Source organism: Corvus hawaiiensis, chromosome 10 (genome assembly GCF_020740725.1).
Source record: "Corvus hawaiiensis isolate bCorHaw1 chromosome 10, bCorHaw1.pri.cur, whole genome shotgun sequence".
Taxonomy (NCBI): domain Eukaryota; kingdom Metazoa; phylum Chordata; class Aves; order Passeriformes; family Corvidae; genus Corvus; species Corvus hawaiiensis.
In genome coordinates this window covers 15,563,868-15,624,815 of record NC_063222.1, presented here as the reverse complement: position 1 = coordinate 15,624,815, position 60,948 = coordinate 15,563,868, and the positions used below count along the sequence as shown (strand labels likewise).

Genomic DNA, 60,948 nt, shown 5'->3' with positions numbered 1-60,948 from the left:
CAAACAAGCCCTAGTGTTCGTTCTAGTCTGTACTTCCAGCATGCTGGAGTGCAGCAGTGGCATGTGTATGGTATGTGCTGGCTGGCAGTCAGTTATCAGTTAATGCTATCAGTAAGTGAAATACTGTAGGCATTGCAGGTATTGCATAGTAGGTGAAATTCAGGGATATCTCTACCCACGGTAATTTTTGTTCAGGCTGTCATTGCCTCCATGGCTGTATGGGGCCAAGGGAGTAAATTTTGTTTTGCAATAAATGAAACTGGATTCCATGGCTGTGCTCTGAGCACACCAATATTCTGTGCAGGTTTGAATGCTGGGGATCTCCTTGTAGCTGGAAGTTCTGGAGCTTTGCAGTGTGGATCAGCTTCTCCTGTGACATAACCAGATCATCAATCAAATGATATGTCAGGAGTGATAAAGGCATGTTCTGTTGTGGAAAAACCTTGTCAAAATAATTGAACTAACTTGGCAGAAAATTTAGCCTTTAAACAGATCCAAGATAAACAGTGAAATGTAAGGAAAATTTTATCTTGCATGATGCAATTGACTTTTGGGCTGGAGTTGAGATCAAAATCGGAATATGCCTTTAGATTTTTTTTTTTTTCTTTATGTACTGTGTACTTTTCTAGTGTCTTGACAGTATTGTGATTCACTTCCACATTTAAATCAAATGCATATTTCTGGGTCACCGTGCTGAATGTTGACACTTTGGTACTGATCTGTCAAGATCTTAAAACATATTTGATGTGCACATTAGTGGCAAATGCCTCATGAAAACAATTGTAGGAGTGTATCCCTTGGTAGAACATTATCTAGGCTTGAGCAGTAAGTACAATGTATTTTTTCCAGTAAATGTTTCAGTTTTTCTTTAATTAATAGCCTATTGAATCACAAATGTTGCTGATCCAAAAAAAAAATTATGAGCAACTTTAGAATTTCTGGGGTATAAGCTCTACAGATAATGCACATCTTTTAGAATCAAGTGTTCATGCCAGACTCTGTACATGATTCTGCTCCATGTTGCTGAGTTAAAGATAAAAACACAGTTACTTGTAGGGTTAATGAAAAACAGTCTAAACATATGGTGCGAAGTATAAGTTAAACTGACACTTCCTTAAGTTATTTTGTATTGTTTTAATGTTTTCAGTATTTTAAAATACAACCAGTCTGATGTGGATAGCTCTGTGAAAAAGGTTACTGGTTTTACAGTCATGTTAGACAGAAAGCTGTCGAAAAAGTGGTAATTTCTTTTTAAACAGAACAGTGCTTATCTGCTGGCTACTCTCATGTAAAAATTACAGACGACAGTATAGAGACCCATCAAATAAAAAATACCAGAAATATAATTCTTCAGGATTTCACATGTAAAAATGGCACTGTATAGTACAGTCTAGTATACAGAGTATGCTTTTCTACTGCTTCTTTCCATTTGTATCTAGAATAATCCTATCGCAAAACTCAGGTTCAACATTAACATTGCTCTGGTAGGGGACATTGCATCTCATGTGCACTTATTTATGTCCTGTCTTTGAAAAGTATCCTGTAAATCATACATGTGGCCTCACTTTATTGGTGCTGCTTTATAGAAAGGGCTTTGAGTCTGCAATCTTGCTTCTCATGCTTGGAGATCTTTTTACAGTGCAAAACATAATCCTTATAAAAGCTAAAAATTACTTAAATGACTATAAACTTGTTGAAGTTATTTTAGATCCTTTAGTGTTCCATAGGTGTTTTAAAAATTAAATATGCATAGCACTACTGTAATACATATTTTCACAAAAGTAATTTATTTCTGTTTTGTTTTTTGGTTTACTTGTTTTGATGGGGTTTTGTTTTATATACTTGTGTATGATGTGATAAACTAAGCATGAGGAGAAATCAGGCTAAACTAAGCAGGAGAAGGATTCAGACTAGGTATGCAAAGGTCATCTAAGCCCACAGGCAGTATGTTGTTTTCCATTTCCTGGGTGTATAATAGTCTGATGGATTTCAAGTGCATAATTCAACTTTTTTTCTGAAAGAAAAGTCAATAGTAGCAAAGTGGCTGCTACTATTTTTTTTCCCAATATGTGACACTGTAGGACAGTATGAAGTGGGGTTTACTAGAGATTTATTTTCACACAAATTGGAAATGGCAAAAATCCATTCTACCTTTCTTTTCAGGGTCAACCCCTCCTCCCCTCCCCAGTCCTCTCTTATTATGGTGGAACCTGATGGTGTTTCCACTGAAGCCACAGTATGACATAGCACTGTTTATGTTCTAAGTGGATATATTGGCATTGAATACTCAGCTACAGGCAGCCTGAGTCTGGCTTTTTAGGGCCATTATAATGTAATGTGATCCTGTATTTAACACAATATTCTATATAAATCTATCCCTAAAATTAAATTTAGTTTCTAAAAGGTTAAACCTAAATTTGGCTTCAAACTCCAAGCTGTATATAGGAAAATTAGCAATTTGCTAAGTCTCCACTCCAGGTAAACTTTATTAGCTTAGCCTATTCTGGGATAAAGAAATGAATTACTGAACTGCTGCTCTACATGTGATTTTGGAGCTAGCTGGGTATCTTCTCCATTATGAATTGTAGACGCAACCTGTTCATCTCAAAGATTTAAGGGAGAGCTGGGTTAGGATGTGCTTTAAAAGGAATGAGGAATAGTGGTATAAAATGTTACAGCATTACATGGAAATACTTTAAGGATGATATTGCCTAAGAGATATATATATATATATACACATAGCTGTAGTTATACTGATGACAGTGTAGTACTTACAACAACACAGAAACAGATCTCTTTGCTTTGGGTGCTTAACACAGCAGTGGAGAGGACTTTCACAAAGACATCTATTGATGACCTGTATGTTTTTAGTAATATTTCAGACAATCAAAGTTGTTATATAATTGAGGTAAAATTCTACAATATAAAACTTTCTCTATTGAAATAGAAAACATTTAACATCCACACTTCACAAATTACAACTGCACAAAAATATTGAAAAGAAAATAATACCTAGTTTTTGTTACCTAACTTGCCAAGTACAAAGCTGCAGGCCATGGCACTAGTCCACTGAAAAGATCACACAATGCTGTTCTCAGACATGATCTGATCTGTCCCAATCCCTCGAGTGTCCTGTCACATCTGTAGAGCTCTCTGGTGACAATGAGCTTGATGGCTGGGCTGTAACATTGAGGATTTGTTAGTTCAGCCTTGGCTGGGAGGTCGCTGTTGAGATGCACTCAGTGACTGATAGAACAGCCCTCATTTGGCGTGAGCTGGTGTGATGAGGGTCTGGCCAAGCCTATAAAGCAATGCAGAAGAGCAGGGCTGGAGACCCTGACCTTGTGAGCGGTGCAGGAATGGTATGACGTATTCCAAACTGAGCAGGATGTTATTAAGAAACTTAGAGTCTCTCAAAACTTTCTGGAAGATTTTACTAAGCTGAAAGATTTATTCTTTTTGTGTGTGTGTGCTTTTCCCCCCCCAGGCTGTTGCAAAACTAAAAATAAGTATTTACATTTAACACTTAATATTTCCAAATTCAGCAAGTCCCTGCTTTAGGCCTTCTACCACCCTCTCCCAAGTATTTTTCTCCTTTCAGTGGCAAATATCTCCCTGGGAATACCTGCACTTTAGGATACTTAAAAAGGAGGTCAGGTTTATAAAAATAAGTCTTTGCTGAAGCTATTCAAGCAAAACTAAACCAAACCTGGAAAAATTACTGTACTCTCTGCTGGGAATTACCCCACTCTCTGCTGCTGTCACAGTTTCAAGTAGACAGTGGAAACTATCACGGAAATAGTAATGCTGGTAAAAGACTTTTGGTCTTGTGCTTACTCTGCAACGTCTTTATTAACAACTTAAACACAAGGAAATTGTTAGGCCAAGAAGCCACATTAATCCCCACTGTATCTGTAATGGTTTTGTTGGAATTCGGGCTAACCAGCGCAGAGTATACAGCATGATTGAGAATCAGCATACAATGGGCAAGCAAGCAGAGAGTAGAGCACGAAACATGAGCCATATAAAGTACTATTGCATAATAAATAGAAATAAATATTATGCATCTACATGTCAGATATGTGATTTAGTAATTATTCATCAGAAAAAAGGTGTTTGTTCAAATAAATACAATTGTGGTGGAACAGGAGTTGTAATGTCTGTATTTAGGGTTATATGCTGTTCCCATTAGTACTGATTTGGGCTCTGCACAACAGGAGAGTATAAGGATAGACTGAGTTTGGAGTATTTTACTTTGGTCATCCCAGGAATGAAAAGCACTGTGGATACTCCTTTTAAAAATAACTGCATACTATTGCATATTAATTAACTCTGTGTTCTTTAATGTACTGGGAGTTTGTTCGTAAACATCTATAGGCAGTTTTGTTTTGATATTAAGAGGGTTCAACCGAAAGTTCCCGAAAGATGGCAAAGTCATACAGAGCCAAATCTTACTCCCTCATTTGCTGGCACTGGGTAGGTCCTTGCACCAAAGAATATTCTGGCCATCTCCTACCTGCTCCTCAGTAGGGACCACACGGCCAAGGGTCCCCAGCAAAGGCCAGACCGTCCCCTCTGTCTCACCTCTGCCTGCCCCACGCACAGGTCTCCAGCCCATAGGTGGGCAGGGGAGCATAAGGATCAGCAATAACCTTTCTCAGCACCTGCCTTAGTTGCAGATACATGATTGAAGTGTCATGGGTGTCTGTCCTGTGGGCTCTTCCCTTAGCTGTCAGCTTGGGATGTTGTGAAACTGCAGGATTTGGTTGTAGACAGTAACTCTGTGCTCCAAGAGTTTACTTTCTGCTGCTACCCAGTTAGAGTTGCTGGAGAGTTTTATCTCTAGATTCTCTTCAGTATCTGCTGATTTGCTGGGGTTTTTTTGGTTTTGGTTTTTTTTTTTTTTTTTTTTCTTTTGTTTTGTTTTGGTTTTGGTTTTTTTTTTTTTTTCTTTTAAGGAGCTAGCATATTCAGCAGCTGATGATTGTTTTCCTACTCCTAAGCAGAACAAAAATTTCCCAGCATTATTTAACAGCAGCTTTGCCTTCCACTTTCTTTGCTATCGATTCAAGGTCAGTGTTGCCCTCAGAGCACACCAGCTGCAATCCCTTCCTACCTTTCCTTCAGTAACAGAGCTGAATGTGCATGCTCCTGCTTTTTCACATGACACAGGTAGGCGCAGGTGGCACCGGTAGCCTAGGATACACAGCCTCTTAAAAATGCAGGATCTGGCATGAAATGATCAAGATCAATAATCAATGGCTTTGATTTTTATGTCCTCTCTTTGAGACAGCTCTTGTAGGAATGCAATCAATGTTTTGCAAATCAGCTCCCTATTATGGCGACTGGGGACACTGGGTTTCAAAAAGGATGAGCAGGTGATGAGGCAAGGCTTGCTTAGACCCCGTCAAGGAAGTTAATGGTGTCCCAGATGAACAAGTTTGTATTTTATTTCTATAGGAGTTTTGCCACAGGTGAGGATCTTCAGACCCATCAGGTGGCAGGGAAATGTTGCTGTTTTTTCCTGTGATAACTTTTGAGATGTAAGCAAATTTGTGGCTGCATCCAGCAGGTGGCAAACACAGCACACTGAATTTTGGCTGAACAGAGATGCTTCTGCCGGGGGAAGCTCCTGATGCTGTTCAGCATGTGCACGTGTGTCCATGAATAAAATATACAGATAAATGGCAATCTCTGCTGGTCTTTTGCCAGCTTACAGAGTGCTGGGGTACTGGTCCTGTTCTGGGCACTATTGATAATGTGTGGGGTTATTGCCGCGTTCAATTTAAGCAAATGGCTGTCTCACATGTAAGGATACAAGCTAAATACAAAGTATTCAGTATAAGAATTTAAATTTGTCTTTAAATGGCATAGCTAAATGACATTTAGGCCTCAAATGTTGAGATACTATCTTGCACTTAAAATAACTTAAAATTTTAATGAAGGAGAGCTTTTTTTTAACATACAGCTTTAGAAATTGTGACTCCTCACAGTGCCTTGTGACAGGTATGAATAGACATTGCTCCCATTTTGCAGCTGGAAGAACAAAGGCAAAACTGAAAAAAACTTTCCTTAAAATAAGTGAATGAAAGAGTAGGAAGATTCCTAGACCTGGTTGTCCCATTTTCTCCTTAAAAAGTACTAAACTACCGAAATAACTTTTTTGTTGTGTTTTGATTTTGATCATCAGAAGATATGGATAAACCAACCACTCACTACTTGAGACAAAGCCACATTAGATGTAAAATTTTGGAGATTAAAGATACTGCAAATTCTGAAGAGTCATGTAATTGTCTACAGGATATATGTAGAGTTTTGGATTTTTTCTTAAGTTTTGTAATGTCAAAAAGTATTTATGAACTCATTTATCTTTGAGGACAATAAATGGGTGTGAATCAAGAATAAATATTATCTGAAGCTCATTATTTGAGGTAAAAAGGACACATATGAGGATATCATTAGTGGAAACTTCTTACTGGGCTTATCACCTTTCCCCTTCATTTGTACTAAGAGTTTGAGCCAGACTTTAGTTCTGATTTATGCTAGTATAAATCTGAATTTGTTCCATATAAATAAAAAAAAAATGTTCTACAGGGAGCAAATACGCTGGGCATAGTTTTATATAAATGGAGAGAAATTCCGTAGAAGCCAAGAGTAAAGTTTGATCTTGGAGGTTTCGTGATGGGACTAAAAGTATTATTAGTTAAACTGATACATGAGCATTGTCACAATTTTGCTTATCAGTTCATGAGTTTACTAAATGTGCAGCAATTTGAAAAACTAAGATTTGATTAGTTGGTAACTTCTCTCACCGAGTGCCCTGGTTATTATGAAAAATAGTTCGAAGTTTTCTGATCACCTCTTTCCCAGAACTCATGTTTTCAAATACAGAATTTTACTTTTAGTCATACAAAGCATGGAGTCAACTCCCTCTGTATGTAAAGTTCTTCAAAGTCAGGGTGGCTTATCATGAGTAAACTGAGTGAACCCCATTTTTGTGTCCACATATATAGTTATTTTTTTAAACTACTATAAAAATACCCACTGGGACATAAATGTACATTTCTGAAGCAATGTTTGAAATGTATGAGTAGGAATATAAATCTAAAAAATATATTTATTCTATATTTAATAAATAAATCTGCATTTTATTGCATATATTATTATGAAAAAGTTGCCATTAAAAAAAATAGTAGCATAAATCAGAATCAGACCAATTTCAAGGACCTTAAATTTCCATTTGAGTTTAAAATTTGGCCTCTATATATAGCATATATTTGAAAATATATTATAAATATGATTATAGGACATTTATGTAATTAAGAAAAACACCAACAAAACAAGCAACAAAGCTCCACTCCTTCAACAGAAAAGCTCACATGTATGCAAATTATGTTCTTCATATTACATGTAATTTATACAAGCTTTTCCTTTTAAAACACCTGTGAATGTAAGTTAGGAGTTTTGCCTCCTCTTCTTTCATAGCTCCAAGCAAATGGCAGGATGCTGGCAGGAACTCTGACACACCTGTCCAACACTTACACCGCTTTTAGTAAAGAAAAACAAAATTAAAACCAAGCAGTCCTCTTTACAATGTAAGGTGAAAGGCCACTGCTGACTCTTCACAGTATGATTTCTCTGAGATGATCCAGGGTTGCTGTAATGAGCTGTGGTGTTCAGGACCGCAGATGAATCTTGTTCTTGCTGCTTTGCACACAAGGTTGTTCAAAAGAAGAACTTTGCGAAATGCCTCAATCGGTGTCGAAAGGCCCAGCAGTCTTTTTAGTGTGCAAGCAGATATTTTCTGGTGGCCGATAGGACAGGGAGCTCATTTTGGTTGTTAGGCTTGGATGTGCACTGACATTCGGTGGGATGTATTTTATTAGCTGAAGGAAGTATTTTTTAAAGTTTTTTCCAAAGAAAACATAGAAAAAAGGATTCAGACAGTTGTTAAAGTAAGCGATACAAATGGTGAAGGGCATAGCCGTATCTACAATATCGGTGATTTTGCAGTCTGTTATTACATGTAATTGAATCAACACATCCAGAAAAGTGAACACTTGATGAGGAATCCAGGAAAAGAAGAAGAAAAATACTATTGCCACAATCATCTTAAAAATATCATCATTTCGAGTCTTATTTTTTTGGATTTGATATGCCTTCTTCAGAGTCTTCCAAATTAAGGTGTAGCTTGTTAATATGATCAGAAAAGGAATTAAAAAGCCCAGCAGATTTTTGGATAAACCTAATCCGACCCGGAGCGTCGTGTTATTGCTTTCATAGCGAAACCCACAGACTGTCATGTTCAAGTTCTCAGCAAAGAAGATGTTGCGGTGAATGATGACGGGCAAGCTGGCCACGCCGGCGAGAAGCCAGATGGCAACGCAGGTTATTCGGGCTACAAACATGGTCCGGCGGATCCGCGACTGCACCGGGTGCACGATGGCCAGGTAGCGGTCGATGCTGAGGCACGTGAGCAGGAACACGCTGGCGTAGAGGTTGAAACTTATCCCCGCCGATGCCAACTTGCACAAACAGTTGCCAAAAGGCCACTGGTACTCCATGGCTGTGTAGGCTGCCCAGAGGGGCAGAGTTATCAAAAAGCACAAGTCAGCCAGTGCCAGGTTGAGAAGAAAGATGCTGGCTACTGTTTTTAGTTTCATGTAGCAGTAAATGACAATAACGACCAGGCTGTTCCCGAATATGCCTATGATAAAGATGATGCTGTAAACGGTTGGAACCATAATGTAGATGTAGCTGTGCCTTCCTGAAACGGGACAGTCAACATGGATTCGTTTAACAGTTTCTTCAGAAGAGTAATTTGGAATCATCTTGAACTCTTCAGCTACACTGTAGTTTCAGGGAGAAAATATGAAGCTCACACCTAGGAAGGGAAAAGAGGAAGAAAACAGTATTTGTGATAGGGATTTAAGTTTTAAAAATTCTCAACTAAATGTCAAGTTTTTTTCAAGGCTAATGTGGTCAATGTGTCAATGTCTTTGAATTTTAAAATAAGCCATCTTTAAATGTTTTATCAACCAATTCCCATTTTAATACAGACTTTGCAGAGTAAAATAGAGGTAAGAATGTTAGGAGTTGGCTGAACATTTTTAGATTCTTTTAACATAAATGAAATCTAAAAAACCTCTTTCAATTAACAAAGTTCTAATTTAAAATAAAACTGGTTAGTGAACATATGTCAAAAATAATAAGAGAGACTGAAAATAGCAGATAACTATAAATTCAGGGGAGTCTTTAAATTATTTTCTTTCCATAAATAGGTGACACATATAATGAGCTAAGTTATTCAGATATCTCAGAAACTAAACTTAAGCACTCTGAATACTAATTAATTATGTAAATACAAACTGCAATGAATTAAGAAAATAAGTGACTTTAGATTAGGTACTCATTTTTATCTCTGAGATGAATCACTAGAAATTTTTATCTATACATTGAGCTTAATTCTTTGAGACAATTTTTTACATCACAGAGAGAGATGAAAACACACAACCTAGTATTCCGTTGTACCAAAAATACCTTAAATATTCATCGTTTACTTAGCTCCCCATCTGGCTTGGAACTATGGTATTTAACTACTAGTGAGGGAAAAAGAATCTGAAAATTCAGATATGTCCTGATCTGTTGCACATTAATAACTGTACAAAGAGTTTAAGAAGGATGCAAGGGGGAACATACTATTTTTCCTGTTGCTGACAAAATTTATGTATCCAAGAGTTGAAGCTGTATTTCTGGACCATAGTAAGTGTACAGCAAGGATATGAAATCTCCTTTTACAGGGCACATGCTTGGTTTGCCAGGGACTGTGTGTTCTACAAGAATCATTTCCTCATTAATGGCTGATGACTTTAGAAAGCAGGTAATACAGTGTTAAGTGCCTGTGATGCTAGTTACTTTCCCGAGTCTACAAACAGATAGTCTTCCCTGAAAAATATTGGATATTAAAAAAAAAAAAAAAAATTTGATAGTTACTATTGCACAGTAGTGTTTATTGCTGTTTGCAGGATCCTGACAGCTGTAAGCCAAACCCAACTTGTGCTTCTTAAAACAAAGATTAACTGAAATACTTTGGCTTCAAAAACAAAACAGAGCAAACCCCAAACAGCAAAGAAATCCTTTATAAATGTAAGACCCTGGGCAGTACAGATGCATTCAGAAAGCAGAGATGCCCATCATTACAGACACACCAGCTATGTTGTTACAGACGTGTACAGATGCTTGTTATTTGAGTGGTTCAGCACTGATGTTCCTGTTAGTGTGGAATGCCACTGAGTTTAGTGTTTGACTTGCTTTTGTCGGAAGATAAATCTTATTACAAATGGATTGTGTTTTAATAGGGAAGTGAGGCACAGATTTGTTTCAGCAAAGCCCACACAGGAAATCTGAAGTGCAGCCAGGAACTGAACCCAGAATATGGGCTGCAGGCAGCATCCTGTGAGCAAGGTCACCCTTAGGCTCTCAGTTATTTCTCTATCTTAGCTCATGTTCTAGCATATGTTTGCATTAATAACCTGATTCATTTCTACAAAGCTAGCAGGGTAATTTCAAGATTTAGGTTCTTGATAATTCTATCAAGTTTAGAATATCTAGTAAAATGCAACTAATAGACCCTTTGTCAAGACATGCCATGCAACACTTCCCACTCTTCCATTCATTCTGTGAATTGTTGCTTCAGTTGGTATAAATGTCTCAAAATGACAGCAGCTATTTTTGCCATGTTTAAGAAATTAAAAAGTCAAGCAATAGAGATAACACAAAGAAAGGTTCGCCATTCTGAATGTGGCACTCTAGTACATCCTGAGCAAAACTTGGCTTTCAAACTGTGCCAAATCTCAAATACAAGATGTTTGGCTCTGTGGAAGGTCAGCCTATCCCTGGGACAGGGAAACCACAATAAAAAGATTTCAAGATTAGTCCTCTTATCTCATCCCTTGGTTATGAAAGTAACTTTGACAGTAACTGATATGTTCTACAACATCAAGGTCTGGCAATGTTTACCCTGTCCCAGCTACATGCTGGTGTTGTGTGGTCAGTTTTAATGTTTGCTCCCTTATAAACCCACTAAAATTACAGCCCAGAACTTTGCAGTAAGCAACTGTAGTGAAGCTTCTGCTCCGGAGATCACCTGGGCAAGTTCAATGGGTGATAACGACAATCAGGCCCAGTTAAGGCTGGGCAAGACCTTTCTCAGTGACAAGATTAACCAGTCCCTGGCACTATTTGGCTCTGTGTGTACTGAGTGACAGATTTAGTGTCTAAGGCAAATGCAGCTGAGGGTGAATATTCTCTGTTTGATGGGGCTGATTCTGTGCCATGGTAGATGCCAAGGCAATTTTCTCATGGTCTCTTCACACACCCCTTCAATGTAGTGTGTTGTGTTGTTTTGCCTCCAATTTCCCTTTTCTACCCACATGGTGACCTGTACTGTTTCATGTCACTAGCAGCTTTAGTTGATGCTAATTAATAGCATTTGTTCTCTCAAGAAAGAGTAACAGTGATTCTATTACATTTTCAGAAATATGTTAAAATGAACAAAAAAATAATTGAGTTGGGAAACTTGTCTGGCACTCTAAGGTATTGAATTCCCTAAGCATATTCTGGAGTGCTTGGGAAATAAAAAAGGCAGACCAATTCTCATGAAGAATCAAGAATTTTGTCAAGAAATAATATTATACCTCAATCTACCTCTGTAAGAATGTGTAATCCTTCTGGAGTTAAATGTTTTGTTGTAACACTGAAGTCAGTGGAATTGTGCAAATGATGTGTCTGATAGGCTATCAGTTTTAAATTATATTAAGCAATTACAGTCAATAAATAAAATAAATCCATCAATATTTTCAGTAAATGAAAAGGAAGCAGAAATATGTAATGTGGTTGCTTTTGGGTAAATGCATATGGATTGCCATCTGTGTATCTGAAAACAGTCTGAATGTTGCTGTGAGAATGAACCTCATAGGAGCTGTACATTTGAAGCACAGTAAGGAAGGCACTGCTAATCCCAAATGGAATTTTAAAATTTCCTGAAAATTCTAAAGTTTCAGAGCTAGCCTTAGGTGGATCTGCTTCCTTGAGCACAACTGTAACTTCAGAGCATTAGGAAAAGCTTCAGTATTGGAGAAGGTAATTTGTTTTGGAAGGCATGGGCCCATGGCTGTGCTGAGTAGTGAGAGAGGGCCACCATGGCAAAGTGAATTCCTTACAGGCAATGATTTCTTTTCCATCCCACCGTCTTTTTTTCCTGTTATTCTCACTTGCCACAGTTCCTCTGCTTGTCCCAGGATCATGGCTGTATGCATTTATGCAAAGTAGATACTTCTATACAGGAGGAACTGCAGATTCTTTTAAAGTGTTAAAGAAATAGATGGCTGGTACAGCTCTATGCTGCCAGAATTCAACACAGCGGGTTAAACCACTGTCCAGTTAAATGCACATATTGAAGTTGTGCACATGGATAATTCCATGTAAAGCATCTCAAATGACCTGTGTTAACATAATGATAATTGGATCATTTTAAGGCTGATACAAAAGGAGCTTTTTCTAAGAGGACTGAATTGATGTGACTGTGAATGGCAAACAAATTATCTGGTGAGCAGCAAACTCCTGTTCTGAGGTACTGTCCTGTTTGACCTTTTATCTTTTTTAATTACAATGATTACAATGAGTCACTGATAATGAAATGCTTCAGACTGGTCTACCAACTATTATTTACCACTGCATTCATTGCTTCTGTTGGGTGAACATGCCTCCTAATTAGAACTGCCTGTGGAAACAACAAATGCTGGGCTCATGCAAGGTAAACAGCACTTTGCCTACTGAAAGATAAGATAGCACTGGCTGTGGCTTTCTGTGAAAACTTCATCTGCTACAAATAGGAAAGCAGGTGTCACAAGTCAGATTTTGAACAAAAATGTACTTAATATTTGCTTTGACAAAGACTAAATAAATGCAGGCTGACCAACCCTGCCACAGCTCAGCCACCTTACCATTAGATAATGTGCACTTCCCTTCTTCTGACAGTAGGCGGGTTATTTGCTTTTCTTACATATGAGAAGATATTTCTATGTTTAAGAGGATGCTGCATTCTATTTTTATATAAAATTATTGCAGAGGGAGAAAAGAGAATGAAAAATGTTTGGAACAATAGGTTCAGTATATTAGCTATGTTTCTTTCTTTCTGGTGGAATAAACTTTCCTTTATCTTAAGAGTTTAGTCCCCCCTTTTCCTAATTTATTCTAACTGCTGAGAAGTAATGACACACATGCTTTATTGCACAAGCTTTTAAGGTTTTTTTTCTGCCCAGCAGAGTAACCCTTTCTATTCTCATGGCCTTAGTGAATAGAGCTACTTCTATTTCATACACACACTACGGCATCTTCTCCACGTTCCTGGAGTTCCTGAGCAGTATCATTGTGAAGCTGTAGATTTACCTTTCTCCTAGCTCTTATTTCTTCTGCTAGTTCTAACAGTCTGTATTTCCCACTTATGGCTTTCCTAAATATCTCTAAACCAGAGTTGATAGATGAATTGTGAAGGGAAAGAGAACTACAAACAAGGGTATATAATTCAAACTGTGGCAGCATTACAGTGGGCTCTTGTCATCACTGCTACCACCTTCCACAGAGGTTAGCATTAAATGTCAATAAATCAAAATATTACTGAAGAGAAACTGTGATAAGTAGTACAGCACGAGACACTGTCTGCACATCAGCTCACAAACACCAAGAACAGAAAACAAACCTCAGCAGACCTGTGTTAGCAGCTGTCAAGCTGGCCATTGCTCTGCAATTTTGGATCAGGAGGTGGTCTGACATCAGAACAAACAGAACTTGCAGGACCTTGTACTTGCCTTTGAATTTTCTTTTAACAACTGTGCAACTGAGGCAACTGCTAGTCTGTTGAAATTGCTGTTAATTTTGTGAAGTTTGCTTTATTTATTTAACAGTATGTATCTTTTTAATGGTCTAACCTATATATGTGGATTCTTTGTGCCTTCCCCTTGCAAGAGCTCAAGCTTGTCTGCTTCACTTGTGCTGGCTCTAGATAGCTGGAAAACAAACTGCCCATGATCCTTTTAGGATCTGGTTCTCTATAACATCAAAACCTAAATTTATTATTACTTTTTTTGTGCTACCAGAACAGTTCCTGTTACCTTGCAAATTTGATCTGTTTATGTACTCTGACCTTCTCTGTAAGAACTTCTCTGTATTTATTTCCTCTGGCACACTTCAAAAGAGTCTGTCCTTCTGCAGGATGGCTTTATAGTTTATTCTGAGAAGAATTAACATCTCTCTTCTGTTTGTTCTCATGGACTACTCTCATTAATTTTCTCTTCACTTCCCAAGTATCTTTCAAGTACTGTTTCGGTTATAAAATTTATGTGGAAAAGGACAGATGAAGGGGCTTTTTTCCTCTGGGAAAAATTGTGGAATGTCTGAACAGTGGAATTGGGGGTGTGTGTGATTTTGAATGATTATGGGGGAGGAAAACGCAAAAGTAAGTAACACAGTTAAACAGTGACATTTAAATTGCTTTGAAGTTTAGCTCATATTATATAGATTTTGACCACTAGAGGTCTGTATTTCCCACTTTAAAATAAGAGACTTGCTATGTTTTATACTCAAGTGCCACCACTTTTCAAAATATCCCCTTTGTTCAAGATTGCCTTACATTTTCATCTTAAATAAAATACATATCCTTGTATTCCTGTACTTATTTAAATTTAATGTACCTGAGGTAATTATTTTCACTTTATTTTAGCATCTACTAGCTTCTATCTAATTTCCTGTATTCTGGCACATTACTAGTTTTGCTAACTTTCAGTCTAATTCTTGAACTTTTAAGTCTTAGAATAAGATCTCTATATTTTATTTTTTCAGAGACATATGCAGCATAAACTCTCTGTGATCCCAATTAAGAAGAATATTTTCAAAGAAACTTCACTTTAGCAATGCAGATGGAAAAACAGCGACACCTTCTCATTCAACTAAGGTTATTTTAGAACTAGCTAGACATGTTGTTAATCATACAGCTCTTTTTCCAAATATCAGCCAATTTTGGAGGAAAATATTTTTACTGTTGAAAATGACACTTCAAAGTCCTCTTTTTTTTTTTTTTTTTTAAAGCAAGGGACTTTTAGAAGTTGAAAGGTAAACACAAGCCTACACAGTGTTATCCAAATAATGTATATACTTCATGAATTGTAAGAAATGTAATAATTTGAAAATAGAAGCATATGTAACACTTTTTACACCACTACTAACCCCCACTATTACAAATATACTTGGGTTTGTCATTACCTCTTTGGACAGTGTCAGTGCATGATGGTGTTATTCTGTGTCAAATTACATGTTAACCTAAATAGTTTCCTAATGCTGGTAAGGGCAAGCAGCTTTTAATTCAGATGGAGCAGAAGGGTTGTTAGTGTTACGATGACATTTATTTTATTGAAAATAGTAGATGAGCAAACTAGAACCAAAAAAATGACATAAACTATACTGTCCTATGCCAGATGAGTTGGACTAATCAGTATTTTGTCCTGTATTTATGTCCAACGGGTTATACAGTGTCAGTGTATCTCTGTGCACTTAAGGGATGTTTGGGTACAAGCATACAATGTTTATATCTCTAAGCTGCTAAAAATAGGAGCATTTAGAGAGAATAGAAGTGATGTATAAAGACAGAAAAGCAGCAAGCAGTTGGCTTGAGTTAAAATAAAGAATAAAGCAATCTAATCCATTATTTTAACACTTTGTTAGAAATCGATGTGGCAAAAATTGGCGTAAGAGAAAGGCCATTTCTAAACACTAATTTATAGGGCTGTGGAGTGATGAATAAAATCTTTCAAGTATATTTTTTGGACATTAAATGCTAATATACTACAATGTAAGATGTAACAATTTTTCTGCTCTTTTTAGCAGTCTACAGTGTAATAATGCCAGTTATAATGAGAGCAGTTGCAGTAGCAGGGAAAGTTTGGGCTATTTTTTGCATGTACTCTCACAGTACTCACAGAGCCCAGAAACATTGGAGTATCTCTTCCTACTACTTTGCTCTTTGGACACAGCTAACTATACCAATTCCCAACTTGTGTATGTGTTTTTTTTCCCCAGAATCTGGGAAGCCCTGATTCTATAAAATTTTACTTGTAGATGTTAATGCCAAAAAAGGATTGCTCAACTTCACTAGAGTTTCTCAACCTCACCAGAACTTAGTGGTTTAGTGAATGCTACCATAGCAAAGATTATGGGTATTTTTTTGTACAAAATTTGTTGACTGACAGATCAACAGGGAACTCATTAGAGTTAGCTAAAAGTCTTTCAGTTGAGGGTAAGTCTAATTCTCTCAGTTTATAAGTTTCATTTTTAGGATTCTTTAGATTTAAGTTTCAAAGTAAACATTGATTTCCTCTTATACACACATAATTTTGTTTTCTCTGCTGTTAAGAGTAAGGAAAGTATTCTTGGGTTCAATCCATGTAGAAATTAATTCCAAAACACTGAAAGATTAACCACTGTCAACATTCAGTGTGTTTAATCCCTTGTGGAAGATCAGTGGGGTGGTGGTTTTAGACACTGCTGGCTCTAGCTTGACAGTGTACCAGATATTTTAGACTTTTCTATCTAGTTTTCTTGTCTCTTTCTTCCCATTTATCCATCAGAGCAATCTGTTTTCTTTCTTTGACCAAGGCTGCGCAAATGTGTTGCAAACTCTCTGGTGTTTAATGTCTTAGGTATTATATATCCTTAAGAGATATGAATATGAAATTATCCCCAGAGCAGTAACTTAAAACTGAAAAGATAATTAAACAAAGTAAAATATATTTCTAGATTAATAGTTCTGTTTCAGTACTTCTGAAACTAAACATCACAATGCTAAGCTTCAGAAAAGATGTTTGAAAGGGGAGTCTCACTGAGTCCTATCACCTTGGTTGGTCTGCCTTGACAGAAATGAATATCATCTTTTCCTTATCTAGATTATTAAACCTATAGCCAAATTAGTTGTTATAGCAAGAGGCAGTCACTGCTCTTGTTTATAACACATTGTAAAGGATTGTCTCTTCCTCTAGTAGAGGCTGAAGACACATGCATATTAAGACTTTGAAATGAGTGCATTAACTACCATCATCAATCCAGCACAGGTCTTTGCACCTCTGCTCTGGCCATTAGCTTTACCAAAAAGGAAGATTGGTACCCTTCTGGGAGAAAAAAATGATCAATAATCAGCAGGCCAACCACATGTCTGCTTCTAAAGATCATGTCACCTCCTCATACTGCTAACAATATCATTTACAGCACATTAGATGAAAGTAAATGAAAGACAAAGTATTTCAGAACAAGGTAGGACTAGAATTTCTAGGGTTTTCAGCACTGACATGAAAAGTTTTTTGAAGAGCAGCACAATGTGCTATTTTAGTATGAATACATATCTTACTGCAAGTTTTTAACTTCAAATTTGATGCCTGGTTATGAAGTATCTTTTGGGTATTTGGAAATACATGAAAGATTCAATAGTTAACAAGAATTAAGCCATCAAGTCCCAGAACGAATAAAAATGAGATTAGTTTGAGCTGTGAAAGGTTACATGCTGCATGGTTACTTTCTCTGAGTGATAGTAAAGGAATGAATTAACACATTTCCTTTATTGCAGTTGGAATTGCCTATATAAAATATAGTGTGCCCCATGTGATTGTTTTTAATAAAAGACAGAAATCGAATTCAGGTTTGTAAAATGTGAATGAAATCATTTGATGAATTTTAGGTTTCTCTCCTGGTAGCTTAGTTCCATGGAATAAGAAGTTTTAAAGTTTTTTTTGTTTGTTTTGTTTTTTTAATTACATTGCATGGCACACCCTACACAAATGTAGCTTCTGGATACCTAACCCCACACGTGAAACTTCTCCATTGCTTCCATATGTAATGCACCATAAGATTCTATTGTGAACTCTTCCAATCTGAGAAGTAAGGGAATTTACATTAATTCTGGCCTTGACCCAGATTTGTATTTCAGCCATATTAAAAGTGCTGTGGAGAGGTAAGAAAGAAAAAAACCTTACTGAAATAAAAAGCAGTGGTTTCAGCACACCTTATCATGGCCAGCTGTAATAGCAGAGATCAGGTACAATGAATGGGGTATCTCACCTCCTTTCAGATCATTTATAAAGCACAACTGGCTTACTGGACATTTCTGGATATTACTGGATATTTATGAATCTGTCCTTAAGGTTATATGGCCCTCTTCACTGAAGCTTGAGGGTTCCTTCTTCAACATGCAAAAAATAGTAACAACTGTTCTTCTTGCCCAACTTGTAGGAGAAATGCTATTATATTACTGTGATTTCAAGCAAGTAGAGCTTAATAAAGGGTTACAATACATTTTATGTGCTGTTTTGAGTGTCACTGGTCTCTGATCACTCCTGTTCTTGCTGGAAGGAATGTTAGCTGGAATGCAGCCAACACTGAAAGTTTTTAAGTTTCATTGTCCAGATCTTAGTCTTAGTCAGTGGTTGCACTGGTCCAGCAGAAGAGAAGTATCACCAGGAGAGTGCCCTTTTGTGGGGAACAAAGGCTGCTTCCACAAACTGCTATAATTGCAAGACAGAGCTTGCTTACCAGCCTCTAGGTAAAAACAGGTGAGATTTACATAAGTTTAAGCTCTTGGTTATATTAGTGGCCGTTAATAATTTACCATAAAAAGGTATTTAATGCATCTAAATTAGAAATAATAATGTTATAAAATGGTTACTGCATGAGTGGCATGCTCACAGCAACATGCAATCATTTTCAGAACCTTTGCTGCTGCTGGCAGAGATTACGACAGAAAATGGAATGGAAAAGCCAAAACTTGAATTGTTTTCTCATGAACCAAATCCCCTACTTCTGGGAGAAAAGGATTTTTCTTGGTCTTTGGTCTTTTTCTGGCTTGCAGCTTTACTGTGAAAGACACAACTCAATCAGTGGTGTTACTAGTATAAATGTAACAAAAATAATGTTTTAATTAGGTTTCTGTTGCTCCCTCTAGGCAAGGATGTTTCTAGGAAGAAGGGTAGGGGACACAGCTAATAATTTTGTAGATAAAGTTGGGAGGTGATAGCACTTCTTTGTGGAACTTCCAGTTAGTCCAAATAGAGGCTTTCTTGCTTTGTCCAGGTAGTTTATTTTATTCAGAGATCACAGTGTCATTTGCCCCTCTCCCAGAGTTGTGTAACTTTTCTGCTTAGCCAGAAGACACAGAGGCAAAAATGAACATTATGTTTGCAGTTTATTTGCACTCCTGAACAACTTTCCTTGGTTAAAGGTGACATAATAATGTGATCAGCAGCGAACTCTGCAAAATAACTTTACTTCTACTTTTCTGGTACAAGGAACTGCCTTTCTGTACTTTCCTGTAAAACAGTAAGAAAGGTGCCACCAGAGAGCATATAGAGATTTGCTTCAAGTTCTAAAAAAAACCAGTAACGTCTTGATGTGCATGGCAACATTCTGATGTGTGTTGAAGTCTTACCTGTACGTTAATCCTCAAACGAACATTTTTCTGCCATTGAGCTAAATCACCAGGCTGGGGCTATGATGTGCCTATGAGTTTAACAGGCTCAATATGTAGTCCTTTCTGCAGGATGGGCTTATTATTTTTACATCCCACTCCCCACCCAACCCCCTTGCTTCCCCCCTAAATATAAAAGGCAAATGTAAGTTAATGAATAACAAGCTTTAGAAATGCATTGTGAAGAGCAATTATCTTCATCTGCATTGATGGCTAATCTGTCAAAAGCAGGAGAGAAAAGAAACACTTAAAATTCTCTGCTTCTACTCCAGAAATGGAGAGACCTCCTTCATACAGAGGTGTTCCACTTTCTAATCCAATGGAAATTAGTTGAATTGACTGAGAGTAGCTCATGTTGCATATTGTTACCTAAAAAGGCTTTCCCTCTCTAAAACCCTCTGATGAATCCCATTCATGTTACCTTTCACCAATGTGGCTAAAGTAACAGAATCTTTTGCTTTGAGTAATGAAGTCATGAACTGAAACACAAACACATGTGCAGATGCAGCATTTCTATGTGAACATAGACAAACCAGTATCACTGAAGTGTCTGTCATGATAACTAAACCAGCTAACGTGGAAGCTTTAGCACTACATATCCAATACGATGGCTAGTGATTTCCATGTAACTTCCCACTAGTCAGTGCTACGGCTCTGAGGAAAGCAAACCTTGCATTGAACACTTTTTTTTCTTTTGCCTTCCTGCTGAAAAACAGCGTTTGTCTTACTGAAGAAGCAAAGGCAATGTATTGTGGATTTCTGTGCAAGGAAATGGAAGTTAGATTTCAACACCTTAGTTCAGAGGAAGCTTTGTCTTGTAATTCAGCAATCTGTAATAGGATTTGGTTCACTGTGTCTGACTGAGACACTTGATTACTTTTCTTATTACATAATTAATTTAGACATCCTTACAGTGGGAAAATATCACACAACGGCAATACCCCTCAGAAAAGACTTTTCTTCCCTAAATGAGAATGTTAGGAACAGCCTGGAGGGAAAAGTTAAAAGATTAAAAGCAAAAGATCAGCATGGAGGCTTCTTAATGAATCGCTCATTAGGGTCAGAAAAAGGGAACCAAAGGCAGAAAGGAAAGAAAACAGTATGAGTAACTGGCAAAGTACAAGAGTTTATTCAGACAAAAAAAAATCTTTTAAAATGGTAATGCAGCTAAGCCCAAGAGAAGTTAGTATCATTGTAACTGTTGGTAGGTATAACACTGAGAGCATAGAGGCCCAATTGTGCTTTCAGTTGCACAAAACTCCTGTTAAGGGCAGATCATTATGAGGACTAGAAGAAAATTTGAGAATGTATGAGTCAATTGAACTAGTGAGTTTCTAAGGGGTTAATCAAAGAGAAGGAAAGGTCAAACATAGACACCGTAATCCATGTCAGTGTGAAAGGTATTAACACCCATGGAAAAACAAGTTACTATGATCCTTAGCTCTTTGTCTGGAAGGCGGCACACTTAATAGAATGATCCCAAAATAGATGTTCTGCCAAATTTGTACAGCTTGTTTCCTGTTGTTTTTTTTTTCCCCCCAAAGTAAGATTTATTGCTGTATTTTGAAAATAAAATTAATTGCTGAACTCTTTGCTGTCCTGAGTTGTTCCTTGTGGATACTGAGGACCAGCCACAGAGGTAGCAAAACAAAGGCAGCTGTTACAGCTGGAGCGAGCTAATCTGTGATACTGTGAATCAGTGCATCCTCAAGGACGTGCAGTCTTGGTTCTCAAGCAAACAAAACTGCATAGAAGTCCAGAAAGAGTAGTGCTGTGCTCTCCCAGAGGTGCCACATGAGCCTCACTTTAGTGCTAGGAAAATTATTGTGCAAATCCTTGGGTGTATGGCTGTCTTTTACTGACATGGCGCTTTCTTTCATGGCATGTTTAAGAACATGGAACAGCATTGTAAAATATATTTGAAGGCAAAATGTTTTTGAACCATTTCTCTTTGAAGTGCTTTTTAGGAAGCCCATGTGAAAAGAAATATTTTTACCTGATTCAAGAAAAACTGTAATTGTCTAATCATGGTAAGCTGCTAATACCAAACCAAGAGGAAAACAATAAAGACAGAAGTCTAACAGCACAGCTAGAGTTCCAGTTTGACAATATGTTGATTCTTGCCCCATGCTTTCCATTTCTGACTGTTGTACATTGAGTAAAAAGCCTTAGGACAGAGAAAACAAACCCCAAGCAACTCCAATGGTAGCAGACTAACTCCCCTGGGCAGGCGGCTAGAGTAAAATTGTATAAATTTAGGCTTGGGCAACAAGAACGATTGGAGAAAGGAGAAAGGATAAAAACCGATAGAGAGTTTACAAAGAAAAAGATAAGGCAACATACATCCTGTCAACTTAGGACATGAATGGTTTCTCAATAAACAAGCTCAGGCTGCATCTTTGTACATCATGTGCTGCCTGCTTTGAGCAAAGGCTCTGGCCAGGCTGTGCTGATGCTAAGGCAGAGTTAAACGGAGGCCAACTGCCAACAGAACATTTTTTAGAGAAGTCAACTTCTGCATTTTTCTCCTTGCGTAAGCCCCCCATCATGAAAGTACAGCTGTTCAGTGGTTTTCTGGAATGTTTCACTTATTTGCGTGTGTCCCTCTAAGCTAGAAATGCTGAGGCACAGCTCTCTTCTGCAGTATCTCCTCTCTGTTTTCAGAAAATTGAGTGGATTCAGGAATCCACTGAATTTTAATTTTTGTTTCCGTTCCTATACTTCATCTACTGAGTATTAGATTCCACTACCCAAGGATCTATCAGTAACTCACAAAGTTGAATGACCTAGAAGTAAAGAAAGGAATAGGTGAATTAGCTGAAATGAGGAGTTTAGTTAAATCCTTCTTTGTTCTGGCTGTAAATTTAATTATAGCTTTCACCTCAAGCAGTGAAATACTGTCTAAATATTGACCTTGCCCAAATTCAGTACTAGTTTCTTTAGATATTGCCAGTTACCTTTTGCTGCAACCTGATTTTTGTCTTGTCTTCAATCATGCCACTCACTGCTGCATTGCCAATCTGATCTCACTTTCCTGCTGTGAGGCCGTCTTTGGTTATTACCTGTTTTCTGTGCCTACAAGAAAAATGCTACTCAGCTACAATAAAAGGAGATAAACACCACAAACAGTAACCAAGCATTCTAGCTAGCCTTGTTATATAGTGAATACCTGGACAGTTTTGCTATCAAACAAAACACAAATGGAATGAAAACTGTAAAAGACACCTGACCAAAGGCCAAAATCTGTAGTTCTTTCACACGATGGTACAGCAGAGAATACTAACAGCATGTCATTTGGAACATGATATTTTCCTGTCCTTTGCTGCAATTTACTTGAAAGCTCAGAGTAATTTTAGTATAATCCATCATTTATCTGAAGATAGGACCAAAAATTATTAGACCAGCAATTCTATTTCATATGTGCTTTGTCTCAAGCAATCACAGCTGTTGGGACTTACACTCAAGATAACCTCTTTTCATTTGTTTGTTACAGCTGAGGTAAAAAAATGTTGAGTATCATAACTCCCCTTGTTTGTCAAATTTGTTAAATTCCTCAAGATGTTCCAAAATGACAAAGATTCTTCTAGGGTACATCTTGCAATTTTAGGGTTTTTTTGTTTTCTTTTGTTGGCAAAGGCTACATTTTAGAAAACGGTACAGAACATGGAATGAGCACTCTGTGTAGAATGACTGTCTATTGGTGAAAGTGATCTTAAGAGACAAATTTGTTGATGGAAAGGGAACTGAAAGAAATACTGTCATTAGCACAAGATTACTGGCTTGCTCTTCACTGCAAGGGTGTTTGGGATCAGAAGGAAGAGACAGAAAATGCTACTGTGATTATACGCAGCCATAATTCCATTGAAACAGTTTCACTGGAGTCTTTCTGTTCTTCAGGCGTCAGTTTTTCGGCCCCGTGAATCAGTTCTGTACATCTTGAAACTCAAAGTGTACATTAGGCTGCCACCTGCTCAAACTGTCCAATGCACTTAAACTCACCTTGTGTTTACATGCAAAAATTTTAACTTTTATGCAAAGTTAAATCCAGGTTAAGTAGCTGAGGTTCAATTCCCAGCAACATCAACCTCTTTATTCCTGGTGGTGGTGTGGAAACTAATCCTACAATAGCGAAAAGAATGATGTAAGGCTTTCCTCCATTTCCCTCTCTCTTCAAAAGTAATCAACAATTTTTATTCTGTTTTCAGAATTCCATGAGATTTCTAAAAATGTTTCTTAGTAGTATTCTGCCATTTTATCTTCTCAAACCTGATCCTAAAATGCAGAGGCTGACTTCTTAAAAACACCATAGTCGCCTTTAGGACTAACTGTCCAAAAATATGAACTGTTATCCAAGAACAGTGAAAAATTCTTAATTAATATTTGAGAGGAACACATAGTAAAACACAATATCTGTATCACTGCATTTCTGATGGAATTGTTGTACAGCTGAGGGCAGGAGGAACAAACAGTAGCAGTAAACTAGCTAAGGCTTGAAAACTGACCCAAGATTACCCGAAGGCTAGAGACCTAGCTAAACAAGTAATAGAGCCTACAATACAAGCAGGCTGCCTGTAGTGGCTGTGCCCTGACCCAGTCCTCCCAGCTGTGAGCTCTCAATCTTACCATGCTTGCAACTCTGAAAAGATTCTAAGTTTATGCTTCTCTTTCTGGAGAGAGATGGTGGTTGCTGTGCTGCCAGCATTGCTATCAGAAATAGGTGAGGGGAGTACTTTGCTTTGCTGTCCACCACCCTTCCTGACTTGGCCATTTGGCCCCTTTTCTTCATGCATCTCATGTATAGCCCAAGCAGATTTATTTGTAGGCCAATGAATATTGATAATCCATCTCCCCAACTCAACTTCAGATATAACATATCTAAATTCAATTTTAGTTGATCTTTCCTCTTATTGAGGTAGTCTCCTAGAAGATAACCATTAAATTCAGTCAAAAAAAAAAAAAATGCACAAGATTAACCATGTAAGTCAGACATAGTACTTGATTAAAGTAATGCATAAATATCCACATTCTCTATCCACATCAAGCCTGAATACGACCTTCTATGAAGTCACCAAGGTAGAATAGGATACTTGAGGTGCAGGGAAGAAATACATGCCAACCACTCAGACAACTGGATGCTTCTTAGAGTGTGATTAGGACTCCTAAAATTTGGGCAGCAATAGCCACAGGTGAGCTCATAAATACTACTGGGAGACTAATAACTTCTGAAAAGCAAGAAGTTCCAGAGAAAAAAGAGTGGTAGTGAGCAAATAGGAGTAATTTGTGGCTGCTTAAAGTGTTTTAAACTAACACTATACCTTTGCATAAACAAGATTTTAACTAGGTCGGTGTAATGAGAGTTTGTAATTTATGTAACTTCAAATTACCATATTAATTACTGTGCTCAACAGTAGGCCAGAGAAAAGAACTACCTAAATATGCTCTTTTGACAAACATGGAGGATAAAATTACCACAGAGGAGAAAACTTAGGAGTAGAAAAATGCAGTCAGTGCCCATTATTCAAAATAGAATTCTTTTTAATAGGCATTAACTCTGACACTTATTCCCACGTCAGTCTGTACATTTGTAGAAAGTGTAAATAAATCACCATGTTTACATTCTGCATCTGCCTCTGTTTTTATAGTACAACAAATCGTGAAATTAAATATATTTTCCAATATTTAATATAATTAAAGATAATATTATTCAGGAAACACAAATACCATCATGCATCTTCTTGTTCTAAGATGACTGTAAAAAGCAGGCTGTTGAGTTGTGATATTTGAAAGTTAAAGGCAGCACTCTGCTCACTTCTGCAGTGCTGTGGGTACTGGCATTTCAGGATGGTATTTGCTGCCTTTTAAACCAGTAACTTCTAGCAGCAGTTTGCAAAGGCTGTCCAACTCAAGAAGGTACTGTTTTGAAGCAGGAGGCAGGACACCTTATACTGTAGAAAATAGGCACACCTCTACTTTCCTGCAGTATGAAAATTAACTCTGTTTCCATCTATTACTATGACAAAAGTAAGGGGAGAATGAAACCAGCTATATTAAAATTGAATGATAAATGTGACTTCTCTTTATTGTACAGGACCACTTTGCTTTATCAGTTCAAAAGCATAAACTAGGAAGAACCCAATACTCACAACTGATTTTTCTCTGCTATGTAGTTCAGGTTGTAGAGAGGAAAAGTTCCTACTGGAAAGGCATATATTTTATACTCTTAATACATGAGCAAAAGCTGAATTTGTAGGCACTTAATATTTTTGAAAGGTGCTGTAATTTAAAAGATTATAGTGGCAACAAGCAAAACAGACTGCCATAGTCAGGAGTATGAAACATTTGTCTGACACTAAAATAGACCTAAAAAAGCCTCTCTACATCATCATGGTAATTACCTGCTTCAGGCCATACTTAATCCTCCTATTCAGACAAAAATCTAATCATGTTAGCGCTGTGGGTTCATGCAAGTGACAAGAGAAGAAGCCTCCCCCATACAAAAAAATCCCCCTTTATTGCATCTTCCTGTGATTTTACTGACCCCATTTACTACCTTGTCCCATGCTATGCAGCACAACGCAATCAAAATGAGTACTGCTACTTTTGGAAGTGATGAAAATTCACAGTGAACTGTAGCATGCTCTGGGCAGAATCCTGCTGTCCCTTATTGCCATATATCTCATTAATTCTAGGGGTTTTGCAGAAATACAGAAATAGGTGTAACTGAACACTGCAATTTTACTGCTTGTACACATCATGATCTGACTGACTTAGTTACTGATAGACTAGTTGACTTAGAAGAGTATAGGGCTGGTACCTGTATGTAACTGGTAACATTAAGTGTTTTAGTGCATGGAGCAGGGAAGAACAGTAAATATATTACAGGACTTCATCTGAACTTGGTGAAGAACTCTAGTCCAGTGTGAGTCCAAGAGAAGTTTAGAAACTGGCCAGGCAAAAAAAAAAGGCAAAAAAAAAAGGCAGGGTGGCATTTTAACTTTACTAAAAGTAGATCGCTCCAATTCTTGCTCTGTAGAAAAAGGATAGATCTGGGTACGGAGACTGTATGCTACAAACTTTTGATTAAACCAATACTTGCTGCTAACTGGTGGAAGTTACATTGCCTGCTAGATCGAGAAACTGAACTGTTTGCACAACTCTTAAAAATCATAAGCATCACTTTTGGTGCTTGATTAATTCTATCATGAGTTTAGCACAGCAATAAAAATCTAATTGCTCATCTGATCCTGAGCAGAGGTGCCAGGGCTCCCTCTTGTAGGATGTTGGGATGAGCCTTGACGGTGTGGTGGAGTTACCGCTCCGAGGGCTGTGCCTACTGCCAAAGGGTGCCTTTGCTTTCTCTGCAAACTGTTGACAAGACTCGAGAGCTCACACACGGCAGGGCTGGGAGTCTGCGGGGCACTTAGTCCTCTCTAAAACAATTATGTGGTGCGGGATTAGCGAGCGGGCCTCGCAGGGCAAGCCAGAGCGCAGGGGCTTAAGTGGCTGCGCTTCGTGCAGGACTGAGCCTTCCTGTGCCAGCTCCGCCTAAGCCGAGTACAAATTCAGCAGGAGGCTGCGCCGCGCTCGCAAACGCTCTGGTTGTCCCTGGCCGAAGGTGCCCGGCCGGGACGCGCTTACCTGGGTCCGGGCGGGGGTGGCTCAGCCCGCAGCGCACCTCCCCGAGCTGGGCTGGGCTCCGGGAGCGCTCCTTGCCGGCCGCACCGCTCCTCCAGCTCCGTGCGCGGCCGCTCCGTTTATAGCGAGGGGCGTTGCGGCTCAGCCCCGCTCGCCCGCCGCCTCTCCCCACCCATCTCCCGGGACGGACCCCTCTGACCCGGCTCCCTCCCACTTCCCCTCCTTCCCAGCCCGTCCCCGCCCGCCGCGGCTGCGGAGCCGGCCGGCAGCGCCGGGGTGCCCGCGGGATGCCGGGCAGGACGGGGCAGAGCCAGCCCGGGGAGCTGGGATCGCTGCGGGAAGTGCGGCCGCCAGCGCAGCGCGGGCTGCGGGGATGGGGCGAGGGATGAGCATGGGGGGCCCCCTTCCTTCCTTTTGCCCCCACATTCCAGGGGAAGGGGTCGTGAGTGGTGTACAGGCATTCCCAGTTTCTCTAGGACTCCCTCGGGTCGCCAGTGACCACAACTGAAATGTTCTGATCGTCACTAATGAAGTTAAATGTATAATTGCCATAATAAATCTGGCAAACTTTATTATCTGGGAGTAGAGGGGAGAGGAAACAGAGGAAAACCCCTTGGAATACATGTTCTAGGAGGACTTTTCATGTCACTGCTCACTGTCATTTTAAGAAAGGATTTTGTATATGAGGGATTTTGCTTGTTTGTTTCTCTCTTGATCTGGTAAACAGGACAGGGAACAACTTTGAAGGCAGGTTTTCTGAGATTGTCATGCTCATCAAGATCAGGATTTCAGAAGTTATGTTTCATTTTAGAGTCATCACACCATGGTTATGGACAGAGCTAAAGCTTCCAGTGGAAGCTGCAAAACTGCAGATTGCTTTCTAATCTTTTATACATCTAGTGTGTTTTTAAAGGCTCTCTTAAGAAAGACGTGATCTAGGATGGCAATATCCTTCAAAGATTGGCAGTATAACTTCATTGTGGCTAAGAATAATTGCAATCTATTTAGTTACAGTGGTAGGAGAAGCAAATCAAGAGGAAATATTTGGATTCTGTAGTAAGAACCACTTGCTTTTCAGCATCTGCACATGTATAATCAGTAAGGTCTTGTCTGGCTATAATTTGTTTTTAAAAATCTGTTAGTTAAATCAGATAGAAATCAGAGAGAAATGCAAAACTGTGGCACACTGTATAAATTCAGTTATTCCAGGCTGTGTCTGATGGGCGATGAGTGTGTTACATGGAGGCACTAATTAACCTGTGACATAATCTTTTGTCCCGATCTTTTTTATGTCGTGACAAGAAAAATCATCTGCATTTTCATCAGAACAGCATCCAGGATTGAAGCAGTCTATAATGGCAGCATGCTGCCCTCCTGCCACTTGGGGAGTTTGTAATTGGCTTCCTTTCTAGAGAGATCCTGCTGAGAGATCTAATGATGAACCATGTGCATGTTTACAGATTTATCATGACAGGGGCTAGAAACCACTTGCTATGAGTACTATTCAGGCCTGTACAACACCTGAAGCTGGCTACAGCAGTGTGCTGTGTATCCCCATGTATGCTGTTGGTTTTGTTACATGGAGCTCTTGACATATGGGACACATTTTTTCTATCCAAACAATTCTTTGTACACGTGTGACTGATTCCCAAACTCTACTGAGTAAAAATGTATTTGGCAGCTATTGCCCACTTCTGCCTCAGTGGGTTCTCTGGGAGAACCTGCTGGGTGGAGCTGGTGGGCAGGAGAGCTCCATAAGGTGGCATTTGCAGGGTTTCCAGTTCTCACAGAGCTGAAGGAACTGAAACCAAATCCCAGTGCCAGCATCAAGCACTGGCTCTTTACAATGCCTCTGTATGTGTGAATCACTGCCTGGGATCAGTTGTGCTCTTTATTGCATTCCATCATCTCTTCTCTTCAGGAAAGGATGGAAAAAGTAGATGATAACTGTATTTTAAACCAGAATAAAATGAAAATAAAGCACAACTTCTTTTTCAATTGGATTATTTTTTTAAAAGATGCATGTAAAATTGAATTTGGGTCTGCATCTCTCTGCTGAGTTCAGTCCATCTTTGGGGTATGTAAGTGAGAGATGTAATTTAATGTAATTTTGGGAAAATCTCTTCACTTCCAGCAGTTTTGTGTCTGGAATCCCAATAACTGAATTGTAACATGATGAGCACTGCAATATGCACTCGCTATAGAAATGTGATTTACAGGAACATCCAGTGAATAAGAGGCTTGATGACTAGAATTCTGTTTTCATTGAGCTGCTGTAAATAAAGAGGCTTCTTCCCACCAGAATTGATTGAGGTGTCTGTAACGTGGAAAGGGTTTCAGGGAGCAGGTTTCATTCTATTGCTTGTATTGGAGCAAAGAGCTGTCATTAAGAAGGTGACTGGACTGAGCAATTTGATTGCTATGAAATCAACTAAATAGCTCTCCTAATAGCTGTATTTATTAAAATCGCTAGTAGTCTAGTGAGAATAAATAGTTTAAAACAAATCTTCATTGGGAACTCAAAATTACATTGCCTTTAAAACCCTTTATTTTTTAGTAATACATTTGGAATTATTCACATCTGAACATTTTGGCTGTGGCTTTTTTACATTTTCAAGATATTTCTTTTTGCTAGAACAAGAGGTACAAAGTTATTTTCTTTGTTGAAACCTGATCCTCCTTACATAGATCCACATGCATCTGAACACCAAGAGTCAGGCTTGAGGAAAGTACCACAGGTTGTGAGGTTTGTGGCATGCTGGGTCTCTTCATTGTATTCTTTTGTATGTATTTCTGATGCATTTTTCCACTGTTGATTCTTTCAGGAAATAGACTGGAATGTTGCACATAGAATATATCTGTACATTTGCTTAGAAGAAAATGAGTAATTCAGCTGTAGAATTACTGGAAACCTGGACATGTCCTGGTAGCAATCTGATGTGAGTAAAACTGATGATTTGCCTGAAGATAAGAAAACTTACAAAAGTTATTTTTTAGGAACATGTCTGGTCAAAATAATCTCCTTCTACCATAAGGAGTATTTCAGTTTTGTCCTGTTTATATATCTCTAAACATTTTCTGAGAAAAGGCACCTAGAATTGATCCCAGGTCGATGCCTCTGAGATTTAAAATTTTTTATCCACTTTTGTCAATGATGAACTGTGTTTTCAGAGTGTGTTCCCTTCTATCAGGTCTACTAAAAATGAAAGTTACTGGGAAATACTAAGGAAAGAAAATTTTGAGAAAAAGATATGTTGTAATTCTCACTGTCTCTCTCTAGATCCCAAACTTTTTCAGCTGTAGGAAAAATGTGAGCTTCTGCTGTAGGAATAGGAATGTATGTTACTGTTGTCATCCACTCTCTATGTGAGACCAGAACATTTTGCTTAGGCCAGCAGAGTAATCTGTGTTTGTGTGTGTGAGAGCAGGACAGGGTGAAATGTCTTTTGGGACAAGTGAGGGAGGTCATTTGCAGGCTTTTGAGCAGCAGTGGTGCTAATATGCACAAGATCTGCCTCTCCAGAGCTATGGAAATTTACATTATTATTTTTTTCTTATGAGGTCTGTGAACAATTAAGATAGTTAGCTAATCTCTTTCCAGGAAGATATATGATTTAACTTCTAGTCTTCCTCAGCTGGTATTCTTTAATTGTATCCCTTATAATCATCATAGCATACAGCAGAAGTGGATGCTGGAAAATGTGAAGATTCTAAGGAAGCCAATATTTCAAATCTCAGCATTTCCACAACACTTTAAAGTTTAACTGGTTTGATTTTGATAGATAAATAGTGGATTTCTTTTTTGGCTTCTACTGCATAAGAAACTGAACTGAATGAGAAGTGTGTGACATCATTTTCTAAAGTTTACAAAATAGGGCAATTATGTACTTATTTTTATATGTAGACTTGGTTGTGCTTAATCATTAACAACATGTTGTTTAACAAGAAGTGCTTTGGGGGTTTGGACTGTTGAATACGGTGGCATATATAACATGTGTTATATATGTTTGGAGTGCAGGAGCTGCAGGTGCCAGCAAGGCTAGGCTGGGACCAGGCTGCAGAGAGACTGTCCTGGACAGCGGGTGTACAGTGAGTGCCCTGCCCCCAGCCCTGCTTCCAGCCCTGCCCTCAGCTCTGCATCCAGCCCTGTGTGGGCAGCTGCCATTGCTAATGGAGAAGTAAAATTAGGTAGTTCTGTGGACAGGGAAGGGATGGAGACTTAAACTCTTCTTTATCTGTAAATCTCTGCGTGGTGACACTATCCCATCACCAGATAAATGTAAACCCCTGGCTCTTCTCCCAGAGCTCTTTCTGTGATAGATACCAGCCTGGTTTTGAGGCAGGGATCTCCACAACAGCAAGTGCTGGATGTTGCACTGCTGGGAAGTAAGACTGGAGCCAGCCCAGCCCGGGCACTGGCAAGGCAGGGCCCGGGGGCTGGGCTGGGCTCGCTAAACTGTGCTCACACAGCTCTGCAGTCCACAGGGTCAGCTCTACCAAAAATAACTGGAAAGAACTATAATTTGGAAGATATTTCCTCTTCTTCTGAAGACTTTCTAGGATTTTTCAAGCAAATGAACTTAATGTCATGAACTCTTAAAATAGTCTTTAAAATAAGAGGCTGTATTTGCTGCACATGTGCTACTCCATCTGCATAGTCACAGGAGCTGCTTCTGGATCGACAGCTCCAAAAAGCAAATATCTGTCTTCCTGTGTAGGCAAAATCTGTGTCCAAACTGCATGCAAAGTACACTCTGTTTTGCTGGACTCATTGTTCAGTTTAATATTAAAGCAGGCAGCAATAAGGGTTTTTTAAACTACATGATGTGTTTCCTTCTTGTGTATCCTTCCTTTTCTTTACCTTCATCATTTCTCTTTGCACATCTGCCAAAAATCTGCTGGTTTTTAAATAATGAATAGCCCTCTTGATAAAGAACCTTTTACTCTGCTTGTGATGCCTTTCACCTGACTGGAGCAGGGAGAGCCAATAAGAGACATCTTTTGAGTACCTCCAAGAAATATCAGGCTGGAGAAAAAGTCTGACACTTGTAAGTAGGCAGGTATTTGAGGTCTTTATTCAACAAACATGTTGCTGTGCTTTTGAAAATCAGCCATTTCCCTCAGACTTTTAGACTTTAGTTTTTAATAGTTTTGTTTTATCCCAGACACAGATATCAATTAATGTGGGTTTGCCACTTAAATCTGGCCTGTGAATGTTCACCCCTTCTTCACGATCATGGCCATGTTCTTTCTGGGAAATGGCAGCAAAATGTTATATTTAAAATGTGTTTTATAAAATGATGCATGCCATTAAATATAATATTACACAGATCGTGCCATTCAAAAGATTATTTTTATGAAATTCAGCACAGCCCAGTGAACACTGAACATGGTCATGATCCAAAGTCTGTGCAGTTTGGCTCCCATTTCCATCACTGACTGTCATGTCTGTTTGAGATTCAGCTCTGATCTCCATACAATGCCAAACGAATATCATCATTTATGTTTCAGGTTTTATAAAAGCAGAATTTGAACCAACAAATTATTCCTGTGAAGGGAATAATGTTTAAATTCCTTGGAGCTGGAAGCAGTGATGATGACAGTGGAGTACATTTGGACAGGCGATGTGATTTGTTCTCAATATGTGATGCCACATGTGAACTGACTACTGTTAGTGGGGAACACACTGTAGTCCTTTATTTACCCTTCTTTTGAGTAAATTCATCTCAGTTGAAGCAACCTTTATGTAAAAAGTATTTTCGGGGTAGAATTGAGTTAAAATTCGAAAGGAGAGTATTAAATACTGAAGTAGAGAAATCTAAGTTATAAAATTTGTGATTACTGTCTATGTGGTTCTTTTATAGTGCAGTAGAAAAGGATAGTTTAGGCACTTCCTCTTGGCATGTTAATGATGTAAGGCTCTTGTAGGTCAAAAGAACTATCCCATTTAATTTTTAATAAAATTATCAGTTTCTGGAAAAGGGAGCAGTTATGGTAAAGCAAGATGTTTGCATTGCTTAATCACCTCTGAAAAATGGGTGTGGACTAATGTGTAATTAGTAATTTTTAAAATGTCTTTTCTCAAAACAACAAACAAGCCTTCCCATTGTGGTAAACTTAAATACACTATGTATTTATAAAACCGCATTTATACTTTTCAACAAGAGGAGAAACAGAAATTGGTGTTTGAGCTTGCCTCTACTTCCTGTTGACCCTAATCATTGTGATTAAAATTTAATGGAAAGTGTGCAGTGCTATCAGTGATAATTACTATGTGAAAAACTCTCTTCTCCAGCCTAACTGTGGAAAGATGTAGAGATCAGTTTTTATATCTGGGATTCTGTAAATTTACCAAGAAATACACCTATAAGACCCTCCTGACATTATTTGCTGTGTTCTTTGAGCTAAACAGAAGTGCAAATAAATGGGTTTTCCTCTCTTTGCAGATTGTTTGGAGAAAACACTATTTTCTAGTTATCAAGGAGTTTTGCTGTTTCTGAAAAAGAAATGTGACCAACAGGAGAGTAAAAATGGTATTTTTAAAACAGAGTTACTGAGCAGTGTCTTTTGTAAGTTTTTCCCTCTTCTCATCAGAGCAGTACAGAGTGGGGATGATAATTATTGGAGATATGGCTGAACACCCAGTGGTTCCAGGCACACATAGCTCATCAGCCTAGCCCTGCCTAGTTCCTGTGGGATGAACAGAGAGGGCAGAAGTATTATCATCATTTTACAGGGGAATTAGGCTGTTTCATCACTCAGTATCTTGCTGGAAATCCTCAGAATGCTTATGGCAGAGTGGAAGTTCAGTCTCCTTACTCCCTCAGCCCCAGAGCAGTGCTATCTGCAAAGCACTGTGGTCTGAGAATCAGCAGTTTCTAATCAAGTTATTATAAATAGACCAAACATTTCATACAGTAAGATAAAAAGCAGCTAAATTCCAATACTCACCAGGCTGATAACGTTAAAAACAGGCGCAGGCTTCCAGGTATGGAGTAGTACCTGATCTACTGGAGATGATACCCTTCCTTGAAAATCTGTCCCTAACCAAAGTGCCCAGTGTGCTGCTGAAAAGGTGTATGTGAGCTGCAGAACCAAAGAGCTTGAATCTTCATTGACTTATGTCACCACTCATACCTCTAGATGGACTAGGTACAACATCCTGGCAGAGGAAAAATTGGAGGCAATTAATACCTAATGCAAATATGTAGAAATATTTAGAAGATGGGAGCTACTATTTTTCAGGAATTCCTCACATTTCAACATGTTTTTCCTGAACTGGAAGTTGGCCTCTTTTGTGAAGGGAAAGGTTTGGAAAAGACAGGCCTAGAGTGACTGGGTTGATTTGAAAGGTGATAGTTTAAATCTCATACATGTTGTCATAAATGTAATGTATGATTATGTGTTTATGCATGCTATGTTATTAGGACACCATGAAAACTAAAGAATATGTTTACTGTTAGAAAGACATCACTGAATGAATTATTCTATCCCTGAATGAACACAATTACTGGGAGTTTCTCTTTTAGTGTTTCAGTGCATGTGAAGTACTTGTTTGAATAGAAAGTGACTGGCATAAAAATACGAATTTGAATAATCACCTTGGATCTATAGCATCTTTTTTGAAGGTGGTTTTTGCTTTCCTGACTCCTATGAATAGCTTAACAAGTACCTGTGCTCTATCACTATCTGAAATACAAAAGCCAAATTCCCAATATGCAAGATTGATGTTTACAATTTTTTTCCCAACCTGTGAATCTAGATCAGTTTGCAGTTTTCAGACACTCCACCAGTTTGGAGTGTTTGCACTGGATCCAGAACTTTGGTTTTGATCCAAATTTCATAGCATAAAATCCCTCAGAGATTCACAGTTTCACACACAGAGCGTGCATTTGGAAGTCCCTCCATTGTGGAGCTGGCAGAGCACTGGGTGGATAGGCTGTGGCAGGAGCTGCCAGCTCTGTACTGGCCCACACAGGAGCTCCCCCCTCACCTGCCAGAGCTCTGGATTGCTGTGACTGGGGAAAATGACACTGCTGCTGTCCTTTTTCTCTCTGCCTCTACACTCACTACATGTCACAGAGGGTGGAGGGCTCAGAGAACCATTGGGACTGCATAAGAAACATGGGGAGTGATGCTGGGGCAGAGTGGGGGGATGACACTAATTAGTGGGGCTGACTGCCTGCTTGGATTTGTTGTCTTTCACAATTAATGAATGTCTTGAAGACCTAGTTATTTCTGCTAATTTTAGTTTTTAATAGTGCAAAGGACATCTCTGTATGATTACATATGATTTAGCAGTCTACTTTAGGTGGCTGCTTTTTTTGTTTAAATCTTGGCCAGCCCATGCTGTCATCCCTCCTTGTAAGCCATTAACTCAGTGCTCTCAGACAGCCAGTCCAGGCCAGGGTGTGCCTTTGGCACTCTGGTTTCATGGCTTTCAGATGTTATCTGTTTTCACTGCACATTTTGGGGGCTGGATTGTTTATCCAGACATTGACTGTTTTTCAAAAAAGTAAAAAGTAGTTCCTAGGCAACCTTAATGAACAGTAAGAACACGTTAGTTTGTTCATAATTGAGATGACTTTAGCTTGTTTACTGTGATGTTTAGTTTATTTCAAGGGACTGGCTTAGCTTATTGACAGTGAACTATGTAAATATGAGGATGAGAACAACAAACCACCAGAGCATCACCGAATGGTTATCAGGATTTTTTTTTATTATTGTTTAAAGTGTTTTTATTGAATAGGTTTATACTGTGAAGCTTTTAACACCAAAGAGTAACATTTAGAATGCTTTTCTCTTTAGAAAACTTGAACTATATTAGGTGCATGACAGTTTCCTAAAGCCTTTCTTAGTGCATCTACAAAGAAACATAAAAATGTATAGATATTTAAACATATCTATATAAACTTACCTGTATTCTCTGTACACTTACACAAACATGTAAAAATGTTGTGTATTATAACTGCCATTCAAACTTCTTTTTCTCTGAAGTAGTTTTGCATTTTTGTGGTTATCCTTTATTAACAGGAGCTTGGACTACTAGGCTTATGAGGGAAACTCTGGTCACAATGACTGATGTCCTTGATTTTCTTCTCTGAAAAGGTCAGGCTCACTCTGTCAGATGGTGCAATCAGCAGTCATTAGATATTGGAGTCATCTAATGCATGATGTCAACGTGTTGAAACGTTGCTAAAATCAAAATACTAACAGGGGCATATAAATCCTTTTAGAAAAGTACTGAATGAAATATAGGTGCTTCCCACAGGTAACCAGGGAGTGAGGTTCTACTTATGAACACATTTAGTCAGTAAACTTAATTTTTGGAAGTGTCTGGGAAACAGAGTGTGTTGCTGCCATTCCCAGTTTATATTCATTCCGCAGTATGTTCTCCTGACCTATCTGCAGGCATTTGGATACATTTTCTGAAGGAAGAGCTGACACAACCCAGCTGGAACTGTGCTGTAGCACTGAAGGAATGTAGAGTGCTTTGAATAATTGGTGAAGAACATACTTATTACCTCCCTGTTTCGGCATGTTAACTCTAAAACATAAGCAAACATAAATCTTTGGGAGTAGACACTACCCTATAAACCTCTCTTTGAAAGTGCCAGGTACAAGTCTTTGTTCATATTTCAACAAACTGTTTATAGGCATCAAGATTCCACATGGTTTTCAAGCACTGTTATTCTTTTGCAGTGTTTGAGCCTTAACTTTGTGCATGGGGCTATAACCATGAGAAATTTACTTCAGCATTAGGGCAAGTCGACTGGAAACAATGTCTGGTTTAATTACATTATTAATTACAGAATTTAATGTTCTGGTTTAATTACATTAAGCCAGAAAAGAGAATCCATACAGGAAAGTGTAGCTATGTGATATAATAGCTCTTTATCAATTCACAGAATCAGCAACATTCTTGGTAATTTGCCTTGTATCTGAGCAACAAGAGATGGCAGAGTATACTCTGTTCTGATTTCTTTTTAGAGCCAAATACAGCATTTTTTCTTTCACAGAACTTAGATTGTTTTCTATTTTTCCTATTTATTTCTATAGGCCTGTCAAAAAAAAAAAAAAAAAAAGGCAGTTCTAATTAGGAGTGAAATGGTACTAGGAAGAAAAACTAGGCTTTTGCTTACTTGGAAGTCATAACTGTAGTGAGCTCTCCAGAACTGCATGTAGAGAAGCTGGCAGGACAAGAGTTATCTGGCACATCTGGCAGGTCTGCTTTCACTGCAAGCTTGGATAGTTCACAGGACCCAGAATGTAAGAAAGTCATAGAGATGGGAGGAAGAACATTTGTTGCCTTGCTGGCTAGATTGTGTATAATGGGTTTCAAACTACGAAATGATGTTTTGGAATCCAGGGTGGGAGTCTGCTTCTCTATACCAGAGTACCAGTAGCACCCAAGGAGAGGTTTTCATTGCCGGAGAAAGAATCTTGCCACATTATCCTGTGTTCATTAAGCTGTGTCTGAAGCAGGGATGAAACAGGAATGTAGTGCTGGCTGTAGATTGCTTCAGAAGCTGGAGTCTCCTGGTGATCAGCCTCTGGATATTAGGACAACATTGCTTCCGGGCAGGCTGCTCCAGGGCAAAGCAGGACTTGGTGGTGCATTCCTTAATCTTTCATCCTCAGGCATCTTGATTAGGAGGCCTTCAGCAACCAGCTTACTACTTTGTCTCTTGGAAAGGATGTTCCACCTTTTAGCAGTGATCACATCCTTTCTCTTTTGTTGTCTTTTCCTCTCCTGTTATTTGTGTTTGTCTACTTTTTGTTCCTCATGATGTTGTTGCCTTTGCACCTGTGACCCTTTCTTCACTGAGGGAGATCTTACAGGATTTGTCTATCTCTGTATACTGTTTTGGTATCCCTCCTGCTTGTGTGCTCTGGATAAAGTAAAGGCATAGAGTTTGTTTATTTTTTTGTTTTTAAGAGCTATTTGGAAAGATCATTAGCATTGTAGAAAAGCCTACAATAATCAGGAAATGAAGGAGAAGGAAGAACAGCAATTTACAAGCAGATATTTTGCCTGATTCTTTGCATTCTCAATTTAAAAAGCATCTTGATTTTATTTTATTTTATTTTATTTTATTTTATTATTATAGTACCCTAGTATGCTAAAGCAGCCTTAAGGTCTGTGACTCTTAAATTACTTTTTTAAGTGCTCAGTATTTCCTTCTTTATTATTGCTGAGAAAAGAGCATAGCTGAATCCCAAAGCCTAATATAGGGTGGTTCATGCTGAAAATTGGTAGCAAATACCGGCATCAGGTATTTGTCTCCAGATGTAGTAAATTAAGATAAATGAAAAGAAAATGTCTTGGAATGTTTTCGCTTGGTGGCAATGTTCTTTCTTGGAGATACAGTCTCTCTGCTACAAAGAGGTCACAGAGGTAACATCTGTAAAATAAAGCAACAAAAGTATTCTTTAGCATTTTGCTTCCTGTTTTTAGTGATAGGTGTCTATAGCTTCTTTATAGTGGGGAAACTCATAGTAAAAGCAAGAGTTCATCAAAGTACAGTAGGATGTTATAATAGGAACTCATAGTTAAGAATTTAGGACATCTTTTTGCTCATTGCGTCAGAACAGACAGTCCTGATCCAGAGGTTCAGCAAATCAAAAATTTTCATTATGTTTTATTCTCTCCTTGACCATATTTTTCTAATAACTTTTCTGGACTCTCAATGTTTACAATATTCTAGCCCCAGTATCTCCAAGACTCATTTTGAGTCTTTCTTGCAAATGCTTGGGATTTGTTTGTTTGTTTGATTTTGTTTTGTTTGGCTTTATTTTGGTGGAGTTGTTGTGTTGTTTTGGTTTTTTAAATTATATTCCTTTATCACCTAAAGTATGCCTTAGAAGAAAACAATCTGCTTTGAGGGAAGCCCTTAATTCTGTTTAGGTTAAGGGCCAGTGGTATATGAGAATTAAATGGCCTTACTAGTGAAAGTTATAAGTCAGAATTGAAGTGCTGCTGCAGGCAAAACTGAATTCAGTAGAACAAAATTGGCAGAAACAAATAGCAACAGGATTTTATTTAAAACATTATTTTATTTAAAAAGTGGTGGAACTGGTCAAGAATAAAATATAAATGGAAAAAGAACTCATCATAAACCCAGAACATTTCTAGAAAGAATAGCAGCATGTTCAAACACCCAAATTCTGTCAATGCATAATTCTCATACCTTTAAACACAAAGGTAATATGAACATGAATATTCCATGTTCCTTTTCCTTATGACATGACTCCATGGAAAAAAGGTGTGAACCACTATCTGATGTATTTAATATTTTGTCTCTGGGATGCTGGAATTACTGCCCAGAGCTCATGGATTTTTAAATTTGCTTTTGTTCATTTTAAATGCCACTTTATGGAGAATGTGGGAAGTTCCTGAAGTATTTTTCTTTAATGTGTTCAGCTTACCAGATTGCAGGAAACAATTTGGATTAGAGATATATTGCGCTAGAAATACGCATTTAACCCAATGGGGTAAGTGTGAATGAGGAGCTGAGATGGCTCGATTACCACATCCAAAAGGCAATTCATATGGCAGCTTTTGCCTGACGATTTTCACAAGGTGAATAAATGCTTACAAATCCAGAGTTCTGATCAAATACAATGAGAGGACATGGAGATGGCAACTGAGGAACAAGAGTATTTGCAATGTATGACAGGTTACAGGAAGGGGTTGGAAGATGTTACCTAGAGGGAGTCTACATCCCGCCCCTGGAGAGGGCAGGCTCACTCTTCCAACCCCATAACTATGTGAGTAGACAAACAAAACCCAACAGTTTCCAAGAGCCATGGGCAGGACTTTTCTGGTTTTTGAATCTAGCTGCTGAAATTCTCACCTGGGGAAGGTGAATGTGCAAGTTCTGTCATTAATTAGCTTGGACTGGGGCATTTGTGGGGTCTGGTGAGCCATCACACTGCATGAAGAGTCCCAGCTGGTGGAAAGTCTGGATGATTTCCTTTTGCAAGTGATAAAAGAGTGTGTTTTGGAAGCTCAAAATGTAGCACAGCAAATTGGTTCATGTTGTTTTGTTGAATAAGGAATGGAAATGATAGGATCCAGTGAAGTACCTGATGTAGCTGTGGAAAGGTGGAAGGGGGAGCTAAATTGCAATGAGCTCACTAAGGTGCATCCACAGGCCTTGCTTTAGGAGAAAGACTGAAAGCAAAACAAGAGAGGAACTTGGTGGGGGCCTATTCTGATAGTGAAAATAAGAGGAAGTAGAAATTAGTCATAACTAGGATTCATTAAAGAGAGTAACTGTTGTCAGCTGCAGAAAAATGGAAGGACCACTTCAGGGTTAAATTCTCGGGCTCATGAGAGGCTTGAATGGGCAGAACTCCAGCTGGATGATTAGGAGCTACAGCTGCAGAACTTGGGTGATAGAGAGAAGCAATGATTTTGAGGTCAAGCAGTTGAAAAGATATAGGCTTTATAAGAGGTGAGGACGAAATGCCTGCTCAAGAGTGGGCAAATAAATAAGTTAAAAAAGTAGGTGGCTGATGGAAATAAAAACATGCATCTGACTGAAGAGTTTTGACACTGCTTGTAGGATGTGTGAAAAACTGTTCCCTCGGCAAGGCATAGAGTCATTAAGTTTTGTGGCTGACCTGCAGAAATGTAATGAAGCTCTTTCCTTAAATACAGTCAATACAAGAGAAGCACTCAGATGGTGCATAAGCACTTGGAGAAAAAAAATGGGTGTGGTGATCCAGCAAAGAAATGTGGAAATTAATGAAATCTATTGTGGTCACTACAGTGGCTGTTTTTAGAAGTAATTGCTGTAAAAATTTTATGTGCCCGGAAACTTAAAATGTAGCTAGTGATTAAGAACATAAATTCCAGTTGTATTTCCAAAAAGTAGCATAAAAAGAATGGCAAAAGCCAATTTTCTATGGTGGTCAACAAATTGATGTGCATTTGAAAGACAGTGGTGTCAGGAAAAGGACTGGTAACTTGTCAGGAGCCCTGAGAATACAGTAGGTAGGTGGTAGGAAAATGCATTTTCTATCAGCCTTTTTAGACAGCTTGTACTTTACTTGTGTAATGTTAACCAGGTGAATGAGGTCTTGGGATGTGGGAATGTAGAAAGTACAATTTGCTATCAAGTCCAGACCCTGCTATCAGAGGCTGTAGAGTTGTATGTTTTTTACACAAACTAATTGTACTCATTTGTAAGGACCTGCGGATGCCATACTGATATTTGTGTTGTAAAATGCTTTCATAGAATGGTTTGGTTTGGAAGGAACCTTAAAGATCACCTAGTTCCACCCTCAGCCATGGGCAGGAACATCTTTCACTAGACCAGGTTGCTCAGACCTCCCATGAAACCTGGCCTTGAGCACTTCCAGGGTTTGGGGCATCCAGAACTTCTCTGCACAACCTGTGCCAGTGCTTTATACAGTAGCATCCTTCCCTACCGAAATACCAGCTTCTGGTTTGTGTTTAGAATTTAGAAGAGAGGCCTTGGTTGGTGTTCATAGGTTTGTACTCTCTGTTTGAATTTAGGAGCTGTATAAAGTTATAATGACTGCTGTGCTTTCTGTGTGCTGAAGTTGGTTGCTGCCTGCTTGGAACAAAATACAAGCATTACTGCTATAGCAGTGTCACTATTCCTTCAATTGCTGTCCTATTCTGCTTCCTAAAATTTATCAACAATTTGGACAGGTCCAGGAGTTGCCTCTTCCTGTTTTTAAGCTTCTTACCTCTTTTAGACCCTTTTTTTCTCTGTGTGGTAATGGCACATTCACGTGGCTATGACAGCATGAATCACAATGTTCAGCTAGTCTTCAGTATGTCAGGATCCCTTATGTGCTACGAACAGATTCCAAAGTAAACCAGAGCTGATACATTACAGCTTGTTTCCAAGCAAGTCTGCTCAACAGTGATGACTGGAAAGCCCTGAACAAGTCAGGGTTTGGTCAACAAAAATTCTTCTGAAACATTTATGATGTGAGGCTTGCTATAAGCCAGTGACTACAGCAACCAGTGCCCCTCCTTTCATTTTGGACAAATCTAAACACACTTGTTTTGCTGACTAACATTTACACAGTCAAGTTTATCTTCCTCATATTCTCTCACCTTGATAATTGTCATGTAATCACCCATGCTTCGCTTGCTTGCCTCCCTGCTTCCCCTCATATACACAGGGAATGAAATGTGTCTTCTGGTCTTCAGACTGTTGGGTTTTTTTCCGCTTTATAAAAAAACAAAAACCCAAAAGCTTAATATTTCTCTTAACTAAAATTCTTTAGTTCATCTGCACATAAACTTGAGGTTGGTTTTATCCCTAGATGATATGATTATGATACTGGTCCTGAAACCTTTGTGAGCTCCCCTTTTTAAATTTGTACATGAGAGCTTGGTAACTGCTGTCTCAAGACAGCCAAGGTGCGTGTTTTGTGTGAGGTCTTATCCACTGACATTAACAAAAGTTTCCTTTAGCTTTGGATTACATAAATCCTTGTGTCCTGAACAGTAACATAAACAATTACAATGGATACAGCAATGGCTCACAGAAATCATGTAAACTAATGTGGAAAGGGATGTTAGCAGTGTGATTAGGTACTGGGATCTGTGTTATCAGCTGTTATTTCAGCAATGGTAAGTGGCAGATTAAATTCTTAGTGGAATTTTCCTTTCTTCTTTCAGGCAGCACTTACAGGATGTTGGTCCCTTCTCTAAATTTCAATGAATATGTCACAGTTCTTAGCAAAAAAAATACGGTGATCTTTTGTCAAATTTTATGCTATGTAATGTTTCTATTAGAAAGGAGTATGGAAATAAATTGGTACAAGAATCCCCCTCCCATTCTTCCTAAAGAAATCTACAGTGATAAAAACTCTTTTCCTACTCTTACTTTGTCTGTATCTAAGATATTGGGGCACTTTACAGATGTTAATTAGGCTTTACAGTGGGTTGGAAAGTAGGAAAAAATTGCTAGATTCTCTCCAAAAACATATCAAGTTCTGAGTGGAAAAACAATATCTGTTTTAATGCTAATTGTGATGCTATGAAATAATCTGAAGGAAGAAATCATGCATATAGTTACAGCCAAAATGTTTGAGGAAAATTAGGAAGGAAAGCAGTAATTAATTGGAAAAAAATTGCTTGGAGCCTGGAGCTAACAAACTTAAATTTCAGAGAAAGTACCACAAATTTTATCATGATTATATGCAGAGCTACCCTTCAAAATTTTTCCTTGTACCAGCAACAATTTTGATATGTTAACAAATTGTTTTATAAATTGAGTCTGAGATGTAATTATAAATATGGTATCTGGCAACAGCAACCTAATGTTGCCTTGTAGCACTTTTGAAAGCAAACAACTACCACATTCAGAAAACAGGAGCAAGATTAATCTATGCTGATCCTACAAAGTCAAATATTCTGTTGGTTTAAGAGAAAATCCTTCTTTTCTGACACTGTGCAGTGTGCTGGTGGCTGATTGGGGGGTGCAGGAGCTGAGGGTTAAATGTTATACATTGCGCACTTTAATGCTAATCCTAAAAGAAGCAATCAATGAGCCGTCTGCTTTCACCTCAGCATCTGTTTCCTCTCTTTGGGGCCACAGCTGAGGTGGTAAGAGTATGGAAAGGTGCAGTGGCTCACACCTCCTGCACAGCAGTGGGAGTGCAGCACAGAGTGCACTCCCCCAGCTGGGGCCCCAGGTCATTCATAGCCTGTTCTACACTCAGCAATCATGGATTTATTTTAGTTTCTGGCAGCCATGGGACAGGTCTCCAGCGCTCAAAACCAATATTAGCTGATTTTTTTCCTTTCATTTTTAATACATTGAGATAGATTAAAATGTTGTTATTACCTTCCCTGCAAATTAAATTTTATTTCCAAAAGGTCCTAATCCTTGCTGGAAGCTTTCTGGAATAACACCATTGGTTGAATGTTAATGGTACTTAAAATCCATGCAATTAATATATTTATGGACTTAGATATTGTCCATAAAGTCTGAAATTGTGGGAGGGTTATATACACTTAGTCAGTGTTTAACTGCATACATTTTAATAAGATTTTAAATGTCTAATTTGTGTTTTTATTTCAAATAGCAATAACATAACAATTGTGTACAAAGGGGATTTATAAACTTTAAAAAAAGCCCAACCCACATAAATTTCACGATGTGCACTAATGCTTATTATCCTAATTACAGTGGTCCCTTTTGAGGCAAGCTTTGGTTTAAAATAATTAATTTTGATGCCTGCAGCCTAACATGTGTAAGTTGCTTCTGCCAGTTGTCTTATTGTAGAGCCCACAAGGGTGGAAACTGATACTTAAGTATATTTTTGTAATTCTAATCAGTCTTTTCATAGATTTATAAGCCTTATCTGCCTTAGGGGGATCAGCGCATGCAGTGTTATACAAGGTTAATATGTTCCAAGGTAAAAGGAAACATAAGAGTTCCCTAAAGCATATAGGAATACAGAATTGGATTAATTTTGAATCAAGTTGGCTAGAACATGTTAGCATTTTCTAGTGCATGACTATCTTCTTCTCCCAATGTGGGGTTACTGGTGATACATTTGGCTAACTTTTGTACATTTGCTCTAACACAGGTTAGAAGTCGATGTGGGAAAGGCACTATCAATTTGAAAAAGGCTTCAAGGCACTCCCAGTGATTGTGATTGATGGGGATAGTAGATGATTAAATCTACTTGAATATTGGTAACAGCTTTTAAATAAAGAGAGCCCGTTGGGGGTTAGTGAGGTGCTGAGTGCTGGTAGCTTCTGCCTGCCCTGCATTTGTGGAAAATGCCAAACACTAGAGGTGGAGGTTTAAGAGGGAAGAGGTGAGGCAGCCCAGTGATGTAGGCTTCTTTTTCCTGGTGTTGTGTTTCATTTGGTTTTAGTGTCATTTGGATCCCAGTGACATAGGAGGTTACAAATGGGTACAAGTTCAGTATGGAGCCCCTTTCAGCAGGCCGGTATGATGAGAATAATGAAGTTAAAGTAGCTGGCAGAAATGTTGGTATTGACCAACTACTTTGTTGAGACTGCTCCACAGTCCTTGGTACCTCCAGCCAGAAATCTCTGACTGACAACCTGTTGTCCAAGACCTTTGTACAGCAGAAAAGAGACTCTGCCCTTCCTTAGTAAGGCAACGTGGCCCACTGTGATGGGATCTCACACTTAGCTCTATGCTGGCAAGTAAGAGAAAAAACATTGTCTAGCACTGGCAGGAAGAGCAGCAAAACAAGGGAGCAGGAATAAAAAGAGAGATAATGTTTTAACCATTTATAGAAATGGTTTTGAAGAAGATTATGTTGGGCACATAGATATTCTTAAATGCAGTTTCTGCCAGAGAACTGTGTATTGTTTGTCAGCTTTTTAGTAAGAAACTAGGCATTGTGACTTTAAAAAAATATTTCTATAGTTTGATTTGGCTCATCTGTAAAGATGAGATCCATTCTAAATTATTCTTTGTCCGAGAGTGGCTAGAGGAATTGGGATCTCTTTCTCAGAATATGTACTTTCTCTTACATCTTTACATATTATGAAACTTGTACTGAATAAGAGATGGACTATGTATCTGGGATCACAGATATTTTAGCCATGTTTTTATTTATTGTCCTTTTTGTTTCTTTTAAAGCGTTCTTAGAGAGTGCAATGTAAAACTCTATTTTCATTTAACTAGACCAGCAGAATTCTAAACCTACGTGAAATTAATGATGTGTAGAAAATCAGATTATTACCAAAAGCTGTTCAGGAGGAAAAGCTACAAAAGCTAAATGAGAGTTTAAAGGGAAGAGGTTTGTTTCTAACCTTGGTGTCAGACTTGGGTAAGTTTTCTGGCTCTTTGGAGAGATTTTGCTCTTTTTATGCTTAGGGGTTAAGGGCCATGTGGTAGCAAGCTGTAGAATTTCTGATGTTCTGCTTGAGGACCTCACCTCACTGCTGCCTCCTGGAGTAGGCAGTGTTGATTCTACAGAGGCAGTAGCTAACTTTGAACTGAAGCAATTGATTTCTTATTGTTGCACACTTATTTTCACCCATAAAAAGAAATGAAGTGAAATTTCTTTTTCTTGTATTCTAAAGCAAAATGTGAAGGCTTTCGTTCTAAAAATGCAAAGTAGTTAGCAGTGCTGGATGAGTCAGCTATCTGGAAGACCACAGACCCTTTGGAGCCTTCATGTGGCTAATGGAGAAATGATGCTTTTTTCCCCAACACTACTAAATATTAATAGAGAAATGCTATTGGAATGTCAGTTAAAGGTGGGGGTTTTTTTTCATTGATCAGTGTAAAATCTATATTGCAGTAATGACTTTGGATGAAGAGCCAGGTACTGCTGTTACTGGCTTTGACTGTTCCTCCCAAAATTAAAATTTTAGATTAGATAATGCAATATTCCATTAATAGAAGGTGACATTTCTAATAGAAATGTCACTTATCTAACACCTTCAAGTTGTTTCTCTGTTGCTGGCACAGAGTTGACTTTGGATGAGCAGCTTTTTATCTAATGTTGCTCATCAGTGAGGGCTGTAAAAATTGAAAACAGAACTGCAGATGACCATATGGCCATCTATTCCAAAGCATGTGCATAAATAGCCTCTGAACAGAATAAAGCACAAGGTCTGGTACTTCCTGTCACTTTTTGTTATAACTCTGAAATTGAGCAAGATATGGTATCATGCAGGAGGGGGAGAGACAGGATTTACTGCAGAGGTGAAAGCACAAACCTAATAACTAGTTCACCCTTTTGGTAAATTCTTAAGTGTTGCAAAAGCAGGATGTTTAATGAAAATTCCAGTTGTCTTGTGATCAGTTTTTGGTGTTTTGGTCAAAGTAAGCTTCATATCCTAGTTCAATATCAAGAAAATGTTCATCTGTTTTAGTTAACACTTTGAAGAGATTCATTTGAGGCTAGTTGTAGTATGGTCTTGCCATGTCTTGTTTTGTATGTGAAAATATTCCCAAATGTGGCAAAGTGCACACTTGTGTATTTTACAGCAAATGATAAGAAAATTCCTTGTCAGTATCCTTCCTGTTTCTGACCTGCTACACATTTGTCAGTTTGCTAATTAAAATAGGCAAAGAACACACAGCTATCTGGTTTTAATTATGGTATTTATTGGATAATACATTGCAGATTCCTCTTATTCACAAGTGTTTTGTCAAAACACGTTTCATTGTTCTCTTACTCTGTTAGTAGTGCAGTGGTCGCAGCTAGAGTATCAGATGTGTTTGCCAAGGTGGTCAGTGGCAGCACCAGCAAGAGTTAAGGGCAGAATAAGAGATCAAGTGGGACTGGATCCACTTCTACAAATACTACCAAATTCAGAGGGAGTAATACTGATAAGTGAGAGCTTGACTAAAGATAAGAAATGCACAGGCAGTGGCTGCTGTATTCTGTTCTTCAGTCTCAGAAAATTAATTCTTGACCTCAGTAACTGAATGAATGTGATTCTTTACAGTGAATCTGTCTCCTGTGCTGAATGTGGGTTTGGATGCACTGTGAAAATGAATCACTTCTGTGTAAGGGGGCATGTCACAGGCTATTGCTAAATCTTTTGCTAATGAGACCTGATGCAATGATGAAATCAGTTTTAGGCAAAAGTACTTCTCACTTATGGAACAAATTTTTGGAAGATGCACCTTTCACAATGTTCTCTTGAAAATCTGTTCCATATGGAATTTCTCAATATTTCATTATTTTGCAGCCCCTTGCACAGGAAACATCTTGCAATTAAGAATGTTCTTTTGTGTTAGTTACTGTGCATGGGTGTTAACTTTGGATATATACATATATATTTTTTTAATCCTGTCCTCCTGTCCTTTTTGTAGCTGCTTTGATGACTCATTCTTATCTGATGGCTTATTGGTTTTGATAATAAGTTTTCTGCAAATAAAAGACAAACTGTTTTTAAAATACAGGACTGAGTACATTGTGTTAGCAAACAGCCACATGTTTGTTGCCTTCTAAACTGTGAAAACTTCACTCCAGGTCACCTGAGTTCTTCTGAGCCTTGCAATTACTTTCAGTGTTTTGCTGAAGGTCCCTCCCTGTCTCTGGACTCCCTTCTGCACTCCAGCTGCAGTCTGTGTTCCGTGACTCCTTTGGTTAATTATCTGTCTCTCCTATCTTGTCTCGTTGTAACTTTACACTTAACCTTGTTCTTCCTCCTTCAGTAGCAATGCAATCTCATCCTTATGCCAGTGGACCTTTAACTTGTCTGGTTCAAAAATAGACACACAAAGCAAAATCTGTGAGTCCTGGCTTTGCCTGAGCTAACACGGCCTAGGCAGTCTCACATACCTTGGAGTTCAAGGCAGAATTTGCCATTCAGTTTAGCATCAAAGTGACTGCAGGAAAATATATAGGCTTGGTTCCTGACAGAACTGCATAATATAGATATTTCTCCTGCAGATCTCTTTGACTTTGGCCTTTTAATTAGTTTTACTCAGCGAGTTAAATTCTCTTTTATCCAGAAATCATAGAAATATACATTAAATAGAATTTATCTACATTTCATTCTTTCTCTTATGATGCTTTTGTCCTGTTTTTCTATCTATTTCTTACTGTTTCTATTTGCTTCATGAAATACTGTTGTATCTCTAGGCTAGATCTATGCAGTGTTCACTGTTCTACATGGAGAAGATCCTGACCTGAAAAGACACTTGATTTTCTTTGGCTGTGCTTGCTGTTAGAAATTAGCTTTCAGAAAATCAGTATGTTATGTGAGTTTCTAGAAGGATAACAAGTGCCTTCCTGACTGAATCTTGCTGCATCCTATGTGCTATATAATATTTTGCTTGTCTTTGTTAGCCTATACACATTTTTCTGCATTGACTGAGGGATGGTTGCCCTGAAGAATAAACGATACAAATACAACACAATGAATGTATAAGTACTGTCAATAAATACTAGTTTTACTGGGTATTAGCTTTAAAAATGGTTAAAATATGGCAATTGGCTTCAAAGTGGAGCAGACTGATTGTGGGCAAATTGTTTATAAGATTATATCTCCTTTAAAAAATAGTAAAAGAACCCCAACTCATAAAACAATTAGCCTTTCAGCATTCTCTGTATGTTCCCTTCTTCCCATGCACACCCTCAAGAGCATGCAATGGAGAGAACTAATATCTGTTCCTTTCTTAAGAATGCTTTCAATCCCCCTGAAATACAATGGCTGAGTGGAAGTTTATTATTACTTTCCCCTTGTGTTGGAAAATTAATGAAGAATAAAGCCAACATTTCATAGCTAAAGAGTAGGCTGTCCACATTTTCAAAGCATGATTCTTATCAACTATTCTTATGTGCATGAGAATTTAGAAATGCCTGAATACTATATAGGTTTATGGTATCCCAAGATGTCAAAAATCATCATGTTGCATCCTGAAAACTGTTCTTGGAAAGTAGAAAGAGTGTGGCCTTAAAAAATGTACAAACTACTTTTGTCTACCATTGCCTAGTTAAATACACAGTTGTTTTTTCTGCATATTTTATTAATGTTATTGTTGAAGAGTGCATGACATTTTTAGTATTAGAATAATTCTGCATTTTAATTTATTGTTTTTATGAGTGAAGAATATGGCACTGGTCTATGTGTAATCAAATACCGACTCTACATGAAATTCTGAATGTGTGTATGGCTAATAAGAAAAATATTTTGGCAAGCTGACCCTTCAGAATCTTGCAGGTTGTTTATCTGCTGATAAGTATGCATCATTCTGTTTTTATTTTTTGTTTCCTGTAATTCCAGCAGAAAGTAAAACCTTGTGAGCTAAGAAATACCCTTCCTTGAGTTATGATTCAAACACAAACCCTTTTATTATTGATGTTTTCCTTCAAGATATGTACTGTTTAAAGAATAGGTGATGATACAGAGCTGTTGCCAACTGCTCTCTTCTTGATGAGTCAGGTAACTCCCCAGTGATTTTTCAAGGCAATGTGAATCATATCCATTTTGGTGCATTGTGTGCTCCACCTCTGGCAGCTTATGCATCATTTCCCTTCTCACAAGAGCAGATATTCAATGGTACCTGAGTAAGGAGTCCTTGAGAAAGAGACACAGACCTTTCACTGAGCAGTCCCAGTGATGCCACACACAGACAGAAGGTCCTTATGAAGCCCATACCCAAACTGGGCAAGGCAACCCTGTTGTGTACCAGGGTGTGTCCTGGTGTGATGAACTGTCCTGGTGCCTGTCCTGTCCTGAGGTGCTAGTTTCCACAGAGCAGACAGGAATGCAAAGTCTGTCTGAAGGAAAGCATGGTTCCTCCTAAGAGAGCTCGATTACTTCTGTGGATTAGTATATCTTCACAGTGTCTCTTGGATTGTTTTCAGGAGAAGCTCACCAGAGAGAAGGGATAACAGAAACTGTAAAAAAGCTTTCCTGATATTTGCTCCCCTTCTATGCTGGATGTGTCCTTTGGGCTTTCTGGCAGTAGTTTATATGTTTGTCTTGCTCTCTCAGGCTCCCCTAGAAGCTCTTGGTGGTTTCTCTGCTGTAGTCATCCCAGCTTTGTTGCATTGCTCTATTCCTTTGTCAGCAATGACAGCAGATTCTAGCTGATAAAAAAGTTCTATCTTAAAACTTTTTTTTTTTACTTGCTAAAATAAAGTCAATTATACTGTTGCTCTAAGGGAGACAAGAGATGTCCTCAAACCTCCATTTCAGTACCTAGAAACAGCAAGGAATAATATATTATTACATCAGCTCTAGTGATTAATCATGCTGCTCTGGTAGTGATACAGATCAATACTGCTTCTCCACCTGGGTATGGAAATTGCTGTTGCAGGTTGGAATTCCTGCTGCCTGGTTTAGTGCAGCCCAAAGTGATGCATCTTGTGCACACGGTGTCTGTCCTGGGGCTCGCTGGAACTGTGACGCATTTCTGTGCTGGTCGGGAAATGAGTCTCATTACCTCTGAGGACAGTGTGTTGTCATTGCTGTCACATACACAAGCTGTACAGCCAAACAGCTGTTAGGAATGTGAGATTCATGTTCTGCTGCATTTACTTCACACTTCACACATTTGTTCTCGCCTCCAAAGTATTACATGGTGCTGTGTCTAATCATATTTTCATTCGCAGGCAAAGGAGATTTGCAGAACATCTCAGTATGAATAATTTACATTAGCAATAAAATAATTTGGTATATTTGAGGAGGCTGATAAAGTGGATTCATGCTATACTAACAGACTTAATCCTAAATTAATAAAGATTCATACCTCATGAAAATCTGTTGAGAAACAACTGCTAATGCAAATTTTTAAGGGAGTTGTGCATATATTTAGTTTCATACAGACCTATATAAAAACCTTCTTATATACTTTTATATACATTGATTTCTAATGTGACCTGACAGCTACTGTTTGTATAAACAGTCACTATGTATATAAATGAGATTAAAAATAATAAAAGATCATAAATATAATTGGGAAAAGCCTGTTTACTTTCAATTGCAAAGCATCATAAATACCAGTGACTTGAGTCTATTCTACTACATGCTGTTCTAGAATCTGATTTGTCTGATTTATTTAATGAATTGCTGAATAATTCAATTCTGAAATACAGGAGACACTGTACCAGTAATGCTTCAGAAAGCAAAAGATTTTAAATATATTGTGATACAACAGTATTAAACATATTGCAAAATAGGTTACAAACAGCAAAGTCTTGTAATTGGACATTATTTAGGGGTATAACTGGACATTTTTATTGTGTAATCTGCCTTCATTTGTGTAAACAGCTCTATTGGTAAATAAGGACTTAACTGCATTTAACACCCATAAAATTACTTATTGCTTCAAAGCTGAGCAAATTAATTCCTTTCCAGTATGGTAAAAGAGGAGATTGTCTTTTGGTTCATTTTTCTTATTACAAAGGACTCAAACAGCACCTTATTAATCAGAGTTGGATAGCAAAAGGGAAGTAATGGAGAGAGACCAAGAGAGTTCCAAATGGATTAAATGAAATTTAAACATTTTAGTGAGTGTCTTCTGTGGATCTGCTCTGTTTTCCAGAATGGTGGGGGTGAGAGAGCAGGGTTGCTGTCCTGAGAGAGCAGAAGAGGAGAGGAATCCTTCCTTCTTGAGTAACCTCCCTGCAGCTCTGCTGGCTGCTCCCACTGGCAGCATGGCTCTGCTTTCCCAAGGGCACAGCTGCTGAAGGGATGGAGCTATAAAAGGCTGCCTAATCTCACACTATGGGTCATGTTCTCCCTGCTTTATTGTTTCTGGGGAGCTATATTACGGGCCCTCTATTTGACCCTGTTGTGCTGTGTATGAGTTGGTTATGTCCAAGTTAACTTTAGCTGGTACAAGTGTGGCCAAAGTCAGAACGTAGAGACTGACCTGCCTGTGGTAGGTACTCACAGTGTGAGCAGCTGTGGAGCCAGTGCTAGAGGTCTTTTTTTAGCAGAACCCCATGAGGTTTGCAAAATGACCTGTACTTTTCCCAATACTAGCCAAATAAAGAGTATGATAATAGTAACAGATCTCATCCTTTCTAGACTAATGCTACCATGTCATTCCTGAGATTTCACAGAAGGAAAGAAATAAGTGATTTTTATTTTTTCTAGGCTTCCTGGACACAGCAAACCTAATTTATTCCTTCAACTGCAAGTCCTAGTCACTTAGTGCATGAAAGGAATGAGTAGTTTATCCAAATTCCTGATTTACCAATCTAATAATAAAATAATAATTGCCTATTATTACTCTGAACAAAATTCTCAGTTTTAACCAGAACAACCCAGTGGATTGTTATCCATTTTTTCCATTCAATTACCAGATATTTCTTAACCTGTCTGTTTTGTGACCACAGTGCCTTGACTGACTCTTAGAGCACATGGGGAGGGAACTCTACATGCGTGTGAGTGGACAAAAAGGCAGGAGATAAAGCTTCAGAGTGAGCAGTACAGGTAATGCCTGCATGATTCTCGACTTGGGGCTGGCAGTTGAAACTCAGAAAAGAGGTCATTGAGCCATCATTCACAGTTTCCTAAAATTGCTGTGTCAGGGTGCGGTGGTCAAAAAAGCCATCAAAATATTGGGCAGCCTTGGGAATGTTATTGAGGGGGAGGCAGAGGCCACTGCCTGTATCTGTTAGGATGTTAAAGTGAGTAGTCAGAGATGTATCCTCTGACATTCCTAATCGAGGTAAGTGGTAGATGCTGGGCAAAGCAAAGGGGCTCTAGAGAGCGTGCTTATGTGCTCTTCCCAATAGTTTCTCTCAGTGCTGCCCTGTGGATGTATGCACAGGGGCCTGGTCCCATTCCTCACATAATCAGTTTAAATCTTACTTTTGTCTTGAGTGGACATATTGGAGCAATCTCTCAGCTGTCAGGTAGAGTAATTTCAGAGCTGTTTTGTCCATATTTGAAGATAAGAGTTCATACAAACAAACCGAGGTTAATATGTTGACTCTTAGTGTATTTCCCACAGCAAGATGGAAACATATCCTTAAGAGGAGGTGCTTTTTTTATTTAAGAAAAATGGTTAGCCACTTTTCTGTACCATCATTAACATTCCCCTTGGACAAAATCCAGTGATGAACAGCTTCCTGATGGAAAAGGTCATGGCTTTTCCCTCTCCCATAAGTATTAAAGGTCAGTAATATGTTTGAGAGTAGTGATGCAGATAAAGATGTAGAGTAATGGGACCAGTGGCATTAAAAGAGTAATGTAAATTTTCTGCTTTTAAAGAGGTACAAAGCATGTTTATTATTAGGAGCAGGGCAAGAAATTAAAATTTTTTAATTTCTTGTTGTATCTATAGTACTCTAAGCCTGGCAGAGCTTCTACCCATGTATGGGTAGGTGTTAGTAGAATTCTGTTTGTGCTGTGTAACTGTGCAGAACAGTGGCATATCAGACACAAGATGTTAAGGGGGAAAGAAAACCTTTAGCAATTTTCTTGTTATTTGAAAGTCGCAGAAGTTTAGTCAATTTAAAGTCCTCATTAATGTCCCATACTGATGGGTGGAATCTGTGCTATGGCTGGCAATACCCTGCAGCTGGTGCATGTGCACTGCCTTACACACATAATGTGTTAATAGAATCACAGAATAGTTAATCTTCCTCACATTCCACAGTCTTGTTTCCAGCAGTATTATTTACTTGAGCTACAGTGTGGCTGGACATTTTAATTTAGGTAAGGAACTCATTTATTTTTGTTCTCGCATAGTAAGCAAAATACTTTTTTTGGTGTGAGTTACCCCAAACCAGTGCTTTTTCTGATCTGTTTTTCTTGGTTGGTATCAGGGAACTTTGATTCGTTTAGGGAGAGCTGTTAATTTGTATGCTGAAGACAGCCTGATAGGATGTTTTTTCTTGCATTATTACTGGGAACACTGTCAGCATTTAATTAAGAATCTAAATTTAAAAAAATTATTTTATTTCTAAATGAAACCTATGGCCTTTATTAAAGCCTTTAAAGGGAAGACTTTGGTCTCAGAAAACACCATAAAGTTAAAGTCATGCTTTTTTCTTTGACAATCTATGAGACTTGTGTGGTCATTTCCCCTTGGCGTCAGACCTAAACTGTTATGAGATTTAAGTTTAAATGTGTGAAAAATGAAGAAATGACTGGATGATTCAGGACTCTTGTTACCTTTGTCTGGGGCAGGAGAAAAACAGCTTTCAAGAAAAATATTTGGATCAATTATTAAATTCAGTACGGGATATGAGACTTTATTTCAGAAAGTGTCCAAATTCAATTCAGAAGCTGATGTTTTAAGGCTCTCTTCTCTAGCCCACAACACAATAAAGCTGGCGTTTCCAGGGAAAACCATTTAGCTTCTGAATGGATATATGGGGTAAATTATTCTTATTTCATGTGATTAATACCAGGCATTTAGGAGAAATATAAATTTGTCCTACTGATGGATAGTAATAGGCACATTTGAAACATTCAAACCTTTTTTAGCGAAATATCCCCAAGCTAAACTGGGGCCAGAGAGCTGCAGAAGAGCAGGAACTTGGGACCTACACCACTGGCTTGAACAGGATCAAGATTTTGGTCCAGTTGATTGTAAGTACCAAATGAATTATTAGAGAGCTGGAGCTGAGGGCTGCTCTCGAGTGTTCTGGAGTACAGACAGGAGCTGGATGTTTGTTTCCTGTGACTCCTTTCAGGTGGTTGCAAAATTGCCATATTTTGGTGTGCTCTGGTGTGCTGCTGAATTTACATGATTGCCTGTCGGAAACCAAAAATTCTTGGAAGATTTTAATTAGAACTTTGTATTGAATTCTAAAAGAATCTGTTTTCATAATATTTTTTAAGAAAGGAAGGTATATCTCAGGGAACTTTTATGTTAGAGGCCCTATGCTTTGGAGCAGGAGCTTCCTGTGTGAAACATGGTCTTAGACAATTTTTGCATATGCTGTTTTGTGGAAAAAACAAAAAGCAACTTCTACTTTCCTAACTCCTTATGCCTGACACCTGGCCTTTCTGTGTTAGGCTTGAAGGCAAGGAGTGTGTGCTCTGATGCTTTGTGAGGAGAGCAGGGAGGCTGTGGGTGTCATCAGTCAGCAGTGTGGGTGATGGGGGTTTCAGCATAGATCTGCAAATTCCAAGTCTTGTCTCTGTGAATTTTGTGTTCTCTGTTCTGTGATGCAGGAACTGATTTTTCTCCTTCTTATGCATGCATCTGCAAGCTGGTGATGATGATGATAAAAAAATTTTTTTAGTTGGTGAATTTTCTGGGAAAAAGTTGCTGCGGCAAGCTGTTGCTAACAAATGTTGTCTAAAAAATTAATCCAACCAATTTTATCTGTTATTTGGCCTGGTCTTGTAAAGTCAGCCTAATAAATGTTTGGAAGCAGAGAGGCAGTTAGGTGTTTTACCTTCACTTTGCTAGCATAAGGCATGATTTCAAGTTTCCCCTCTTTCTGGGAATATACACAGAAATAAAACTTCTCAAATGCTTGTTTCTGTAAACATTCCATTGGCCAAAATCCATGTAACTAAAGGAGTGCTCTAGCTGTACTCCTATTTGCAAGGCAAAGTGGTTTACATATGTGGAAGTTGTATTCCAGTCCTGGGAAGATGAGACCCATATTCAGTGTACAAGAAGGTGCTCTCTGTTCTGCAGTCCTGTGGTCTTGTGATCTATACTCAGTAGTGAACAGCCAGCGTAAGTTCCTGGATAAGAGGCCTTTTAAGAGGTGCTTGCATGTGCTAAAGTAGTTTCTACAAAGCTTTAAACAGAGGTTAATTGTGGAGAGGCCTTTGAACATACATGTCTGACTTTATCAGTACCGAATGATTAGAGCTACTTGCCATGGTACATATCTTCATGTAGTGATCTGCCTTTTTTACTAAACTGTTCTAAATTAAAGACAGTGTAGAAATGGTGTAAAAGGATATATCTGGCCTTTTATGAAAGGGTTCTTGTTTTACATGTAGTCCTTGTTGCTGAGCAATAAAATCAAATAGTAAATCCTAAGTCCATAAAGTCAACTGAAACGTTTTAAAGATGAAATTGCATCTGGTACTCTTAGGCTTTGTGCTTTACTGTCTCGTATTACCAGCCTAAATCTATTTGCGCAAGTTTTGCTTTTAGTGACAGAACCATAAAATAAGCTAAGAGGTATCCATGGAAGTGTCATAAAGAGTTTATGATGTTCGTAAGGAGACTTGTCACCACCACCACAGTCTTTCATTTAAGAACAGCCTGCTTTGCAGACTGATGGAGTAATGCACAATAATCCTAAATGGGTCTTCAAGATGGAGTTCTTATGAAGTCATGTTATGTGTCCAGCCAGCCCCTCCACTGAGCATGGAAATAGGAGGGGGTTTGGCACTGAATTGTTTGGGCCTCTTCAAGTGCTTCTTTCAGAATTTTGTTAAGCTATTTGGAAAGGATCCTTTAATTGTTAAACAATACTTAATTTTTATAGTGGAGTTGTAACACTTGGAGAAAGGGAGAGACAAAAACATTTAAAAAAAAAAGTAGGCAACCAATAGAAATGACCCAGAAAGTACCTGACAAGTGTTTTTGCATTGCAAAATTTATCTTAAATAAATATACTGAAGTATGTAAAGGGGATGGAAGGATTTCATTATTTCTACACAGCTGATATCTTTCCAAATGTGTATTCCATTGACCTGGCCAACTTTCAAATAACGTGTCTTCCTTCTTGGCAAAAGAGATCTCTTAGTTATTTAGATAAGATATTCTTGGTGAGCTACATTCTCTGAATAACTATAGCCAGTATTTTTCTTTTTATGATGAGTTAATGGTGGCCTTCTGTGACCACTGGTATTTTTTTCAGATAATTTCTTTTTTCTCTTTGGGCAATTTCTACAGATTTTATGCTATTTTGATGATCTGTTTTCATGGAAGAGGTCATGCCCACGCAGGAATATAGCAGGGCAGTAATTAGTAATCTTGAACTACGGGATGAGAGACCCAACCTGAAGCTTGAGTAACGTACAAATCCTTTCTCAGATGCATGGTTACATCTGGTATCATACTTGTGAAGGCATTGTTACCTTCTGAGACATCATGTGCAAACCAAAATGCATTTGTTAATGCATTGAAGTGTTAGTCAGGGGGCTCATGAGCTCTTTTGACATATGATACTTAAAAAAAATTCTTATTGGACAAAATTTAGCAAACTAGAAATAAATTAGTTATTTAGTTTCAGTTCCCATGAAATTGTGTATTTTTTGTTTGTTTTTCTATATGTGTGTGTCTAGTGCTACAATTTGCCATCGCTGACTGGTTTCTATGGAGCATATTTGGTCTGAGCACCAAGGATTGTTCCCTTCTATGTGTATTTGGAGGTTTTAGTGCACAGTCTTTACCCAAACTCTGTGAGAGTTAAGTCTGGCTTCCTTTCAAGTAATAGAAAGTCTCCTTCCTTGTTTCAAAAACTGGAGGAACCTAAAGAGCTAATAATTAACTCTACTTGAACTCAGAAGGCTTTAGTGTTCCAGTACAGTCTTTTTTGATTTTTTTTAAATCTTTAGCAAAGTGAAATAAACTTTTGTTCTCATGCTGGCAAGTTTCTCTATCCTCACTAGTGTACGCTGGTTACTTTAGGAGTAAAAACATTAGGAGACTGTAATGTCTATGCCAATTCTCTTAACTCTGGTCATTTAGCAAACACGCAGATTTCAACTAAGCTAAAACCTGGGAGTTGTCCTGTCTCTTAGATGTGATGTCTTAATTTTTGCTTCTTACAGACCATATGTAATCTCGTGTTCAGCTCCATGGAGCTTTAAGTATGTTTTGCCAATCTTAATCTGATTCAACCCTCATATTGGTTTAAATTAGGAAAATCAGGATATATTTCATCAGAGAGGATGGCTAGAAAGGGTGGCTAGACTCTCAGGTACACTGCTGTACTATTAAAGAAAAAACCCTTTTAGACCATGAAAGACAAAAATTGATATTTAGTTCCTTTATATGCTTAGAATAATGGAGACTTTATAGACCAGTTGCTGCTTCTAACCCCCCTCAAGGCTGGCTAAAATGAAATCATAAGCATCAATTCATGAGGGGGAAAATGTAATATGGAAAAAAATATCAGCATTGCTGGCTCCTGGCAACATGGAAACATGAATGGTGGCAGGCATAAATGCCTATGTGGACATTGAGCTCTACATACTCTCTATATAGTTTGTCAATTTTCTGTTCTTGGGTCACTTTCTGATGTAATGCCCATTTTCATTGTTATAAGAATTGAGTAAATACTTTAAACGAAAAGAAATTGTTTGCCACCAGCCATCCTGCCCTGAATCAATACAAACAATAAAAAGTCTGCAATGTGTGTCATATCTCTTTAGTGAATTCTCTTCTGCATATGAGCACTTTCTGAGCAATAAAACTGATGAAGCTTGGCCTCCCTTCATTATGTCATATGGTGCTACATTTCTGTCTCTGGGCAGGATGGCACACCAGAGCTGTCCATGTGAAGTCTGACCTGCCGGCTTCTCCCAGGCTTACTGCTGCTTTTGATGGCTTACAAAGTCTTAGGAAGCCCTGACTCTTGGCTGCTGCACATGAAATTAGTGGCTTTAGGGGCATGTAGGGTGGAAATCGTCTTGTACGGAGATACGATCTATGCCATGGTGGAGCTGTGGACTTTGTCTTACTTGTTCTGGTTTGAATAACTTGTATATTTGTGCTTTATAACGAAATTTGGACAGACAAAACCTAATATGTTGCTCCTTCTATAATGCCAGTGAATTTTAGAGAAATTGAGATGAAGCAACAGACAGTACCAGAAACAAAAGTAGAGCACAGATTTTCCAGTTTCCATTCTTCTACCTGCTAAGTCATGGATAATCATGCCATCAGTTGAACTGGTAGAGCTGAAATCACAACAGGTTTTAATATTCATTCTTCAGTTAAAATGCATTCTATAAAACCCAAGCAAAAAATTGATTCCTATTAGCCCAATTTATATTAGTTAAAAGAATAAGAATCCAGAAAAAAAGAGCAAACCTTTATGCTCAATCTGTAGGCAAAAAATAGTAAGTTCTGAATCTACTCCCTTTTTATCATTTTAAAATATTTTTCTATTAATGGAACTTCTTTGTTTTTAAAGTGCCTTTTTTTTCCCCTCCCAGGAGATTTCTTTTAACATGGGAAAACTGAAAAAACTCGTTAAATAAAATACATGATAATTTCAAAGGAGTCTTGTCAAGACAGTAAAAATAAATGGGGAGTTACAATTTTAGATTTATTATAGAGTTGTGGAGGGGGAAGCCATCTGTGTTATCTGATTTGAACATAAACACAGCAAGCACTTCTAAATACAAGATATGTAACTGGTTGTCAGTATGCTAAATATTGTTGTGGTTTAGTGCGTATAAACAGGAAATCCTATAGAAAAGTCAAGCCATGGTTTAAAAATGTTACAATCTGTAACAAAGGGATTAAACTTTTCCTTCACTGGTGATTGATCATGAACGATATCAGGATCAAACTGCTTTTCTATTCATTTAGTTAGTATTCTGTGCAATCAGGATAAAAATTTCAAACAAAGTAAGTTTGAAGATAAGAGAAAGTTAGTATGGAGGAGTCAAACATATTTCATTATAAACTCCAAAGTCCTTGTTGAACTTCAAACTGCATTGGATTTGGACTTAATGAAAACCTTGAGGCTCCAAAGAGGAGTGAAACTTGCCCAAAACAGATCTTTTTATGGGAAAAGTATGACAAGCTGTATGGAGAAACTCCAATATAGGTATTAAGCATTAAGAATTTACAGGTGCAGTTTTTTTTGCTAGCTCCTGTGGAAACAGCTTCAGTACCAGCTTATTTTGAAGTAGGTAAATAAAGTTTTATTTAGTAGCCAAGACAAATACTATAGCAGAATCAAATTGAGACCAAAATAGGGATCAGAATAAGAGATTTGTAAGTTTTAAATGGAAAAAAAAATCCTTGCTAGAGACAACTTCATTATCTCAGTAGTCAAGAACAAATGACATTAAAGACTGTACAGGTACATTCATATTTGAATATCTTTAAGGGGGAATAACCATTGTTTTTCCTTTGTGTCTGTGGAGGCCGTGTGACATGTGAATACTTGGTTGTCATGCATTTGGTATTTAAAGTTTGTAGCCCACTGGGTGCTCTGACTCCTATATGGAAGAAAGTTCCTGTATAGGATAAAATGGTTCAAAACCCCTCACTTTTAATATTGATGCTTTGAAGAAAAAGAGGCATTCTTTTTTGTGACTTTTATTCTCTCAACATTTTTATTTACATATGATACTTCCAACCTCTAGTGCATGTAGGTAACTTATCTTCCTGCACAGT

At 38.2% G+C, this 60,948-nt stretch overlaps 1 protein-coding gene across 2 annotated transcripts; it reads right to left on the bottom strand.

Annotated features, from left to right (window-relative positions):
• Positions 1–851: 851 nt before the first annotated feature.
• On the bottom strand, positions 852–27,303 carry AGTR1 (angiotensin II receptor type 1). Of its 2 annotated transcripts, XM_048314910.1 has the most exons (3): positions 27,200–27,302; positions 22,519–22,636; positions 852–8,884 (listed from the first exon to the last, which is right to left on the bottom strand). In XM_048314910.1, the coding sequence occupies exon 3, from the start codon at positions 8,829–8,831 to the stop codon at positions 7,752–7,754; it is 1,080 nt and encodes a 359-aa protein (XP_048170867.1). In that variant the 5' UTR covers positions 8,832–8,884; positions 22,519–22,636; positions 27,200–27,302; the 3' UTR covers positions 852–7,751. The 2 variants fall into 2 exon arrangements, with proteins under 2 accessions (XP_048170867.1, XP_048170868.1); XM_048314911.1 differs by lacking the exon at positions 22,519–22,636 and having other exon boundaries at positions 27,200–27,303.
• Positions 27,304–60,948: the final 33,645 nt, after the last annotated feature.

Coding starts and splice junctions, on each gene's coding strand:
- AGTR1 (XM_048314911.1), bottom strand. CDS start 8,831: ATGATTCCAAATTACTCTTCTGAAGAAACTGTTAAACGAATCCATGTT.